Below are 69,507 nucleotides of genomic sequence, written 5' to 3' on the forward strand. Positions count from 1 at the left end.
CGTTCTTACTTCTTTACGGACGTGAACTGGAATTGCCGATCGAACTGGAGTATTTTTAAAGAACACAAAGACGTCGCCTTCAGTGAATCAGCATGGACAATCGTAACCAACATCGACCTCGGTCCAGTCGGAGCTGCAATATCGTACTTGCAACAAAGAATACTCCAGCAGCAGGCAGTAGCAGACAAATTGAAACAGAAAATCTCTCGACCCCTCAAATTAGCGTCACATGAATTAGCAGCAAGCTACATGGATTCTCGAAGGAGCCTGGAACACCAACCCTAGAAATTGACGTAGCATTATTGACGATGGTGGGTCAGCTCTCAAATGGCTTTTCGGTGTGTCAACACAGTAAGACCTAAAAGAACTAAACAATCAACAAACAAAAGTCCAACAGATTAAACTAAATCAAAAAGAAATTATCCGAATTATGGACAAACAAGCAACTGTCCTAAACAAATCACTGTGGGAATCAAGAGCCAATACCCAGTTAATTAGAGAGCTCTGATGCCAGTTCGCATCCCTACAAAGTGCAACAACAAGATTATTAGAATGGAATGCGGAGCTAGAAGAACATGACTTTGACTACTTCGAGTACTTCTGTTAGTTGGACTACACATTCGAGGCGATGAACCAAATCTTATTATGATTACATTAGCTGGCCGACAGCCTTGACATATGATTCAGCCTGTTGGCAAACAGACATTTTGCTCCAAAAATCGTATCCCCAGCGCGATTCAATGCAGTTTTCGAGAAAATTAATCAACAAATTACCCAGAGAATGGTCAATTTCGAGTGATGAGCTCTGGGTGGCTTATCGTGAATCCACAGTCACAGTGGCGGCGTTGGAACATCAATTCAGGATCTTCATCCAAATTCCTATCTTCGACCACGCTCAACAGTATACACTCTTTCAGATTGCCAACCTGCCGGGAGCTGTGGATAATGGAACACATAGTATCAGCTTTAGCAATTTACCAAAATTTCTTGCAGTAGACGCCGATCTCGAAACCTTCCTGGAATTGTCCAAGGACGTCCGGGAGTGCAGTAAACTAGGCCGCCCGTTATGTAAAATTCACACCAGGGTCAGCAAACGAAACGCTTGGAAATCCTGTGCCATAGCAGTGTTTATAAATGACCCACCCAGAATCAAGACGCAGTGTAGGGAGAAATTTACTGTTTGGCGAGGTCCAGCAGTCGTGCACATTGCAGCAAACCAATGGGCATTTTCGGCAACAAAACCGCACTCACGACAACGTACTCTTTTGCCCGCCTAATAGTGGACAACCACCACTAAAAACAAAAACACGTCAGCATGTCAGGAGTTGGAATATTTGAAATACCTTTAGGGTGTACGATCAGAACGGATTGGTTTTTCCGACTAGCATGGAAGGACATATAGAAGCCCCGAATATGCCACCGGCGGTGCTGCCATCTGTTAACATCTTCGCTCAAGATACGAATGGCAGCAGTAGCAGGAGACAGGTCGTCATCGAAATACCGCGAGAAAATACGACGTCAATCGACAGATCAGTGAGCTGCTTCAGAGAAACGATAATGCCAGGTTGATGAGATGACCGCAAAACAAATCCACAACCTCGTGACGAAAGCCGATATATTCCTATGAGTTGCTATAATGAGTCCTATAATCTCTATTTTATTATTAGGCATAGCAACAATATTTTTAGGTCACAAATCTTACTTGCCTTGCCGGAGACTAGCCGCTCACGAACAGCACGATGTGGCCAGGCTTCCACTCGGAGACCGCGGGAGGGATGAATTGGAGCTACAAACTCTATCAGCAAAAATGCATTCGATTTTTTTTTCTTCCGTGCACCATTATGTTTGTGTTATTTGTCGTTATACTACATTTTTAGTCTATAGTGCTCTCTAGTGTAGGAACAACGAAAAGGGTTGCGTTTAAAAATGTATTAAAAATTTTAAAAAATGATCCAAAAACATAAGGCTGGTAATTAAAGGCCTTCCTCTTCGTCCCACCAGGATCCGTAGTCTGCTAGGATTCCTTGTAGATGCTCCCCAAAACTCTGAAATGTAAGAACTGAGGAGGTAGAATACTCACAATCTTGCTTATGTTTTGCACTTTCGTGACGTCTGATATAATATTGGCCAGCATGTCTTGGGCTTGATTAAGTTTATGTTCTCATACTTGAGACCATTGCTGACCTTTGTTTGCAACAGTTCTGAGCATAAGTTTTGTGGATAATCTCCTCACATGGCTGCTGATGTTTCGCAGTTGATAAGGCATTCCCACATTTTTTTCTGTTGCTGTAAGATGCTGCTAGATGCAAGGTGCAAGATTGTCACGGTCAAGATGGAGTTGAACTCCAAGATCGAGCACCTGCGAACGGAGGTGGGTATTAGTAAGATTCAATATCGAGTGATGGAGGATCAGAGGAAGTGGCTGAAAAGGAGAAACGATATCCTGGTCAACCCTAGGCGCTACCAACTCGTCGCGACGTGTCCACCCTATTCCCTTTCAAGATGTTCGAGGCAAACGTACAACTTTGTAGAAGATGAATTACCATCGATGTATCTCAACGTGATCAACGGCAAGGGACATCGGTCTTCATGTTGCGACCCTACGGACGATGAAGAAACGTGATCGGAACGTCCACATGTCAATGGTAACGCCAATCATTCTCATGGTGGTTTTTGCAGCCGTCTACGACCATAGAACTTCGAGATCCAGCCTTTCGACGGTAACCGAAAGAGATATGCTCGATGCAAGGTTAAATTTCGGGCCTTGTATGAAAGTGAGTGTGAGGACTCTACGGTACTGTTTCATGCTGATGGAGCTGCTATCCGAACGTGGTGTGGGATCGTTTCGACGCAGTCTACTGCCGTGCAGAGATTATGGATCAAACATACGACGACCTTCTCCAGATACCACCACTGAAGAGCTTAGAAGCTGTCAGCTCCAAAACTTTTGCAAATCTCCATGGTTCAGTAGCGACTCGCTCCGAGTCGAAGTATGCTCATGAACTGAACAGCCTTACCACCCTAATTAAAACTGAAGCACAGTTAACGCCGTACCTAAAGAACAAGTAGAACGAGAAAAGGAAAGCAAGGGTAGAACTGAATATTCTTGACTTAGACGACTGGGTATTCTTGAAACACATGAGTAAACAAAGGGGAAAATGCATTCGAGTTTGACCAAACTCGACGTCTAAAGGTCTAAAATTCTATGAAGGAAGCCCGTCAAACGACTCACTGCACACCCTACATCGATCACAAATATTGACAATGGAAGATTCGAAATTGTCGGCATCATCATCTCCAGCAACAACGCTTCCAAGGAATCGACCAAAATTGGAGAAGATACCAGCCGAGAAGACAGGACGTTGGAGAGGCTTTGCATGCGACGGCAAGGCCCATAATCTTCCAAGTTGCACCGTTTTCACTCCTCTCAAGCCTCCGAAAAGTGCAGATTAAGTCTTCCAGTTCGGGATATGTTTTCTGCGTCTCTCCGGCAAATACGAACGCAAGATGTATCACAGAGACATCAGGTTGAAAGAAGTTGTGACCCATTGGACCATCAAATTGCAACAACGCTGTCTCGTACGATGGAGACACGTCAAACATTATGTCTTCAGTAGTAAATTTTGTCCTTTTGTCGCATGACGGAACAACAGGTTTGAAATCAAGCAACCCCACGACCTCGAAAATTGGAAGGTGACCGACCGGATTTGCCGAGCGACCCTGAAAAGTCTGAGTCCTGGACACACCTACGTGGTATTGATGTCATGACCGTTCAGTAATAGGTTGTAACCGTGCAAATAGGCCCGTCGATTTAGTGTGTTTGAGTAGTCAATCGCTCATTTGGCAATCGAGGAACTACACGAAGACCTAAACGAGTTAGCCAAGAATTTATGGCAACTCGAGGCCAAAGAAGTAGATGTAGAGCAGCTCCTTCCATTCGAAGATGATCTACGCGGGAAACGTATTCCCGAAACTTCAAGTGTTTGTCGGTATCAAGTCGGCTCAATGTGGAAAACTGACGAAGTAAACCTTCCGAACAACCGGTCGTCTGCCTTGTAGAGGTTCTACGCTCTCGAAAGACGTTTTCATTGGGACGCTGATTTCACTCGAAAATACGATGCAATGGTAAAGAAGCAAATCGCATGAAAAATGCCATACTTTTCACGGCTGAAGAGGTGGGAAGGAGACGAATAGACGGAGTATTTACGTTTCACGGGGTTGTGAGCCCGTCTAGTTCATTGTCCAAAGCTCGATTTCTATTCGATGGAGCTGCCCAAGTTCCGAGGCACGTCAAAATTTACTCGGGACCTAACTTATTCGTTAGCTTGTTCGGTGGGATCATCCGTTTTCGCCGTAACCCTTTACCAGTCGGGACGGGCATCGAGAAAAGGTTTCACCAGGTGAAAGTTCCCGAAGAAGACCAGGCAGCCTTCCGGTTTGTTTACTGGAAGCTTGGCAGTATTTCAGCCCCGTTCACGCACAAGATGGCCGCTCACCTATATGGAGCGATATCCTCGCCGACGACCTGTATGTTAGCCCTCAACCGAACGGCTGATGAGCATCGCGACCTGTATCCACAGGCAGCCGACAGTGTTGGGCGGAGTTTTTACGTTGACTCGTTATCATTCCTGTAGACGTATTTCTCTCTGTATTCATCATAAAATTATTAGTAAATCGAAGTCCATTACAAAAGATGAAGACTGGTTTGAAAATGATTCTGTGCGTCCCATCACCTCTACAGCAGCTGAAGATGAGTGACCTTCAAATTATTCCAAATTCTACTCGCAAAAAAGTAAGCTGGGTTGTAGTGAAAAGAATTTTTTTTTTTAAGAAAAATTCTTTCTAACATTATTTTGATCTCCAAGGAACCTTATGGCTGGTGAAGATTCTCACACCACCGATCTCAAATTCCCAGAGCAAATGTTTCAATAGACTGGTCTAGGAAGAAAAAGTGCAGCACTGATGTTGGAGTAGAAGTGCCTAGATAAGTGTGATGGAAAGGCAATTCCAACTATAATAAGTGCGGGTCCTCGCTCCGAATACAACATTCGTCGCTACGTTAAGGTGAGAAACAGATATTTGAATCTATTAAGATGTTTCGGTTCCGTAATCTTTTTTTTTTGGGGGGGGGGGTTGATGTAAAGAGGAAACATCCTCGGCGATGAGCAGAGTTTGATCAGGACGTTTTCTTGCTTAATGACAGCTTAACTTCAGTCAGAGCAACGGAGTCAAAACCTTCAGAGAACCGTCTGAAGCAAACCAAAGTGGCTACTGGCGAAGCAGGGCGTAAAGTGATTACTCTACAATCCACGGATGAAGCTATTGATTGATAAGATATTGGAGTGCCATGTGACGAAAAAACTTTTTATAACTCTAACTTATACGGCACCGCTTTAGTAATAGTTGGCTGTAGATGTACTTCCATTATACACGGTTGAGAAAAATGATTTTTGGAATTTACTGCAATTTTTCTCGCCAAAAAAATTAAATCAGTACGATGAAATTCTTCGGTAAAAAATTGCAGTTATGGTTCAAGGAACGCAAATTTAAAATGAAGAAAAGTTATATGACGGCTCATTTGTTAGTACGGCAGCCGACTGCTGGAGCAGCAGAGGAAGTCGTTTTTAGCAGTAACAGCCCATAGCCTTACAGCTGATTTAGAGCGACAGAATTTGTGCATGGTAATTCGTCGTATCAAAGGCGAACAGTAATACGATGTATTAGACAAGTTGCTAGAGGGCATCAACAACGAAGAATTGGAATTACGAAGTAACTAGCTGCGACTGTAACGGGCAGCGGAACAACTTCGTGAAAGATTTCCGGTTGTTAGGAAACACCTTATGTGCTTCCGATTCAATACCATCTGCTTTCCAAGGCAGTAATTCAACAACAAAGGATAATGTAACTCCGTTAGAAAAATTTGGAAGAAAAGAATTAAGACTGTGAGGACGAAGCAGTTTCCACGGAGGACAGTGATCCAGAGAACGAGCAGTTCCAAAGCGAACTTTCCAAGAAATTAAATAACGACGAGAGCCAAAAAATGAAGAAAGGATTTTCTCAAATCCCTGCGGCCCAAAGAACCACGAAACGACGAAGAGATCGAGGAATTTTTAGCGGATCTATCTTCATCCTTTGATAGCCTCTCTAAATATTCTATCTTTGAAAAATATTTTTAAGATGCAAACTGCTCTTCCGCCATCCGCAGCAGTGGAACGTCTCGTTAGTGCAGGGGGATCAATATTTAGACCAACCAGGAGCCGCCTAAGCGATAAAAATTTTGAAATGATTTTGTTCCTTAAAATGAACAGGTGGAATTAAAAGGACATGAATTTTCTAAGAATGTGGTGTCTTTAACAATTCTTGGAGGTTGAAGAAGCGCCAGCGCGTGCGCTCTTTTCAACAAATCCCAAACACGAGTGCGCTCAGTAATGGGCTGAAGAGCGCGGAGTTCATTTTTTTATGGTGAGAAACACATGTTAACGTTCAAGATCAGAAAGTCTTGTGGCAATGACGTGCTCACCAAGAGGTCCGTCTTGCGCATCATCTCTATTGTCTACGATCTGTGGGATTCTTCAGTCCTGTTATCATCCTAGTATAGTCTTTACTGTGACACTGGTCCAAATAACTTGGACAATTTGAGTTCTTGTCAGTGCCGAAATGTTTTTGATTCCAACCTAGACATTGGACAAAGCAGCATCTTCACGTGTTTACGAATGCAAGTTTCATAGGCTTCCGAGCTGTAGCCCACTTCCATACCGTCTTAGAATACCAGTCGAAAAATGTCATTTATCATGAAAAAAAACACACGTTAGCCCAGAAAAAGGCCTGATGATTCCCAGGCTAGAGCTACAGGCTGTGGTAGAGGATCTAAATGTACCCCTGATAAATTTTCGAGAGCTAGAAAGCGATTTACGGCAAGTAACCTCTACACGGGCTCACAAACTCTGCGTCCGTATTCAATAGTATTGGAAAAATGCTCCGAAACACAGGCCGGCGCCAATAGCGCCATGTTTCTGTAGTTGCCAATCCGCAGATCTCTGCAGTTGTGGTATCGGGACAAAGGGCGTCGACGATTTGGTCCAATTCCACGAAGGGCCCCACTTCCTGAGTCCTGATCATCGGAATGGTCCACTTGTGAAGAGATAAAAAAAAGGAGAAAAACGGAACGTGAATGTGATTCGTGTTTTGGCTGTCAAAACCGAAGATGAAAATCACGTAATAGATCGATGTGTAACCCATTTTTCTGTCGGTTGAAGCTCCAACGAATTTTAGCCTAGAGTTGAAGATCCGCCTACATACGCACTAGAATTCGTGGTGACAAGCTAACTGTCGGAGAGCTGACGGCTGATGAAATGTTAACGTTGCTAGTGCTGTGCATCAAACGTGTACAAGTATTTGCCTTCGCTGAAGAAACTTACGCCATACAGTAAGAATTTGGGCTTGCTGCGATTGCGATACTGCTCCCACCCGACCAGCTCATAACATAACGAATAGTCTGGGATCATCACACGATATATCTTCACGTAAGGCTGAGAGATTGCTGACCGGTCTCTGTTCACTTTATTGGATACTCGCGGGACGTTAAGTGGAAAAATCCGCCATTAACATGTCAATAACTTTTGTGTTGAATCTCCAGCAATGGCCTTTCCATAAATTCTACCATGTTCCCCATTTACTGCAGCAGAAAAGCAGAAGCTAGCAGAAAAAAAAGATATTATAATTATGTGCACGCGGTTACTGTTCATACAATTCAAATTCTTGTTCGTTTCAAATCAACGGCTGTTTTTAGCCCTTTCTTGCTTGGCTTTGGCAAGAGTTTTGCGTGCACCAACCATCATGTACATGCGCAAATTCATGATTCCTATCTGCCGTACAAATATAGAAATGAAAATAGCCGAACTGTAAAATAGTAAAATATAGAGTTAGCTAAAGCTGCATTTGTTTTGAAATGAGAACAGTTAGTTAATATGTATCAAAGCGTACTTTTTTGTTATATTTTCACTCAAGTTTTAACTAAAGCAGAAAGGGAAAAGAACTTGTTCGTTACATACACAGTCTACTTCGACATGAAAATTCAATAGTATCATGTAGAAAATGCTAAAAACACTGCCCTAATAGAACTCTGTCGTCACAGGAACATCGTTAAGATTTCCTTCGCATCCGAGCTGGATATCATTTCGATGTACGACAGATATCACAGGGAGTTGCTAGTGTAAGGACTCCCGATAAACTTTAAAGTTAAATAAGTTAGTTAGAATATTCCATGTATTATTCATGTTGTTTCCCCCCTCCGCCTCCCCACTGACCCTCTTTTCTCTTGTTTCGTTTTTTATTACCTTCTTCCGGACAACAGGGTGTCAACGACAGCACATTTATCAGTTGACCTCGCTTCTCGTGTGACACTTCTGTTTCTTTTTTAGGACCCCACGCCAAACTTTAGCGTCCCCACGCTAACTTTAGCGTCCTCAAGCTAAAAGCGCGGTATAAAACCCACATCCGAGCTGTGCTTTTTTTTAGTCCTCACTTAGTTTTTCCCTCGTATAGTCGTGCGGTAGTGTCTTAGTGTATTAGTTTTTACCTTGTGCCAAGTGTTTGTGTAACTCCGAACTGTTGAGACGAAATACACTGTGCCCAAACGCCCGCAGCTGCCGTATTTCTTGATTCACCCCTACAAGCGACTAGCCGAGACGACGACGCGTACCGACGTCGCCCTCGTTCTTCCGACATCGCGCCGCAGTACCTTTGACCCTGTCCAGAGCCATGGCTCCCACGTAAGTACCCTCGAACCCTAATTCTTCCTATCTTTCCTAAACTGTCACGTTGGCTGCCGGATCCTAACCCCAAAAAACTGTGCACCACCCACTAGAACCAGAATAATAGCTTTAAGAAATTAACCTGACTGTCGTCAGTATTGTGTGTGCGCGAATCCCCCAGTCCGTCAAACGTAACCGGGTCCCGATTATTGCACTAGTGTCCCCTCTTAGGGTCATCAAGGACGTCCAATGGATATCATTTCCTGGACGTCCCTTGTTGGTCCATATATGTATGTCCTCGAAATGTCCATGTACGGATATCCCTGTACCGTCCAGATCAAGTAATATAAGGATATCGCGCATATTTTTACAGACATTAATCGGACATAGAACGGACCTTCCGTTCTTTTTAATGAAATGAATAATTAATAAACGTAACGAAACACTTGTTTATTGTGCAATTTCTTTTGCAGTATTGAAAAAAGACAATGAATGTTATTCCAGTAACACGTTTAATGGTAACTGAAAACAAAGGTCTGCGTTCAAAAATTCCAGCAGCATGACTGGATATACTCGATAGGGCTACCTGCTAGCACTAAGTCACGGTGTCATCAGTCTTTTTAGTATCATGATTTCACAGGAACATCACGACTGGCGTCAAGTCTTCTTTGTTATGTCCAATTTAGTGGATGTGAACCAAAATCAATTCTTTTTCGTTTCACATCCTCTCAAATATAGGAGATATTAGTTAGGGCTTATAAAAAACTGTTTAAGATTCTTATCAACGTCTTAATCGAGAGGTTGATCAATCTGGAATGCTTCCCCTTCGTCTGGTGGTTCGCCGTTCGGATTGGCAGCTTCAACTGCCTCTTCTGACCTCTCTTGCTCTGGAGCTTTATTCGTGAAATTCTTGGTTTCCCATTCCAGCTTAATATGTTTGGCATTCCGAAATTGTAGAACCACTTTTACACCCTCTACAAAAAACTGATGCTTACAACCATTAAAATAATCTTAATTACGTGAATCCACCGAAGATTGCACTAGTAATCAGCGATTTTTCGAGTCCGTGTTTGCGAGTTCTATTGCGCAATTTTTCCTCCCAATTAGATCCAGCTCTGACTTGAGAGAAAAAACTTTACTCCAAGCGGATTTCATGGCGTCTGATAAAGACAACCCCCCTCCCCCAAGGCCACGGATTAATGCGACCTGACGTGAATAATAAATTACATGACATAACTAATAGTGCAATTTTTAAAATTAAATGATTTGCCACATACCTTTTTATAATATTGTTCTTTATCTGCCAAGCTTTCCTCGAACGGTTGAATCGGTCCAATAGCCAATAAAGGAATTAGTTAGTGCTCGGATTTGGTAGTTGCAAGCACCTTGCAATTGTTCCATATTATCTAACTGATTTCGATTGCAGTTAGTTTGGACATTAAAGCATTTTGCGTTTCTTGATTATTCGCTTACTCGCGCACTATCTTCGCTAGTGTGTCCGTAACCTTCACGTTTTCGTCCTAATTTGCCGCTTGCTCTATGTATGATGAAATCGTTGGACTAAAGCGTGTAACACAACGCTGAACTTGCATCACCATAGCAGCAGGCCTGCTGCTAAACGATTCGACCTTCCGCTTTTGTATAAAATGTTCTCTAAAAAACCTGTAGAATCAGTTGTTTTCCCTAGTCGACGTGAGCAAGTATTCTGTACTAAGTGTGTGTGTCCTTCAATAAAACTTTATTACCCTGACACCTGTGTTATCACTATTCCGCCACCCGTCGCCGCTTCCTACCATGAGCCCACTGTAAGTAAACCAATACTCCTATCTATCTTTATTTTGTATTGCTTACTCTCCACAAATCGTGGCCAAGCTTTACAGTATCAAGAAATTTCGTCGGGATGTTTGCGATTACCTCTGGCTTTTCCGATTCAATCGAATTCATGGACATACCTCCGTTACTGTCCTGGTATCGGTTATTGCATCCTTCGCAATACTACAAATAGTTAATATTTCATACATAAAAACATGTTGTTTATCCATTTCTCTATCGTTTGCAAAAAAATTATTTTAGGACCATTATTTTGTGGCGAAATTGTATTTTTACCAAAAGACTTTTTTGGGGGCTGGTTGGGACAGCAGATGTGCCTGAAATGGGACAGTAGTGGGTGGGGTTAAGGGCGGAGCTACAAAAATAGTACTCTACTAATTAGTAAAAAAATTACCTATTATTAAATTTATTGTTTTAAATAAAATTTCCAAAATGTTTTTAACGTTACCCACGTCACCTAAGAGGTTTTTTCACAGAATATTAGCAACCAAATATCGATTTTAGTAATCGATTTCCTAAGCCCGGTCCCTTCATTTTTTCCCTATCATTTTATAAGGAATTTCTTATGCTATAAGGAAAATTATTCATTTACATCTTATTGACAAATAAAAGTTTTCTAAAATAAAGAGTTCATTTAGTAGTATCCTGCTGATTTATTACAATTTTTTTAATGTATTTTATAAGTATAAACTGAGGCTGTCCCACATTACCCACCCTGGTGTCCCATTTCACCCAACACCACAGGCTTCTCCCTCAAATTTTTCAGAACTTTAAAATTCTGTAGACGGTACATAATTTCTTGTAAAATTCTGAAAAAATTCATGGAGGTAAAGGAAGAGGGGGGCAATATATTAAGCCAATCGAAAAGAAAATTGAGTAATTTGTGTCGAAGATATGAACGAAAAACAAAACATGTCCCAACACACCACAGTCTCCCCCACCACCAGGTCCACCCGCAAAGAACTGATGGTTTGCAGCTAACGCAAGTTACTTTCGACTGACATCATGATTCGGTCGAAGATCACTTGCTATTCCATGTTCAGCTGGGCAAATATTAGTTCTCGTCTTCTCTTCTTCTGAGTACGCTCTTCATCCGAGCCTTATCCTCTTTATCTCAATCAGCCGTTTACTCATTTGAAAATCAGTGGCTGCCAATTGGAATTCTTCGATTGTGACCATTCTCAACGCATTTTGAATGCATTTTATTGCAAAATTTTCGTAATTTCATCTTCATGACCACGTCTAATAAAATTTTTCACGAGACGGTGCAGGTTGTTTTCGAACAGTATTACTCGAACGCTGGTTGGAGAGCAACGAACGCGAAAATTTACAAACAAATGCCTTAATTCAATGGGCATTTCAAATTCGACTGCTTTGCCATTACCGTTCCCAGACACTACCATCAACCAGCAATTTTTTGCTATAAAGGCTTCTCTGAGTGCCGGATTCTGGATACCGATGACCATCCTCAAGTATGCAACCCTGGCTGCATCATGGACGTTGGTAAATGGTAAATAAAGACAGCGCTTTTCAACCTTTTTGACTTGAATAACGGCGGCTGAATGATAACAAGGTGGATACTTTAAATGCTCCCAAAGGCTTCAGGTGCACTTACATGTCTCATGACCAAGGACGTTGTTATTTCATCCTATTCAATACGTTCGCGACCTTCTTGATTTTCTCTTATCTATATTTGCACAACCATGTTCTTAGTGCATGAACCTGAAAATATACTGTACGGTGGTAATGTGCGCGCAAAGCTCCAGATCAATGCGTGAATTGAATTTCAGTTACACCTAAGTGTTGCAAGAGACGACCAGGCTTTATCCACACAGTGACTGCTGTTGCTGTTGTTGAGCGAGTAGCTGCGACCGGTTATTCAACTTCGATAAGTGAGATATCCATTTCCGTTTAAGACCGGTACTTCCGTAAATGGTTTTGGGAAAGATTTTGTGCACATGTCACCATCCGTTCAAGGAAATTGCGATTAATGTCTTTTCCGCATGGATCCTGAATTAGGTTACTCATAACAATCTTGTTAAGTTTTGGTTCGCATCTAGATCAGAAATTTAGGCCCAAATCGTCTTGTTTGTATCATCTTTGGTTGTTGAAACCTCACTGACATCTACCCACATCAGCAGATGGGCATAGGGAAGACCCCGCTTTTGTAATTCGATGACACTAACTCTCGGAACAACAATCTCCAAAATCTGACGTTCTTAAATGTCCTTTATTAGTTCGTTCAGTTTAAGCTGATAAACCCTTTAAACAATATCTGGCCTATTCGGCGGCATTTGATAAACTGTTCTCGATATGCGTTATGCGATAGATAACACATTTATGTTATCTACAACTGAATAATGTTGTTTCTTATAACGCTAAATTGTATTTATAATTGTTTATTCTAAAATGGTAAAGGTTATTTTATATGAAGACGGTAGATCTGTAGTGGTAGATATAACAGATAATGCTTTTTACTTTTAAGAGGCACTGTCAGGCTCTTCATTGCAAACCGGCCCCCAATACAGCAACCTGCCAGTAGCGAAGATGTTACCTCCCAAAGTGCTATTTCTACTACAGAATTCCAAAATGTCTTACTGCTCCTTGTCAATCCCACGTTGGGAAACCAAAGCTCTCCAGTATTGGGTAATAAACAAAACTAGGTTAAAACTTTACTTTTCCAAGTGTTCATATTTTTTTACTTAAAGCCTATAGATAATGTGTTCACGGTACATGCAGAACGAGCATATACTTCATCATGGCTATCGTGGCTATCATTAATCAGTTTGGGTGGGTACGAAACATAGCATAAGATTATTGGATCGTATTATTATGAAAACAAATAACTGTAGGTAAGGCAGGTTGTATTGTGGTTTACAGGTAATAGGCAAGTTTTACACAAATTACAATAGCATTTATAACAAAAAAAAATCCTCTATTAGTATTGTGTATGGCCTCCTTTTGCATCGATCACGGCCTGGCATCGCCTACACATACTGCAAACGGATTTGCACAGTGTCTCACTTGCAATAGAATGTCACGCATTGCGTAACACATTGAACAAATTAGCCGCTGATGTTCTGGGAATTTTTGAAGTCATGGAATCAGCAGTTCCCAGTCATTAAGCAGTTCCTAGACCTGCTCGATTGGATTAAGATCTGAGCTTTGCTATAGCCAGACCATATGTTGCCTGATACCTTATGGTAAAAGTTTAAGCCAAAATGAATAATTACTTATACTATCCCAACATGGCTTAAGTATAAATTGTGTAGTTATAAAACGGAGAACTCACATAACAACACCCGTGCAGTTTCATAATACCTTTCGCTTTTTTCTCTGCAAATATCCCCTGCACAGTTTTGTAGCGTGTTTCGGGTCGTTGTCTTCCTGGAAGACGAAACCTAGCCCCATTAAGGAAAGCCCTGCTGGAATAGCCTGATGGATAAGGATATTATGCTGTAATGTCCTGTGTTCTAATACCACGGTAACTAGTCGGATGCCGATGATAGAATGTAGATTAGGCAGATTGGTTGTGCCCATGCTCCTCGGCTGGCTGTGACGCACTATATTTCTTCTCCAGTCCCCCACATAGCAACAGCGCTATCTGGTGGCTGTATCAATCATTACATATGGTAGACTTTTTGTCAATGACTATATTAGTGACTATTTGATGACTATTTGTGTCAAGGACTATATTAGCCTTGCGAAGCAAGACATTTAACATCCAACCCTTCCGTTTTACATACCAAACTTCTGTATCACTTTTCGGATGCTTGTTTTCGATACTAGATGTTTCCTCCCTGAATTGAGTTCTTGCGTGATTTCGGTGGCAGTCTTCCTTCGGTTTCTTCCTAAAAGAGACACGATATATCTTTTGTTACGCTCTCTTAATACACTGTATCTTCAACGCCCGGTCTATTCAAAGTTCGATTGGTTTCGGACAAGCGGCAGATTTTGTCATGTGCTGTACTGACACTACAACCAATAACTCGCAATGGCTCTAAACGAAGAGCCATTACCACGCATAGCAAAAAAAAATTTCCTTTCACTAATGGACAATTCGTTCCTGCTCGTTGCCATTTTTGCGCCTTTCATTAGCGATAATAAACATCTACAACTAAATATTATTTACATGAAGACACCAAAATCAAAACTAACCAAAAAAAAAAACAAAAACCTGGTGAATTCAGCGTCTCAAGTGGGAGTAAGATTAACTTGTTTTGACGGGGAAAAACTAGTATCGTCTTCACTTTAAAAAATTCCCTTTCCTAATATAGTTAATATTAAGTTATAGCACTAAAAAGCGATATAGTTTAATGAATATCCTATCAGTTAGTGTAATTATGGGGTCTAGAAAACACCTCCTTCTATAACAAAAAAAGTTTTCAAAAAATGACGTAGTGCCATTAGGAATCCCATTAGCTAAACGCGGTGTTCGGGTATTTGATGATTAGCATGTTAGTCAAAAAGTCTTATAGATAGAAAATGTTTTAAAAAATATGCTGGATGGCGCACTACTTAATTAATATCAGGACAAAACTATATTTTTTTGTCGTCATTTTTACTGGTCCTTTTTTACGTTTGCGTAAGCACTCCTATCGCCATAAGACACCGGGTAGAAAAGCCCCAAAAACTCTTGGTGTTCGGGTTATAGTCCGCTTTTGGCTAAATAATACACACACAACTTTTCAACGAAGCCTCCGGAATCGGTTCTTCATTTCCTGCTGGTAACCATCTGTTTAAGCTTGTCTCTTATATAACTTGCTTGTTCTCTAGCTGCCCGTCGCTTTCGGCCGTCATTATCTACCCGGCTGGAACCCAGTCCTGTTGAACAGTTGCGCCTGTCTGCCGGAGGCCTGTCAGTGTGTGCCCGTCGCTTTTGCTGCCATTCTACTCCAGGACCACCTTCGCATTTTGCAAGTAATTCTTGTCATTATTCATTTCCGTTTTCTTGCCCGCATTGGACGTATGTGACCGCGTCAATAACCGTTACACTCCACCGATATATCGTTGAAACTCGGTATTGGTTCTAGCGAGACTACACATCGAAGTGACCAGCCTTGCACGGATCACCCCCGCCCGTCGCCATACGCTGGGCTCGTCTAGACTCCAGGCCACTATTTTACACTGAGTCGGTAGTCTCCGACAATTGAATTTTGCACCCAAGGAAAACTTCAGATACGCTGGGATCATCGATTTTAGACTCATTACTTGACATTTCATCGGTGGCAATTGACGGTTGGATCTACGGCCAAACGCGATACAGATACGCTGGGAACTACTCTCCCAAGCCCACTACGTTACACTAAGTCGGCAGTCTCCGACATTGGGACTGATATGCGATTACTATCATGTGACCAAGACGCATATTCCAAATGGTGGTCTTTCGAACAAAATATAGTAAAAATCCGTGCATTTTTTAGTGTCGGGCCGCATATTAAATCAACACCAGCAGGCGGTCTTCGCTCGATTCCAGCACCTGATAACACCGAAGCCAGGGCCTACTAGCGCTGGAAGGAGTCGGAGAAGACGAAAACCAACGGCGTATTCCGAAAGCTACGCATCCCCGAGCCCTTTCCAGAACAACGCCCGAGCCGGTTGGTGTGGAAAAAGAATAGGCTTAGCCCCTATATCAGGCCGATGCCTCAGGCCCTTGACTCGCCAGCTCAGTTCTTAAGCGAACAAGGGAGAGCTCATCTGGCGGCTCTAACCAAAGTCAGGGAGTCGCATTCATCAGTCATAACAGCGACCCAGAAGGCAGCCGAGGAGGCCGAAGCGCACGCCCGGTTCCTATTGGAGACAAGCAAGTTGAGGCGAGACAAAGAAGAACTTCACGAAGGGAGCAAGCATTGGAGAGGTCGAGAGGCATAACAGAAAAATATACACTCCCAGTGCCCGTTCCATCACCGATCACAACGGCGCTAGCCCAGGATATAAAAGACTTCACAGTCCCGCAACCAGCGTCTTCAAAGGAACCGAAAATGGTGCCGGCCAAAACGGCGAAATCGACGGGGGCAGAGACGCCCAAAAAGTAGAAGAATGTTAACCCGGAAGATAGGGTGAGTAAGCAGTTGGCAAAGCGTCTGGCTTAGACAGGATTTGTATCATCGGCCGACGAGGACGTGATATTAAAGTCACTTTACTCGGCTTAAAATTTGTTTTCTATTTATGTTGTTGTTGTATAATCCCCTTGTTGGAAAAAAAGTGAAAACAGACAAAAACCCCTTTTCAGTGAGAAAATGTCAGTTCCGGCAAGAAATACGAGGCAAGCGGCCGCCTGTATAGAAGTACCGCGCGACTTTAATATGGAAGACCGGATAGCGGTGATAGTCGAGAAGTTTGAGAAAGTACGACAAGCGTTTCGGACGAACGAAGCTGCCCTGAGTGACATAAACAAATGCATTGGCACGTTGGAAAAAAAATCGACGAGAAAATAGCGAGCATGGCGGGAAGAATCAAGGAGCTAGAAGGCAAGTTTGCGGGCCAGGAAGATATTGAAGAAAACTGGCCGCAATAACGGAGATGGTGAAACAGATAGATGAGAGGAGCATTGGGGCGTTGAATTCAGACCTGGAGACCTACATAAAAGGTTTATCGGACCTAACGGAGATAAAACAGAAGGCACCGAAGTTGCATCTATTCTGTGACGCAAGTGATGATGCGTACAGCGTAGCAGCATACGTTGAGAACGGAGAGGAGACGAGATTGCTGTGCAGTCAAAAACAAGAATGGCATCGGGAAAGAAGAAAAAGCACAGGACGTGACGCAGTGAAGCACGTCGATGCAGAGAGAGTGGTATGAGAATCACAGTGCGCTACGCACAATAATAAGGATATGAGCGACAATCAGAAGGGCAACGGGCAGATTTAAAGGCCATGCGAGCCCCGACCCACCAGAACCAGAGGTGTCAAATGGAATGAACAAAAAGAGGTACAGCATACTGTCAGTAGGCGAGAGAGGGGAAGCTGAACTAGACATATGGCGAAGGATGCAGCAAGAGGCGTTCCCTGATGCCATATCGGTCGTAAGAGAAAACATGCCTTGGAGAAATGAAAAACTCAGGAAATCTGGGATGAGAGGAACGGGCTGATCAATTGCAAGGGATGGCAAGAAAATTGGCTGAGGCTTAATGGCAAGGAGGCAGTGATATTGCTGCCAGACAGCCACAGTTTAACGCCCTCTTTACGTGTAGGTAACGAGAGCAGTGCATTTGGAAGTGACCACGGACATGGAGACGGCATCCTGCATTTCATCCTTAATGGATGAAATCATTCGAATTTGTGGTTTTCATTAGGTTTTGGTTTAAAACCTTAAAGACCGTCAACTATATTAGCATATTCCTTCTTAAAAGTAGCATTAATTTGGATTTTGAATAGCGGTTGACTAATTGCTAAGAACATTTGAAGCGCATTCGCTCATCAGGCGGAAACATTTTTATGAAGTCAAATGTATTGCACAAAACCTCTCATGGATCGTCGCAATTTCTTTTTGGTGATTTGTTGAAACGACAAAACATGCGATCTAGTCTGGTTTAACCCAGTTAATTAAAATTAAGAAGACTTGTTTGAGGAAATTTGCCATTTTTCAACCATCCGAAAGATTGGCGGTGAAATAGGACTGAAAATATCCAGTCTTATTTCTATAGGAGAAATAGGACTGACTTTTAAAATATTTTAGGACAGTCCTATTTCTCTATGGCATCAGTCCTACTTGTCCACGACATTGGTCCTATTTCTCCTTCGATATAGACCTATTTCTTTTACTTTGTTCCAATAGGAACGATAAGCCTCCAATCCGGTTTGCCAAGTATTGCATAAGAGCGTCGGCTTAAATCCATTTTCCTTTATAAAAACCGATGGTGTCAACTCATTAGTTAAATGGTTCACAAAACTTTTTTTCTTCTAATTCTATTTTAATTAAAATTGCAGAATATGAACTATATTGTATTTAATAGAGTTCATTTAACAAAATACTTTTACACATACTACAGAAATATTTATTACTTTTTACTAATTTTTGTGGTCATAACCAATTTTTCTAATTGCATTAATGTTTTACTATTTCATACTATCATTACATAATATATAGCTCTTAAATATTCTGATTTTGATCTAATAGTATTTTATTAAATGAACTCTATTAGATACAGCATAATTCATGTTCCCCAGCAATTTAAATTAAAATAGGATAAAAAATAAATGTTTTGTGAACCATTTAACTAATGAGGTAACGCCATTGGTCTTTCGAAAGGAAGAAGGACGAGGAAAAATCCGACGCTCTTACGCAATACATTGCCTACCGGATTGGAGGCGCATCGTTCCTATTGGAACAAAGTAAAAGGAATAGGACTATCTCGAAGGAGACTTAGGACTAATGCCGTGTACAAATAGGACTGTCCAAAAATATTTTAAAAGTCAGTCCTATTTCTCCTGGAAATTTTCAGTCCTATTTCGTTTCAGTCCTATTTCACCGGCTACCATCCGAAAGACACTTCTAACGGTGTGAGACTTTTAGATCTTCTAAATAGTATTAATTTCGAAGACCCTCAGTCATTTTTTCCCCAAGTCTGATATTTTGCTTCAGCTTTTTTTTACTTTACTATTCTCTGTTGCGGAAAGGGAGAGATCTTTATGAGATCTTCCATGGGCCCATACCGTCTGTTCCTTGATGATTCTATCGATCGACTACAAGTTTTCGAAGAAAGTTTCCTACGAGGAAGTGATCTGCAATTCGCAGAAAGAAAGGCAGTTTGCTCGTGAGCGTTTATACTTGCCTTTGAATCTATTCTATGTTCTGTTTTTAAGGTACATTCATGAGTCTAATTGTGCAACGCTTTTAATTGTGTTTTATTATGCCTACGATTAGAAAAGTTGCATTGATTCGGATGAAATACTTTTTGAACACAGCCTAACTAAGAAACGAAACTCAAGGATGTATAAATTTTATTATGATGCTATTTTCCCATTTCTTTTAAACCATAATCTCATTTGGACTTGTTAGAAAATGGGGTATCTGTGTATAATCTCTACAGGGCATCAAAAATGTTCTATGTGCGCCTGTTTAGTAGTCCAACTAATAAAGTAATAAAGAAAAAGAGCCAGAGCCCAATCAAAGCCTATTATCTCTGCCAATCCAACTCTTAAAGTGGCAAGAAAAGTGTTTAAAAATCGCTGACATGAAAATTCACTTTTCGCTAGCTCGAGAGTCCTATTGGAACTGGCATGGGATTCTTTCGCTGCATGCTATGGAACTCGTAGGGTTAAGCAATACACCGTTGTGGCGGTCAAACATCAAGAATCAATAGTCGAAATGTCGGCAGGCAAATGTCCTATCGCCGCGAACCACTTGTCCAAGTGTCGAGGATCAACAGTCATAGAGCTGAAACCCTGGAGTCCTTGTCAACTAGCCCTAAAGACTCCCATTCTAGTACCATACGTGAATTGCTTAAACCTTTGACTCCAAAAATTAGAATTAATCAGTTTATGAAAAGAAAAACTTAAGTTTTTGCGTGACTATTTTTAGCTTGTTTTAAAAAATTTAAAGTTATAAGTGTCAACTAGATTTAAACGACGATTACATTTCTCCATAGAAGCCAAGGCAGAAGTCCAGATAAACGGGGTAAAAAGCGGGATAACCGGCTTCTGGAACCGGGTATTGGAGCTTGTTTTTAGAACCGGGTCGTAGAACCGGGTCTGGGATCTGGGTGAAGACCTGATTTAGCGAAAGCATCATCTTGGAAGGCTGACACCATGTTGGACTATTTTTGGCCTTGACCCGGTTTTGATCTGATTACCCTTAGGTTGAAAAACGAAAGACCTGCGATCTGGAAGAACCGCACTGAAAATCAAAATGAACCGTCAGATTGCAGTAAATGCTACCCGATAGACGCCCGACTCTGTCTGGTGTCTCCTCTTGTATGTATGGGTAGGTGAAAGGAAACGATTGCGTTCACCACCGCATGAGGGATACGTTCTGATCCGGGGAAATAAACAGATGTGTTTCTGTGCACAGATTAATAAAACTTCGTTGGCAACAGTCGAAGTTTGTGTTGTACTAGCAGACAGTAAATGTTTAGCATATTTTTTTTTTAATAGTGGAAACGCTAGTCCATGCAGTTAAAGTTATCACAATACCTTACACTATTACCATTTACGTTTGGCATCCGGATCAGCTATGGCCCTCCTACGTACATATCTGTTAACAAATCGTATTTCAGTATGAAATTTTCCGTAAAAATTCAATAAGTCATTTGACACTTCATCTTACTACATTAGGCCCAACTAGTTGTACGGACACAACATCGGGGAAAGCGTGATAACGTTCCTGAAGGAAATGCTGTATCGCAGTTTCATGCTTCAACTAATCAGCCAGAAAAAGGCAAAATATATGATAAAAAACCATTCAAGTTTATGTGTGAAAAGGGTAAAACTTACATGTGGTGTTCTTGTGGTCATAGCAAAACACAGGTAACAATAATTTATACATCCTAGCATTCAATACGACTCAATAACTTTTATGTCACAGCCCTTTTGTGATGGAACACACAAGAGCCCATTCCTTAACATCAAACTAAGACCAGTTAGGTTTGTCCCTGAAGAAACCAAAGAGTATTGGTTCTGCAATTGCAAGCAAACAAATAGTCGCCCATTTTGTGATGGAACTCACAGAAATGAAGTATGATTGATGAACGTGGCAGGTATGAGGTAAACTGCTCTGCTGCCACATAACTAACAGCCTATATGTGTAATACAAAAGTAAATAGTGAAATAAAATGGCCCTGAACATGTCACTATAAAGTCCCATTTGCTCTTTCCAGGTTGATGACCATCATTGTCATATTTAACGTGCTGAATGAATTTTTTTCTTATAGCCTTAATATTATTCATGAAAAACGCTGTAAAAAAAAACCCACGTATAGTCGTAATATAGTTAAAATCTTCGATTGTTCAACAAGAAGATCTTGGCCTAAGTAACAGACGCAATTTACGAAACCCGGTAATGGAACGTTGCCCTCTGAAAACCCGGATAGGTAATTGGCCAAAAAAAAACAATAAACAAAATCCGGTAAAATATAAATAAATTAAATAATAAGATTTATCCCAACTCTCAAGTGTCTGCCCATTTGAAACGGGACCGAACCTTATGAGAGTGTTCATTCTTTTTCCACCAACGAAAATTGCCATTTACCGTCTAAAAATCTGTTTTGTCGTGAATGGGACTATGACGAAATTGAAAACAAGGAGGGTTTTAAGCTCAGAAGTCTTCGTAAATCTAGTGGTTGGCATCCTAGCGTTGCTTTAGAACAAGGTAGTTGTCTCGCCCAGTGCGAATGACTGTACTACTATAGAAAAGAAAAATGTTTTGCCTAATTGTTCGATCTATTGTCTTCCTGGTAAATGGCCAATCGTCGTATGGTAAATGGTTTTCTTGATAATTATGCGTTTTGTTTTATGTCCGTAACGGCCCGGTGGAAGTAAGAGCGCCATCAGTAGCACTTCACAAATGTTTTGCTATCGGTAACTTCATTCTCTCTTTTTACGACCACGTCAAAACCCTTGCTCTGTTCCATGCGTTGCTATGGCAACGCAAAACCATACAAACGAAACCTGGCAGAGCCAAATGTTTTTGGCTGCCTCATCTAACGCACTAACTTTGTAACGATGACCATCCGGCTTTTTGGATTCGACGTTGGTTTGGGTGTTTTTTTTATCCTCGTCCTGTGGTTCATCGCTTTAACTCTGATAGTAATCTTTTGTCGAATCCGTACTGTCTTGTCGCTCATTTTTACCTGCGTAGCAGCCGTCCTAACTGCTATATTCTTGGCTCTCCCGCGGGCGGACCAGCAAAATGACGGTGGCTATCCCCTCAACAAAATAAGTTCGTCCAAATCTGAAATCGTGAGTAAGATAAGTTCGGAAGAGTTGTGTAAAAGACACTTCCCCAAATAATATATTTTAATTTATATTCAGCTCATCGACTCATTCTTCCTAGGAAGAATGATTATATTGGTTACCTTAACTGTGAGCACCCTATTGGGGGCAATCCTCCTGTTTTGTTTGGAAGTGGTCCAACCTAATCGTAAACCAGTTGCGGGATGCTTGATCTATCAACAAACCTCCAGCCAACACAAACTGATTGAAAATATCCATTAGGCGATATTAATGGCCTGCAAACATTTTTCATTCCTTGTCTTCCAAAATGAATTGAAATGTCAAGTATGCATATTTCGATTGCCCTTGTACGCATTCTTAATTTTTCCTGGTAAATAAAGGGCGCCTTACATCCTTGATTTTTAGCATCTCGGTATTGGTTGTTGCTTTTCGTTTTGTTTTGTTATTTTATATTTTTACCGACGTGTAGGGGAATTTACAGCGACTTGGACTACTACTGGGTTATTTTGCCAATTCAACTAGGCCTATAATGATATTAATTTCTTCCTTTTTTCACTTACCCGTGGTGTATAAGTAGATCGCATCACTATATTCTTTATTTACTTTGTTTAACCTCATTTTCCTTTGTTGTCTTCATGCAAAAAAATGCTTTGTTATCCCGCATTTGAGACTTCCACATTGTTGGAGCGAGAGAGATAAGTCATTCGTTAAGTTATTTCGTCAAGTAACGCACAAAGTCTTGTAGTGATGATCCAGAAACAAGTAGCATAAATGCATACGTTTCTGGAAATGTGATGAAAATACTATTTCTTACTATCTGAAATGCCCGAACGCTCTTCAAACGCCATGCCAATTGGGTTGCGCTTGAGTTCATTTGCCTGTTTAGTGAGACGCAACGGTGAAGACAATTCCCGATTTTAGGTAGTAACCGGCATTTGCCAAATCATTTGAATTTGTGGTTATGGCAAAATTCATTCGTTGTTCTCTTATCATTAGTAGTCTAGGAAAGGTATGCACATTTTTTACTTCAGAAAAAAAAGGAGTCCGTTGCATAGCTGCATCTAAATGACCAAATTACAAACAATTAAAAAGGAGAATTTGGGTGTTAGCCTGTGGCCATTTCTATAACATTGGAATGCAAAAACTCCATTGGATGATAACAAGTACAAGGCGGAAAATTCAAGCAAGGAAAGACGCGTTTGTCGCGAATCTGGTTCACCTTTAACCATTTAGTCTGATGAAAAGCATAAATTACAACCCCAATATACGTATATATATGTAAGAACACAACAGGTTTGAGAACTGCTGGTTTTTAGCAATGGAATTTAGAGATCTTGACCCATAAAATGGCAAAAAAAAATAAAGCATGCATAAATTATACTGATGAATCCTCGTTTGTTCGTCCTTACCTTGACTACAGGCGGAAACCAGACACCTGTTACGCAAGCCGAACAACTTACATGGCAATTGCTCTTTTTTTTATTTATTTGAATCTTGATTTTTTAAAATCAAGGCGTAACCTTCTAAGCAACGTCAATGTAGATACCTAGACTCATTTCATCAAAGTTTCTTTTCAATGCGATATTGAGGATTCTTCTAAAAATGTAGTACCTCGAAAGCTTTGTTCGTCTATAAAGAAACAAGAACCCTAACGAAAAGTAAACAGGCGAACAGACAAACAGGAGCTATTGTTTCCGCTCCGTATTTAAATGCGAAAAAATCTAGTGGTAGATAGGGGGTTACATGCCCAGTCACGCATTACATGATGAAGTAACGACTAAGAGATTGCCGCTAGTACAGGGAATCGACCACCCCCCCATCTTTGCGCCCCACCGTAATCTTTCACGTCTCGTGGACAATTGGTTGAACGTCAACTATCGCACAACAGGTTTTATTAAAAAATTAAAACGTAAATACTGAACTTTTGAGTCTGTAGATGATGTTTAAGAATCTTTCTCCTTTTTGAAGCGTAGGGATCCTAGGTATTTCTGAGGATAATTGTGCGAAAGAACATGGACTCGGCATACACCACTCAAATCATATTTTTCATTTGATCAACTTTAGTAACACTAACGGTGAAAAAACACCACACTTCTGTCACGTAGTACAATTTAATTACTTCTTACTTTTTTTTTCTCCAAATATTGGTAAATATTTTGGGAAAACTTGTCTAGTAGGAGCTGGTAGGATGTTCATACAGTCCAAGTGCACTTCGTTTTTTGCTCCCCCCTAATTCGTAGGGTAGTTCAAAAAGATCCGTTAGATGGCTGTGGCGTCGATGGCAGGTGACAGGAAAAAAGGAACAAAAGGCAGAAGCCCGAGGGGAAAATGAAGTAGAAGTGTATTGCCGCTGGCAATGTACGAAGAGTAGGAAAGAAAAGGGGACTGTAAGAGCGTCCCCTAGTTTCAAGTTGATTCTTCCGACGTGCCAGTGGTTTAGCCAGTAGTAGTCGAAAGGACTTGGCCGTCGACAGTGAACAAAGCGAGCTGGTCTCCATTAGCAGTCTTACACAAAGCAAAGAAGATCCTAACGCTAGTGAACAAATCCATCGCAACCCTATCAAGTGCGCCTGCGTCTCTATCCGAGTGGAACTCTCGTCGTCTTCGGCCAGCATGTGTCGTGAAGGAGAAATGACGGACACAATGTGCAAAGTGAGCGAGAATCGTGCCTCGGCATAAGGAAACCTCAGATTAGATTTCACGTAGTGGTCTGCTGCTTTTGAATTGCACATCAGCCTTTGAGGGTAAGTCGCAGCGTGTGATGGCAAGCGGACAGCAACAATATCGAAAGCATTCAGAATACTCAATGCCTGCTGCCACCCCAATGGATCAACTTATGCAGGGACCTCTGGTGGCTTGGGTATGTTTTCCACTGTAGCCCTCATCAATCGCTATTTACAACCTTGGTTTTATTGTCATTCTATTATCGCGGCGGACAGGTGCGAACCTTCAAAGATGACGACGAAAACCGCACAGAACTGGATTACTCTCAGCTGATCGATGGAGCCTTTCTTGACAACGTCTTTTCCAGACTGTGAGTCCAGTTTACTTCGTACACCTTTTTTTTTTCTTTCAAAAAACAAAAAACAAACAAAAGAAAAACATGTGGGTATTGTTTTGCGTGTTAATATTTAACGAGCACATCTGTGACGAATAACTTAACGAATCTCCCCCTCTAACACCACGCCGGATGTTCACACAAGCAACGAAGCAGGTTGACCGGAAGAGAAAAAAAACAAAATACGAGAGAATGGGGGAAGGGTGGAATTTAAAAGCAATTACAATGATTTTTTTTTTGTGCTCCTATTTTAGACCCGTCACTTGACAAAAGGAAAAGGAGAGTTTTTTTTTATTGTTTGGTCATCAACGGGTCGACAGAAACAAGCGAGGGGAGGGGGGAGAAGATTTATTTTTTACGGGTGACCGAAACAAGTTTCAGACGATCAGGTGTTTCTGTTTGATTATCATGATGGTGTTCGCCACTGAACACGGGTTCAATGAAGGTTTACTGCCAAAGAAATCCATCTCCAGTATAATTTCGTACTAAAGTTCAATCAACGGAAGCTCATTGTTCGCAAATGAAGACCTTAGTTTTGAAAGCTTGTTTATGAACGAGACGAATAATGGAAACCTATTGATTAAAGACGCCTCAGTACGGATCAGGCACCGTTTTCATTTAGGGGGAAACAAAAAAGTAGCGAAACGGAAGTATGAATCGATTTTACCGTTGACAAGTAAAGGTTTAAAAAAAATACTAAACTGGCGTCTTCTTTGTTCTCATCCATCCCTTTGAGCTTTGCATAGCTTTTCGGTAGGCCGAAGATGGGGGATCATTCGAATTCCCATGTTCTTTGAATGGACTTGTCAAAGTTAAAGACATTGGTCGTTGAGCCTCTCATATGGAACATGCAGAACGACAGCAGACATGCAAGGCCAACTACCTTCGCTTCATATTGCTTTACGAGTAGGGGGTGGGCGAGAGGGTCCGAGTGGTTGAAATGGCGTCATCTTCCGCCGATGGACTGGTCGGTTCCATCTGTCTTTGGCGCAAAACAAAAATACAAAAAAAAAAAAAGTGAATGGAAACCATCTAGTTTGTCGGTGGGCTGACGTCACTTCCTCTTGTGTTGCACCCGGACGAGGAAATGAGTCGAGAAAGGGGAAACTTGATGGTGTGGCAATAGGAACCCACTAGTTCTTTCGCCGGTGGGCGACCAACGGCTGGAACCGTTCCGTTTCGGATGCCTTCGCAAGTTCGCTTTTTTTTTCATTGTTTGTTTTTGTTTTGTTTCTTTCTTTCGGTCGGAAATTTCGGAAGTTTCCAACAGGTCTGATGGTTCCTTTGTTTCTTATCGCTTTGATAGCTGCTGACTTGGTGAATCTTATCGGACGGAGTCTTTTTTTTTGCTTTTTTTCGGCCACTAATTTTGGAAGTGAAGCTATTCGACTAAATAAAACTTTTTCCTTCGTTTATCTGTAGCCGAACAAATAAGTCGTATTTACAATAGGTCGTTTGCCGTTGGGTATCCTCTTTCCCTTCTCCTCTGTATAGTACCCAATCCACCATAACTCGTATTCAATTTCCTAGAAATCCGACGTAGGATTGCCTAGGTCGGACGTTAAGGTTTCGACCGTCGTCGTCTTCGTCGGTATTTGTTTATATCACATCCGCCTTTATTTTTATTATTCTTTCTAAATTTTACAATAGCTTTTGCACGAAACCGCAATAAAAGTCGATGTCTCGTGTCGTGTCAGTAGGCGTACCACCCTCACCTTGCCCGATACCCCCTGTTCTTGGAATATTTAGTTAAACTTTCTACAACGGCGCCTGCCGAACCGCTCGGCTATCTGATAACGTCGAGATTCCCCCTGTACAAATAGTCGGCCGTCTATTCGGGCACTGAGAAAAAAAACTGCGCTATACAAGGGGCCCGAACAAAGAATGCCTCGACCTGTTTTTCAACGCAGAAGACAAATATGGTCATCTCACAACGATCCGTTTCAATCAGTAACTGCCTTCACTAAGTGTTGCACGTCATTTTTGCTTGCCGTTAAGTGAGGGCAATCCTGCGGACGCGACTACATAGCCATTTGGCAATATTGGCCGTTACATCAGCTTAATGTTTGGTCATTATTCTTTTTTTTTTTAATTTTCTTTTGATTTATTATTATTTATCAAATGTGGAAAGAAGATCTGTCTGTCAATATTATCGTTCTCACCGGAATATAAAAGCGTGTCGAAGAAGCTCGCTTTCCTTTTCGTTCGTTTCTCTTCTGAACGCGTCCCGTTCAATTCGTGACGTATTCATTTTTTTATTTCATTTTATTTGTTTATTTTCTTTTTTCTTTTTTTTTTTGTTCTCTGTGATTTCTCTATCGAAGAATAGAGACCATTGATATTGGCAGCGTAGAATAACGTCATCGTGGATTACTAAGATGGAGGCACGAAATCAGATTGTTGTTATCGTCTTTTGTACATCTCTTTAAAAACCGTTTCAGTGAAAGACCTCACTCATCGTGTGATTAACATTAAACCTGTAGTTTACCTGTAGAGAAGAAAAAGGAAGTGAAGATAAAACCGGCTTTCTCGTTCAATCTTCTCCTCTTTTTTTGGCCGAGTTCATCAACCGGTCGTAGACTATTCAACTAGAGATGTTCATTCGATTGTTCACGAGGACAACGCAACGCCTTACCATTGTTCATGTTTCGATTCGTTTCCTTCTAACGGCTCGTATTTCTTCGTGAAAGAAGCTGCTTCAATTTAGAAACGAGCATGACAAAGACTTAACGTTGCCTCTGACACTCGCCCTTTACGTCGACATTCGTTCTCACTTTCTCTCTCCGCTTGTCGGTATAAAGCAGCCGACGGTACTCTTTTAAATGCCGTTCTCAACACTTTTTCTTTTAGAGCCTCATGATGCCCATTATTCCGGATCGATCCGGTCTGCAATGGAAGTCGTTTGATCGACGAAAAAGACGCATGTCTGTAAAACAAAACAAAACGAAGATAAAATAAAAAAAAAAAGGTGATGAAAACATCTAGAGATTTCGGTTGAGTGGGTTGACCGTGAAACCTATCGGGTCATGATTCGATGTCATAACGGTACAAGCGGCTTCTGAAACAAGTCCTACGACTCACGTTCATCTCCTTATGGAGGGGGCGAAACCGTTTTCGTAGAAATGCCATTCCTAATCAATAGCTCAATGAATCGAAGGCGTTATTAAATGCGTGCTATTCAACAGCAAGGGAGAAAGACAAAATGGAAGGAAGAAGAGGGGGGGGGGGGAGCGCAACGAACTCGGTACCTTGGTGAATACATAGCTGGGAAAAAGGTTCCGGCTAAGTCCGACTTCACCGTTGCAGCGAAGGAAAACAATAATTCCAATTGTTCTTTCCCTCTTGAAGCTCTTTTCGACATACACATACACACACACAAAAAAAAAAGGGGGGGTAAAAGAAAAAAGAAAGTTTGGAAGAAAAAAAGAAGTGCGTTAAAAACGAGAAAACGGATGAAAAGCAAAAACAAAAATGTGAACCCACAAAAGATGAATAAAAGCAAAACAGCAACGACCGCAATGTGCAAGAGAGGTCCGAATTGTAAGAAATTAACGAACACGAAGTTATGCTAGTTCCTTATCTAAGAAAAGAAAAAGAAATAGACTAAAACGCCTTTTTTTTCAGGTGACGTATGGACTGCTGTAGGCAAAACTGCAAGAATTGAAGGCTAAACGCAACTCAACTTTCTCTCCTTATACAGGCAGCAATTTTTCCATTCGCTTTCGTTGCACAAGGTCTTGACCGACAAAATTTCAATGATGAAAGTCGTGTTCCCATTCCCATGTTTTAAATATGAGCAGAAGGAAACAAAGGAAGAAGAAAACAAAAAAATTAATGTATTTCAAACGTAATCCGCCAACCGATCAACCTCCATTGCTTGGAATTCGTCGTCGAGAATGTGCAAACGCAGAACATTTTAATAGCAGATTCGTGTCCCGATAATAGCCGTTTTTTTTTTATTCCGTTCGAGAAACTGGTTAATGGTGAGCATGCAACTACGATAAGCGCGTACTGGTTATGACTCGTTGGTGATTTTTTAAGATCTCAAGTCATAAGGTATGAACCCTGTCGCGCAGAGCTAATATGCAAAAGGATTTTTTCAGAGTGCGCTGGACTAATCAGCGGAAACCACCTAAGGAACAAAGTCGATTAATGGAGCGTGGGGTCCATATGACAAAAATGAGAACATGGCAGAGCGTAATAATTGACTTTGCATTCTTCAATCGGCACGAAGGGTAGCGAAACCTTGATCGCAGTTCATTGAATTTCGCAGAATGGCGCCAATAATCCGATAAAAAGAAAACCAAAGGCGACCGGACGTCAGTAGTGAACTTGGATTGAATGGGTAGCCGCAGAAATGGCCGTCTCTGTGCCAATAGAGGAAGCCAGCATTTATTTATTTTTATTTATTTTTCGTGAAACATACAAGCAGAGGCCACTACTTCAGCCAAGCAAAATGGCGACGCCGCAAGAGGCATCAACGATGCAGTGCGCAAGCACCACAGGGTTAGCACCGTTAGCCGTAAAATAACCCGAGGCCATAAAATTAAAGGGGGGGGACCGGAAGGTGCAAGAAAAAAAAGTCCTTTCCATAATATGACGAAACACATTTGTGCCATCCTTTTTTTTAAGTTTTTTTTTTTTTTGGGGGGGGGGGGGTATCTTTAGTTCCCCTTTTAAAGGTTGGAGACCGTGTATGGATTTATTATCGGCAGCACCAAAGTGTGTGTTTTCTACATTTAATCTTACATGTGTCGACCTTCGTTTTTTATTTTAGCGACCCAAGAACGAATGGAAGAGCCCATATCCAGCCGGCAGAAGATGTCTACACTCGAATCCGAAACTTCGATTCCCTGGTACGAGCCGTTAAAGGATTCTACGAGGTAAGGCATACAACACCAACAACAATAAAATAGATAAATGAACAAACCGGATAGATAAGTTAAATTCGAAAAGTTATAATTGTCGTGTTCTTGTGACATTTTTGCAGGACGTGTTGGGTCAATTCGTGTTAGTCCGCTTACCTGATCCAGTGACACTTGGTCGTGACCCGGACAGTGAGACCGGTTTAGCTGGAATGCAGACGCTCTTATTGTTGGTTCTTGGCTGCGCCGTTCAGGGTCCCAGCAAGGAGAGCGTCATTGAAGACATAAAAAGACTTCCTCTGGCAACTCAACACGACATAGTTAATTGTATACAGCAGGTAAAGAGAACCGGGACTTCGCCAACTATTTCTAAGGCAATTTGTCTTTGGTTATCAATCCCAAAAAATACAGAAAATGATAAAGGAAAAACGGTAATAGTAATTGCTATAAAAGAAATTTTACGTTTGTTTGCGAAAGAGTTGGAATCCATATAGTGTCTCGTGCGCCATAAGCTTAAGATCGATTAGCCGGCCATACTATTAGCGATTTCGTCCTTTTATTCATATAGATAGTGCCTCGTCCAATTGTACGTTGGTCAACTAACAATATCCGTGATGTTGTCAAAATCCATATTCCGCAATTGATTGATATCTGTGTGTTGAAAGCGGCCATAGGCCAATGGCCATCAGGCTGCACGTAATGGATGACTTATTTACTCTGGCATTTTTCATCATTTGCCCATTAGGTGGCTGACAACCCAGCATGCGTGTGGAACAAAGACTGGACAGAATGGGAATCCATCGAATCATGCCATGGAACATGGGAGGATAAAGAAGAGCAGCAACAGCACCGCGATGAACTGTTTCGAATTTTAGTTCAACATTTACGTCGGCTCGTCCAAGAACGAGATGATTACGCTCATGTAAGATTAATCTTGTTCCAAATTTTTATTACATCGGGAGCTGTTTTTTTATATTATCTCTTTGGTTTAACAGCAATTTACGAACGTCGTGCTGAGAGAGTTGTCGAACAGTAACAATGCCAATACCATGTCCTCCATGCAGCGCCACAGCAACGCTTCGCCGCAGAGCGGCGTCGTCGTCGAGCTGGCCGAAGCCAAAGCCAAGATCCGTCGCTGGCGCCAAGAACTGGAGGAGAAATGCGAGCAAGTGGCGGAATTGCGCGACGAGCTCGACGCTCTGAAAACTCAATCGTCGAAAATCAAACAAGAGAATATTGACCTGGTGCAGGAGGCGAGATTGTCGAAAGCCTTGCGCGACGAATTGGACATAGTCCGTGAGAGGGCATCGAAAGTGGATCGATTGGAAGCCGAATTGAACCGCTATAAAGACAAACTCAACGACATCGACTACTACAAGGCTCGCCTGGACGAGCTCCGTGAAGACAATCGGCTGCTAGAAGAGACCAAAGTCATCTTAGAGGGGCAGCTGGAAAGCGCCCGGCAGAGGGCAGAGCTCGTTCTCGACTTGGAGGGCGAACTCCTCAAATGCAAGAGCCAATTGACGAATCTGCTGGTGGAGAAAGAGGCCGATAAGGAGCGGCTGAAGAAACTGGCCGAGGAGAACGCCCACTGGCAACTCTGCACCAAAAACTGTTTGAGCGAATCGGCCAGCTTGACGGCCGAGCTCGAATCGTTGAGAGCTCATCAGGCTTTGTCCGACGCCGCGTCCAAGGACCAGTTTGCCAATCTCGGCGAGCAGATGAGCTCCGTGGACCTGCTGGGCAAAGCCAGACGTCTGGAGCTGGAGAACCAGCGGCTGACGAATTTGCTGTCGTCGACCAACGCCAAAGAGTCGGGCGTCCGCGGCGACAACGGCGAAAAGATATTGCAACTCGAAGGAGAATGCACCCGGCTCAAATTACGTCTCGTAGACCTAGAAGAAGAACGGCGAGCTAAAGAGAGCCATGTGGCCGAGATGATGGCAGCCGTCACCCTGCGCGCTGCCGAAGTCGAAAAGCAACACCAGGATCTCCATCGCAACCACCAGGAACAGCAAAATCTCATCGAAAATCTCAAGGTTCGCCCGACGTCATTTTTTGTTTCTAAAACTCCAATTGTGGACAAATGATTCCGCAAGAAGAATCGCCTTCGATTAATATGGAACACATTCGCATGGTGCTGCCATCTTTCCGTCGGACACCTTCTTGGAATGTTATGCAATTGATCAAGACATAAAAATTTTCAAGAAATCGAATTTTGTGTTAAAACTTGGTTTTCCCTATTTTTTTTTCTCGTTTAGATGGAACGATGCAAGATAGAAGAACTCGAATTACAAGTCTCCTCGCTTGGTGCTGAAAATCAGAAACTGCAGCGCTCCGCCGATCTCTTCCAGGTAAAAAGAAAACGCCATGTTCATATTCTGTGCACATATCATTACATGCGATAAACTATTTCGTGTTTTTCCCCCTCTGCCAGAGACGAGTGGATTCAGTTCAGAACGAATCACGCGACCTGGAATCGGAGAATGCAAAGCTACACAAAACGGTGGAAAGTCTTCGGCATTCGCTGCGGCGACTAAACGACTTGGAGAAGGAGAACACGGACCTTGAGAGCGAGAACCACCGCCTCGATCGCGAAAGCAAAGGACTTCACAAGGAGATTGTTCGACTCAAACAATCCATTGAGGTCTGTTAATCCCTCCCCCCCCGTCCGCCCGAAAAAAAAAAGAAGAAGAAAAAATATGAAAAATAAATGGATAATAGCGATAGAACACGAGTTCTTTGATCGCGTGGTTGCGTCCTGCCTTTTTTTTTTTCTTTCATTCTTCTTTGTTTTCCTCCTTCCATACTTTGTGTGCGCCCGCAGGCAATGCTGGTATATTCTTGCAGACCACGAAATTACCTTCCCCCGTGTCGTTGCCGTGTCCTATGACAGAATTGAGAACTTTGTCTGAACCCCACCGACAAGCTGTCGGCTGCGTTCCGTTGACCATTGTGTGCGCGGGCGATAGTTACTATTATCTGACTTCCCCAAGCGGAACCAGCAGCCTTGGAATCAAGAGTTTTGCTGTCGTGACTTTACTGCTTTCCTAAAGATTAAAGACGCCATAATCCTTACGTTTCCTCCCTTACCCGTATGAAATACTTCAAAAAAAAAAGGGGACCAAAAATGAAAAAAAAAAAGTTTAATTCTTCCGTTTTCAAAAGATAGCTAACTGCCTTAATTTAACGTAAATGCATTGAATTTTCCGTTTAGATAAAAGACGCCTCGTTGGACGAATTCAGTTCTAAACTTTCGACGGCTGAACGCGAGTGGAAACGCTTGGCTAAGGAAGTGAGTGCGTTGCAGGCGCAAGGATGTAAGCTGCGCGAGCTGGAACGCGACAACAAAGAGCTCCAACAGTCGTCCATCGTCGAGCACAAAACTCTGGCGGCCATCAGGTATTAAAAATACACATTTTTCCTATCTTGTTCCAGTTTCATCACGACCAGTCTCTTTTTGCAGAGAGGAACTGGTTCAAGAGAAGATTCGCTGCCAGCAGTTGCAATGCCAACTGGACACCAATTGTCGAACGCTGGAGATCAGCCGAATCGAGCGCGAAACGCTCAAGAGTGCCAACGAAGAATTGACGCAGCGCTGTGTTGCGGCGGCCAGTCTCGAACTGGCCGCTAACAAGCCAGAAGCTGCTGGATATGCGCAGCAACAGGAATCGCTGCCTCCGACTTTAGAGCTGGGTCGAGAAGTGCTAGCCGTTAAAGATCGATTGGTTGAGCTCGAGCGTCAGAATGCCGTGCTGTTAGCCGAGAAAGACAACCTGACGGCTCAGATTTGCTCGCAAAAGGAGCGAGTCAATGAGACGGGGGCGCAATTGGCCGCTTTGTCGCAACAGTTGGCCACGCTCCAGGTCGAGAACTCAACCCTGGCCTCCCAACTGGATTCGACGACGACGCAGAACTCCGGCATCCAGACGGCGCTGGCTGCTGTTGAATCCGAGCGAGAGAAACTGGCTGCCCAACTGCAGTCGTCCGATAGCAGGTTGGAACGCGTCGCTCGAGATCAGCAAGAGCTGCAGACGCTGCACGAACAGCTTCAGAGCGAATACGACGCTCTGCTGGCCGAACGCGAACAACTGAAGATCTGTCAACGCGAAAGCAAAACGGAATTGAGGTCCTTGCACGACCAGTTGGCCACGAGCGTCGTGGCCGAGCAGGAATGGCAACGCTCGCGGACGGAGCTGCAAGAAGAGCTGGATAAGTCGAGGGCCGAAACGCGGTCGTTGACTAATCTCAGAGCTGAGCACTCGCGTCTCAAAGATGATTTCCGCTCACTCTTCGTGGCCAATGAGAAGCTCAAAAGCGAGTACAAGTGTTTGCAGAACGACTACAAGAGCCTACGCGGTGAGCATAACACGTTGAAACTTAAGCACACCCAGTTGCAAGGAGAAGCTGCCGAATCTCGCCACCAGGTAATCACAAATTTAATATGCAGATCGTGGCCCGTTTGTACCATCTCTTTGTTTTGCTCTTGGGTCTCGATTACAGGTGACCAACCTGGATGTAGAATTAAGCAAGTTGAACAACAAGTGCGATGTTCTGCAACAATGGAACACGACTCTGGAAGAAGATAAGCGCAATCTGGTCAATCAAGTGTCGGTTTTGCTGGCCCAGTACCACGAACTCTTCAGCCAGACGCTCGAGGAAAAAGACCACTTCCACGAGGAAACCAAGAACTTTAGCGATAAGTTCAACCATCTCAAACGACAGAAGGAAATTCTCGAGGACAAAATAATGGAGCAGTATCGCCGGATGGAAAACTGTCCAAGCGGAGGAAGCGGATCGCCCTTCAAGAAGAACGCGAAGGCCAGCATTGGCGCTCTCTTTGTACGTAAAATGCGGAGGGCCTCGTCAGAATTAATCAGTCGCGTTCCGCGTTCACGATCCCGCAATCGGGTTGGCGACGGACTCGTATCTGGCGACCGGGAAAGCCCGGACCAACAAGACGGACAAATGGATACGTTCAGCTTGGAATCCGGATCGCATTCCGGCTCCAATTCCGGATGCGGTTCCATCGACGGCGGCAGCGGAGGCGAAGGCGACGCGACGCCCACCAGTCTAACGGGCAGTGTCGGCGGTACCTCTACAGATCTTCATCCGGGAAGCGGGAGGAGTTGGAATGAGCGGGATCGCAATCGACAATCCATGCCCATCATTCACTACCAACATACAGATCCTGGAAATTGTGCTCCAACCACCACTGGTTCTGCGCATCATCCAGTTTCTCCTGATGGCGTGTGCAACGGTTCCCCAACAACAAATAGCAACAGTCAAATCAACGGCAACCCACTTCTGTCTAACTTATCGGCAATCAACGGAAACTCGGACGACGTGGAATCCGAGTGTAACGCGCACAATTCCGCCGCGACCAACACACCACATCCCAAAGGTTCACTGAGCGGCAATCTGATATCGGCTGCACCGTTGATGATGATGGCTCCCTGCTCTCCGCATGTTCAGCAGACTTCGGCTAGAGTCGACGGCCTTGTCACCGGATTCCACGCCAGTTCCACACCCAATTCGGGTAAGAACGCCGTTCCAGTAGGCGCGTTACCGAGGTTCGGCCAACCGTCGCGCAGCCTAGCGCTGCTGGAGCGCGCCGGATCGAGGCAGCCTCTTTGCCTTTCCGAAGTCGATCCGTCTCTAGTCTTGTGCGATTCCGCCAGCCCTCTGGCTTTGCCGTTGGCGTCTCGTTCGTCACCGTCGATGACGCCCCGCAACGTGAGTCCATCCGGTAGCGACTCGATGCCGATGGTTAGCAATAACACCAGCAGCGCGAGCAACAACAAGAACCACAATAATAATAATCAGATTAACAGCAGCAGCTCAAGCCGAAGTGGGACGCCTGCTACTCTAGTCCAAACATCAATGACGGGAATCAGTCCGACGCCTCTTGACACAAGCACTCCCAATCCCAAGTTGTTTCCGCACCTCACCTGCACCACCCGCATCAATGTTAATATAAGCACAGCAGCCATTACTCCTCTGACATCATCCCCATCGCCTTCGTCTCCCTTGTTTCCTGGCCCTTTAGAAAGAAGAGGCTCTCTGCGACTTCCACCTAGACCTTCGCCTAGGATATCCTCCGCCGAGGGTCCTCCTCTGCCAGCTAGAGTGACCAATCTGGATAAGCCTGCATTACCACCACGGCTATATACCAGTAGCACAGCAGCACCAGCGGTGGAAGAGAAGCCTGTCGAGGACACGACCGTTAATGGCAGCACTACTGGCGCAGGCAGTGCCAGCTCTATATGGTACGAATACGGATGCGTCTGAGCCTCTAACTCATTGTGCACTAGCCCTGCTATGGCAACGGCCTATTGAGGAATGAAAGACTTCTTGTTCTATAATAGTCAAGTGACGTGTATCTTTCCCATTTCTTCGCACGTGCGATGTCTTTGTGGAGTGTCGTTTACTCGGTAGGCTTCCTCAGTCGTTTTCAAAGTATATAAACATTAAATGAATGAATGTTATTTTAAACGTCATTAGCGTTAGCGCGTAATCGTTTGATCCGCCTTATTGTGCAGCTTCTGACTTCTCAACCCCGCATAGTGTCATGCTCTTTAATCTGGGTTTATCTAACGCTCCAAAGCGCGAACGAGTTACGGTGGTGCAATGCAAATGAGGAGCACCGTTGCCTATTTTGCTGGCTATGCCTCGTGAAGGATTCGTACGGCACCCTTTGTAACACCAAGATACCCTAACAAATGCTTTCTGATTTTCAGTTGCTTGATGCGAATAACAATGTTTGGTGGTATTAAATGATTAACCTACACATAACATTCGAATTTCTTACTTTTACATTCATTCCATATGTTTTCTATTAGCGTTATGTTATTTCCGTATGAATTTGAAGAAGACGCCCTAAAATTTAATAAAAGTCAATGTCCCTCCTGTAAATCGTCAAAACATTGGTTGCTCAATTCTTTCGAAATCATAAAATTTGGTACTACAAAACGCCATTCACAGAGAAGGGAAGTTTTTAACATTAATATTCAATATTTATATATGCAATGCAGCGCTGCAAAAGTTATTTTAAATGTTGTCTGGTTAAAAATCATGAAGTTAATAGTTTGAATTGTTAATTACTAGAGGGATCGTGTAACGATCCCGAAAGTTAATTCTAATTGTGCTAGAGATAAATGACGTGGTCTTTGTCTATGATTTTAGATTGCTGAAGCTGGGGCTCGGCCCCGCGACGATCAGGCACGATTTTGGCCGAACCGCGCGTTTTTTTTTAAAGGACAAACCGGTGCGGTTCGGTTTGCCCTTTGTTTTCTGACAGTTGGAACCGCGGTTTGATGGTTTGTTCCCGTAGTTTTACATGGCTTGCACCGCGGATATACGGTTTGCACAGGGCAATAAATCGGAAACAGTCTTGTCGCTAGATGGCGGAAAATTCGACCAACTTTCAATCGCGATCACGGTAAGTCTGATCGGAAATTTGATTTATAACAAGTTGTAGACCGCATTATGCTCACAACAGTTAGTGATGATTGGTTGATTTGAAATTTTCCGTGAAATTTCAAAAGAGATTTTAAATGGCGGTTCAAACCGGTTATGCCCAATTGCAAACCGAAAACCAAACCGCAGTCGAAAATGGCTAAACCGAACCGACCGTTTGACCATAGATAAAGACGACTGGTTCGTGGTGTACTATGCTTTTAGCCCTATCCCTACTGACGCAGAAAAAGCCAAATGCTTACTCTAGTTACAGTGCCTCTCGCGGACAAAGGAAAGAACTACATGCATGAACGCCAATAGAAATAGGGTTGAGGGACTTTTGGCGGATGTTGAAAACTAGTATATGTTTACATGTAGGCTAGTTCATTATTATTAACATTTGATAAATAATGTTTATAGGAATAATATTAAAATCTTATGTCTTGATGCTAACAAAGTTACTAATAATGAAAAATCAATTTTAATTATTTTCCACCATGAAAGACCTTTTTTTTTTGAGTCTGTGATTAATGTTAAGTTAATTAATGTGATGTGTCTGTGGTTAATGTTTATGATTAAGCCATTAAACCTTTTTAAATGAATCAAAGATTTGTTACTTAAAATTTTCCACGAACATGGAAAGCATGCCAGTGTATTTTAATACAAAACTATAACACGTTTTGGACATAATAGAACACGAGTTAACTCATCCAAGAGTCAGTATCGCTCATTAATACGATAAATTGGCCTTATTTCATTAGTTTGGGTTCTTTCTTTTCATGTTTCTTAATGTTAGCTTTTCTTCTTTTCTGTTCTTCAATGCATTGGTCCACTTATTTTTACTTTGTGATTTGGTTTTATCGCGTTTTTAAATTTATTTAGCAAGCAATTCACATCGTCATTTACCTATTGTAACACAGAAAGGTTAACATTTTCGAAGATCTTAAATTTTTTTTTGTCAAATTGAAAGTTTACCCTAACACCTTCAGCTCTTTGCAGAGAACCTTCCCATGCCTGTTTCCCTTCAATGCTTCTTGCCTTCTCAACTTCACCTTTGCCTTCCAAGATTTTCACTTTTTCTTTGACGTTTGTTTTATTTTAATCATTGCTGCTTTTGGATCGAAAGAGGTCTTTTTCAGAATGGGTAAAGGAGTAATTAGTTCTCCAAAACCAAATTTGCTGCAAACCAGGCAGCCTTCACTGTTAAAAATTGGCTTTGGCAGTGTACTTGTTATTCTTGGCTTAGAAATTTCTGTTTTGAGAAACTCTGTATGATCAGAGGTTGCTGACACAGATGCTGCCTTGGTGGTTTTTGAAAGTTTCACAATTTTGGAAGTCATTTTTCTTATTTTTCCCTTTTGATTTTTTCTTCTTCAATTTATTTAACTTCTGTTCTAGTTAGGGTTTCATTTTCTTCCTGAAAATAGATGATATAAGTTGGCTGGCTGGTCTTCCTTAAATTATAAAGATTAACACATACCTGTGAATTATGACAGCTTAGCTGCTAGACGATCTTGCAGTTCTTTCAGGATTGGAAGCATGGTTCCTGGTGTAAATTTTTTGGGTAGGACTATTGTGGTCCAAACCAACTTCTTCAATTTATTTAACTTCTGTTCTACTATCAGATCTTGAACTATAGAAACATCCCAATATAAAGTTGGAATATTGGTTAACAAGCTAGAAATGAAAAGACCTTCAGAAGAGTTACTTTTTAAGAGAAACGATGTCAATTGGTCCTCGCTTTTCTTCAGGCTCTTGATTTTTTTACTCAATTTTCTTCAAATTATGGTTACACGGCACTTTCAAGTTCTTGTTTTCCGTTTTTCCATTTACTAAAGCTGCCCATCATATCGTAACCTTTAAATTCAATTATTATTTACTTTGGTCTCTCAACATTATAACGATCACTCCATAGATCAAACTGTACAAACCTATCCTATTCTTATTTTCTTTAGGGAACGCCATTTTCAAGCCAAATCTAGCTTCAGGACGCCACAAACTGCCACGAACAATGGCGGTTGGTGGAAAGCTATTTACACCATCAGTAGTGATAAAAACCTCCACTTGATGGCACTGCAAGCAGAGTAAGGATCCAAAAAATCGTAGGAAGGGTACCCAAAATTTTTGCGTCAGCAGCCCATGTTATTTCTCTTATGGACATAACGAACCAGTAGTCTTTATCTATGGTTTGACGATTTTTTTCCCGATTAACCGCGTTTTGCCCCGATAAAAAACGATCGGAGCCCAGCCCTAGCTGAAGCCTGCCATACTTCGTCTGCTAGACATTACTTCTAAGCTCGTTTGGCAATCTCGCAGGATTTTCCGAAAAAAATGGAGTAACGACGCTGTCATGATTTTAGTAGACGTGAATAATTTTCTTGTGGAATATGTTTCTTACTCTTGTATGCTAGGATTGTTATTTGTAAATTTTGTGGGTATAATTCTAACAGTAAATTGAGCGCTTTCTCCGCCATGAAGTCAGTAACATCCGTTTCTTGTTGAAGACTAGTCATAATTAGCCTCTGTCAAAGATATTTATTATATATCAACTATACAAGTCATGCATATTCATGGGAAAATAGGGTGCTTTAGTTTTGTGGTTGCTTTCCTTCTTAATCTCATCATCACTGTTTTCGTCGCGCTTCATTTGCATTCACCGGAAATTGCTCATGAAGAAAAACCTACTATTGGACTTCATTATGCCATACTCATTTCATGTGTCCTGTTAATAATCAGTTGTCTGTCATCACGAATTTGTTGTCAAGGACAAATTTTTGAAGTATTTGAATTTAAAACTCGAAATGTTCAGGTAAACATCTTAATGAATTTAATTCTTTTATTGCAGATTGTTTGGAGATCCATACTACTTGGGATAGGCCAAGCATTGGGAATTACAGTTACATCTTGTTGTAGTACAAACTATCATTCATTAGGATGGTAAGTTCTGATAAGATTTTCTCTGCTTTTTATTTTTTTTCGTAATGTAACGTTTTGCACCATTGGTTGGCATTTAAAATGTAAATACCTACTTTTTTACAGGTACATTTCAATTATGTCTTTTTTCCACTTTTCTGAATTTGTTGTGACATCAGTAATAAGGCCCCAAAACCTAACACCTGAAAGTTTTTGCTTAACCACAGTAAAGCATATGGTATAGCAGCCTTAGTTTCTTGGGTTGAATATTGGACTGAATTGTGGCTTTTCCCAGGTGAGAATAGATCTTTGTTGCCATGATTTTTTATGTTACCATTAATTTTTAAAAAATTCTAAGGTTTAAAGAAGAATTATTGGATAAGCGGAATTGGTCTGTTTCTTTGTATTGGAGGAGAAATTGTAAGGAAGACTGCCATGCTGACCGCCTTCCATAATTTTGATCATCTTATCAGGACCCAGCGTGAAGAACATCACCAACTTGTCACTGGAGGCATCTACAGCCTGTGCCGTCATCCGAGTTATGTAGGATGGTTTTATTGGTCCATCGGTACACAAATTATTTTATGTAATCCATTGTGCTCTGTTGCATACTTGATCGCATCTTGGAAGTTTTTTTATGAACGCGTGTTTGAAGAAGAAATGACTCTTTTGCATTTCTTTGGTCATGAGTATGTTGTTTACCAATCCAAAGTGCCTACTGGTTTGCCATTTATTCACGGGTATAATATAAATTAATCCGTCCCTTATTCGAAATTCGATTTCTTCTTTCAGTATTAGCTATATTACGAATGCACACAAGACGTACTGTACGTTTGGAATTATCCGTGGCCGTGTCATTTAGTACAGTATATTCTAAATACTTGACCCAAGTTATAAAAAAATAATAAAATCCTCGATAAAATAAAACTGTGAAACCAACTGAATGGCCGGTACTTTACAAGTGTATTGTGTTTAGCATTGTAGTTGAAGTTCCTGCACAGTGTCTAATTGTTAGGTAAGCCGTGATAATAGAGCGCATCACATACACCTGAAAAATGAAAACTAAATTTGGACAAAAAAAAAGGAAAACGAGAACTTCATCCCCTATCGAATAACGATGATACATCCCATATCGCTTGCGGTTGCACTATGGTTAATACATTTCAAGGTTTTCTATGTGAAAATACGAAGACCTTCTCCTGCTAAGAGACCTGAGCTAGCGGGCATAATAATAAAATTAAATAATCAGGCTTATGCAAATAAAATTTTTCCCGCTAAGTATGAATGTTCTCGTTAAGTATGAATGATAGAACATTATAAACAAATTCAGTCCAAAACGAAATTAGTACTTATAAGTGAGCAAATTCAAAACGCAAAATTTACTCTTACTGCACCTTTTCTTTTTGCTGACGTGTTGCATTCACAACAAAGTTCTTTTTGTGTTTAATATTTTCCTCTTTTGTCTTCCAGAATGTATGGTATTAAAGTGGTAACATTAAAATGTCGATTTTCAATTATCTGTAGAAATTCATGACGGGAGGTAAAAGAAGTATATTTCATTGCAACATGAACATAAAGCACTCAGCACTTTCACCTTATCGGCGCGAACTACTTTTAGATTCTTTTTCATTGAAGTGTCGATTGCTCCTGTTTCGATCACCTTGATGGCGATCGGATGGCTGATCTCTAGTCCGGATCTCTTCGGGGCTTAGTTTTCGGACTGATCGACTTTCCGATTTCGACTTATTATTTGAAGAACGCAGTTTCTTCCGCGAACCTTTGTTTCTGCCTTTTCCATCACTCGAGGAGGACGATGAAGTTGATGATGATGATGACGACGATGATGACGAGGAGGAAGAAGATGAACTTGAATCGGAATCGGATGACTCCAACAATAACTGTGCGGCCGCAGCTGACAGTGTAGATACCGGCGCAGGAACTGTGACCGGTGGCGGTTTAGGGTGCGTTCGAAGATGTTCACGAAGCTCGTCTCTGCATGATACGCAAACCTTTATTTTTGGTCTCAACTTTTTAAAATATGTAAGCTAAACTTACGTCAAGCCTCCCAATCCAATTGAAGTGAAGTAATTTATGGCGAATCGAGTGTTCCGGGGATCATCACGGGGGAAAATGCCTTCAAAATGTGTTTGCAAAGTTCTAAAAAGACGAATTTTGATTTAGGAACTGAGTTTCTTAATGTAAAATAAAAATAATAATAAAAATGGAAGAAATAATGCACTTACTGATCTTTAAGTCGAAGATTCAGCTTGCTCAAACCCATGTACTCTGCCAGTTCTTGAAACAAAATCTTAAGAAATATTCTCGAAGAACTAGTCGTATCTTCTTCCGTCAGTCGAATATTAGCCATAACTTGCCAGCTGACTGCATCCGTGAAAAGTAAGTGAGCAAACATTTTAGCCACGTTTCGCAATTTGTTGGTATCCAATCGATGAATCGTATCGTATGTATCATGAAAAATTTGCTCAAATGGTGGAATGTATGCCTTATTAATCTGACAAAACCTCTTAAGAAACGAGAAAAACATTACATGCCAAAACCTTTTCTAACAAATTTATGATGTAATACTTGCGCTAGAAGTCCAAAGAATTTCTCGTACGTCCTCTGTTGCGTGCAGCAATCCAAAATCATGTGGCATAACTCAATTTCCTGTCCTGGCTTCATTTGCATTTTCATCATTTTATGAGCACATTCGTTGTGGTCTAAACTACTCTGGATAGTCAGATAAATCGTTCGACGAAGAGCTATCAGATTGGTCTCCGTTTCGTCAACTATGTCACCCTCTGAAAACAAGACAGAAACAGAACGGAAAACACCAAGTCAACATGACACAAATATTTGTTTCTTTACCTTTGGCTTCTTCCTCAGACGCACTTTCTTCACTCGATTCTTCGTTATCTTCATCAGAACCATCGATCTCGCCAGAATCGTCGCCTATGATTTCTATTTTAACAGCTTGATACTTTTCTTCATTGGCTTCATACTCTGGATCATGCTTGAAAACATCTAAAATAGAAATTAAACATAGTGTGAAAACAAAACAGTAAAGGACTATTTAAAACTATGCTACAACAGTAGATGTTACATCGAGGTTACTAAACTACTGTAACATGATGTGAATGGATGGATAGCACAATTTGCAGAATAACAGTGAAGTACAGCAATTAATTAACAATAGATTATTATACTATTTGAATTAGTCATGAAATTGATCATATTACTTAACATCTCCTGAGGGTCAAGCTTTTCTTCTTCAATTGACATCAGATGAGTGAACTGATCTTCTTCTTCCACTTGGTCCAATTCCGCCACAATCGCGGGATTGTCTTTGAAACCACCTTTATGTACTTGAAACATTACTTCAATCATGAACTTGGCACGCTTGTCTAAATCAGCTTCATGTAAAACATGACGAAGACGATCAAAGACGGCAGTTAGTCCTCGTGGAGACACTTCACTCAATTTCTGTCCGCATTCTTTCAAGAAACCAACAGCTACTTCTACTGAATCGCCTGTCGCATTTTCCAGTAAAAGAGTTAAAATCTCTAGAGCCAAAAGTTCATGGGCCTAGAAAAATAAACAAAATAAATAGATAGGATAAAAGAAAGGGGAAAAAAAACAAATAAAATATTTTTAAAAAATCTTGCAAAAAGGTATTACCACTTGTTGGTTCACAAGATGTGCTATGAATCTTGTCGAACTCATACAGATCTGCTTGTCATTACGACGAAATCCACGACGGAACTGAAGAATGAGGCGAGTCAATAGCAGTTCACCAATATTGGGAAACTACAAAATTGAATACTTAGCATTTAGTTAGCTCTGATATGGACTCTATAAAACTGTACCTTAGTGTTGATTACTGCAGCTAGTGCAGCATAAACATGTGTAAAAGTTGGTGATGCTGCTTGGGCTTGAATAATAGACCTGGTTAGGAGGCCACGTCCCCGTATTATGTTTTCCTTGAACAATGATGTAACAATCAAACAGATATTTGACACATTAACTTTGTTAATCAATCCATGAATGGATTTTTTTAGAGCTTCCCAAGATAAACGCTGGAAAGCTAAGCTGGATTTGTCTGTTATTTGTGCTTGCATCATTCTCAATCTGGCCGGAGGAATGTAGGCTCCCCCAGTTCGTGTCATAATCGGATCCACCTCTTTCTCTTTCTTCTGCTCTTTCACACCTTCTTCATTCATGGGATTTGGATTACAATTTTTTTGGTGATCTTTCTTTTTCCTTGAATGATGATCTTGTTCTCTCAAAATATTGGTGCGGTGAGATCTGGTCCCTTCATCTGCCCAATAACGGATCCAATCTCATAATGATCTTTCCTAAAATAATTTTATAAAATAAGTTTATTAACTGATTACTGGAAAGAAATTTTCTACATTTACCTTTCTCGGCTTCTATATTCTTCGTCTGAGCTGTACCGTCGTTTCCGACTGTTTTCGAACTTGGTGGAAGAACTTTTTTCTTCTATTTTTTTGTCTGTGTCATCCTCAACTTCTTCCGAGAAATTTACAGGTAGGCCGACAGCTTTCACAACGCTCTCCATTTAAACAAAAGTCGCGCCAAAATGTGTTGAAAAAAGTGGAAACTACACTGAAACACAATTAGAAGCTACTATTACAGCTGAAGCAGGGAACGTCGTAACATGCTTCAGGTTGAAATCCAAGAAAATATTAACGCTTGCCAGATTAGCCTCTTGAAAAGAATCGTTATTAAATGTCGCCTTTCTAATGCTTGTTTGCTCAGTTGCCAAATGTCATTTAGCGGTCGGCCCCGCATAAATCGGGAAGATTTTTGGCGATTTGTCGGGTCATTTTAGATTTCGGTGCGGTTCTTCCAGATCGCAAACCGTCGATTTTTCCCGCATGGGGTAAACACTATCCCACCAACCCAACATGGTCTCAGTACATATGTACTAAGTAGTACATAGTTGCAGATGCACTTTTTCTTATGGGCTAAACGCGCAAGGCGTTATTCAATTGTTTTTTGGTATGCTGTCTGCTTGTAATTTTTCCGCGCGGAGGGCGCGATAAAACGTAGTTTTCCACGCGGAAGGCTCGATAAAACGTAATTTTCCACGCGGAATGTGGAAAAAGATCCTTAAAATTGTAAATTAAATGAGAACCGTCGAAATAAATTTGTTTAACTTATCTTAGTTAATTTCTGCGATTTTCTATCTAAGACGAATATTAAAATTCCCTAGCTGCAAACAAAATTTAAATACTTACTTATAATTACAATTTTTTACACCTACTTACAATTTGAACTTGGCGCGGTAAGAAAATGGCCGCCATACTGATTTGTCAAAAAGCACTTTTTCAAGCGTAATTTTTGGGGTTAAATGTAGCATCTTAAAATCAATCGTTTATAACAACTTGTTCCTGGAATCACCAGCAACAAAAATATTATAATGATTTCATATTTTGACGAAGATTACGCATCAAACGACCAATGCAAAGTTTCGTCTTTTTCACACACCCCCTCCCCTTTCTAAAATCATAAAAGCCTTGAATAATTATTTACGAGGAAAATAAACAGTCAAAATTGACAAATTTTGCATCAATCGATAGTTCTTTTCAACAGCTATCTACTTCTATGAAATTTATGTTAAATTTTCAGAAAAGGAAAAAGTTTAAGCGTAATATCTTTTTTTTGTTTTTATCAGTTGTGTCCATTACAACCTTAGATGGAAAAACAACAAAAACACATTTTGCCTTTAAGATTTTTCTATTTGAAAATGTTGATTATAATTACCTAAAAATGGATAGCCCTTACCAAGGGCTATCGATTTATATTATGTTTATATTATTTATATATTAAATCAGCGAATATCGTAATTAATTTTGCTGACAAATAATTAAAAATTTGTATCTCTTATATTCGTTTATTTCAATTACTATAACTATTGTACATATATATAATAGTAATATATATATTACATTATATATATTACTATATATATATGTCTTTCATCCACGCAGGCCTTTTTGTCCGTCTCCCAGCTCTAGTAGATGTTGTTGGCCTGTCTTCTTGTGGCAGCTCTTTCGACTCGGACGGAGATGCGTCGCTCGAAGAAGACGAAGATGAAGACTCGTCGACTGCCACATTTTCCGAAGCGTCCCACTCCACATCCGACCGACCATGGAAGCGACGAATCTGGCAGACGTGGACGTTAAAACGCCTATACGATGATTTCTTCCATTGCGCGGGCAGATCTTCGGCTAGGTAGGTTGTTTGTGATAGCTTCCGCACTACCTGGAATGGCCCCATAAATTTAGGAAGAAATTTTTTGGTGGAATTCTTCTTTCTAGGCTTCCGTCGAACTAGAACAAGGTCACCTTGGAGAAGCTCGGGTTCTTTCCTTGCTTTTCCGCTGTTTTTCCACAATGCGCAAACGAGCTGACGACCTCAATTCCGAAACGCGATCTGTTCTTTCCTTGCTTTTCCGCTGTTTTTCCACAATGCGCAAACGAGCTGACGACCTCAATTCCGAAACGCATGACAAATAAGTGGCATGTGGTTCTTGTTCGTTCTTTGGCCAAGGAAAGAGATTCTCTATGGCCAGGACTGATGGACGACCATTCACTAATTCAAACGGCGTTATCTCGGTTGTGGCTTGGCGGGCAGTATTAATAGCGTACGTTGCGGCTGCTAAATGTAAGTCCCAGTCCGTATGTTCGGCGTTGACGAAGGCGCATAATGCAAGGGTTAATGTACGATTAACTCGTCCCACTAATCCATTGGTCTCCGGATGCTCTGCAATGGCCAAAATGTGTTTAATATGACAGCGCGTTACCCATTCGGCAAACATCTGAGACGTAAAGGCTGATCCCTGGTCGCTAATAATACGTTGTGGTGTACCGTGGCGAAAGGTAATGTTCGTCTCGAGGAACGACGTAACAAATTTCGTCGACGTGTCAGGAACAGCAGCAACCTCGACCCACTTCGACAAATAGTCTATGGAGACAATTATATGACGATGGCCAGAAGCAGTAACCTTAAACGGGCCTAGATGATCAATTCCGATAAGCTGGAACGGAGAAGATGGTGGTTCGATTGGCTGAAGCCGGCCAACCACCTGACCAATTGCATGTTTGTGTGTTTGGCAGAAAGAACAAGATTGTACAAAAATTTTTACGCTCCTACCCAGCCGTAATCCCGTGGCCACCAAAATCGACTTTTAATTTTAAAAAGAGTTGTCTCCACACCCTGATGTCCAGATGGAGGAGAATCGTGACACGCTTCTAAGATTTTTCTACGAAGGATAGAGGGAATAACGAGTAGCAACTTCCTACCAGAGTGTTTTTTTTTTTATACAGAATTTTACTACGGATGACAAAAACTTGGGAAATTTTACAGGGCGTAAGGGTGTCTAATGCTACAAATATTTTCCGTAGCTGGCCGTCTTGTTGTTGCAAGAGGGCGAGCTCTTTTGAGGCATAACCCACTTCGGGTTCCTTTACAGTGACTGCTAGACAATCTTCTGACCGGGAAACAATGCCGTCGGCAGGGTTCCTGGACAGTGTGTCCGCAACAATATTATCAGTACCTTTCACATGCTCTATCTTGAAGGTAAACTCTTGTAAATCAAGGTAGCCGGAGATATAGGACCTGGAGAAATAGGACCCGGAGATTTAGGACCTACAAATAGGACCTGGAGAAATAGGACCTGGAGAAATAGGACCCAATCTTCAAACATTTTTTGAAGGGTCCTATTTCTCCAGCCTTGAGGTCCTGTTTCTCCATCTTAAAAAAATTAAATGTGGAATGGGCTTAATATTCCGATATGTTGAAAAAAAAAACCGAACGGGTTATATTGGTTTCTGCACTTCAAACACCGTTATCAATATGACGCCTTTTCACTGCATTATAACTTTTTTTAAAAAATTTACATTCATAATATTTTTGCAGGATTATATGCTTTTTCTATTGCTTTTTAGAGCTCATTCAATAGAAAAGTAATTTTGTTTATACAGTATTTGGATTTTCGCATTTCACATTTTCTTACTGGTGTTTTCAGGCCTACCATCACCCGCCCTTTACTAGTGTCGCTATTCACTTTTTTTTTCTTCGTACCTCAATGAGGATTCTTGGGAGGGCACATAAGTACCTCTTAATACACAGATAACTAAGAAAATTATTATGTAAAAATAATTTAAGAAACGTTAATTTCATAATAAAACACTGTTTGCCCTTGCGCAAAATATTGTTTTTTACGATATATATGGCAACGGTTACTACAAGCAGACGACTGTTTCAAGCTCGAAGTGTCAACATCCTACAATTCTATGAATCGTTGAAGTTGCTTATTGTAAGCGGTGTTTGTTTGACAGGTAAGTGGCTAGTTTCAGTAAAATTAAAAATTTTCTATTACCTAGGTTTGGCAGTTTTGGTACATTTCAAATTCATGTTGGCATTAGCACCACAGAAGAAAAAATTTACTTGGAAGGAAAGGTATTTAAAGTGTAGACATAATTTTATTAGTTGCAGTTGGAAATTTGACACACATTACTAATCCGAAATGTTTCTTAGGTGGTTACTTTCAAGGAGAATCATGAAACTAGAGCATGATTTACCATGAACCATTTGGGAACCAACTTGTTAGCTGCCTTATAGCTATCATCCTTCTGGTAATCTAGATTTTCACAGATTTTTTGTTCGTGAAATTTATGTAATCATTTTTCTTATCGTTCAGATGAAATAACAGCATTACAGCTGTTAGTTACGTCAAAACATTAATCTCAAGATGCAAGTACTGAGCTTTAACGGATTTCAATTTACAGAAGCAAGACATCCAATTCTGTTGTTGAGGAGAAAACCAACTACACACCCAGCTATGAATGGACACATATGTGTAATTGAATCTAAATTAATTTTATTTTTATGGTTTAAAGGCTTTTCGTTCTAATCTTCCTGCTAGATAGTATCTGAGAGCCATTCTTTAATTATCATTTCACTTAGATGCATTTTCAACTAGTAACTACATTAATTTATTATCGTCTTAGGTAGCAAACCGAAATCGGTACCATCGCTGAGCAGTGCCCAAGAAAATGTCCAGGAGCACGTAACACTATTCCTTATTATTGATTTCCATGATATCAATATTGGATATGGATCACGGGATCTCATGTTGAAGGCGAGGGGGAGGAGAACACCCAATCCGTTAGAAAGCTGAAAAAAGAAATGACCGTCGAAGAAAGGCACTTAATCCGTGCCCAAAAGTATAGGATACATAAACATTTTTACGTTTTGCGTTTAATTATTTAGAGTTACTTGTGTGTGAAAAGGCTACAACTCATCGAATCGGACTTTTATAAGCATGCCAGCATTAATGAAACGGCGCGACGCTAGATCTTGATCTCGATGTCGTTGTCGTTGATCAAATTTTCAACTTTTGGGTTCTTAAACGAAAGGTGTGTGCTCCCAAATTCATGTGTCTCTACTACAAGCAATCAATTTTCTTTTCTAAAATTTCCAGTCCAACCGAGACAGACCATTGCTACCGCCCAAAACCACTGAAACGGAAAGATTAAGTCAGCAACAACAGCAAGATATGGAACGTATGAAATTGTTTGTACAGCTACGACAAGACCTAGAGAGGGTATGAACATACTTCTCATTAACTTTATTATTTTATCTCGTTAAATGCAGAGTTGTCAGTAAAAACTGTTCTTCGCTGTAGGTTCGAAATGTGTGTTACATGGTCAGCCGAAGAGAGAAATTATCACGATCGTATTTTCGATTGCGAGAACAAACCTTCCACAAGCAACAGCGATTTTGTCTCTGTCTGATCTACAAAAAACTATCACCCCAGCAGAACTGACGCCAATCATGGCTCCAATGTCTATGACCTTGTATATTTACGTGGGGAAACGATCCAAAAAGAAGGCTTTGAACAAGTCATTCAACTCATAGCAGGCGTACAGTCGAACATCCCCGCAATGAAAAAGGTTTGGCTTTTCCGTAATTATCGATGACAAGGAAACAGTTCTCAATCTGTGTGCGTTGAATTTATTTGGTTGCAGGATAAAAATGGAATCGTTGGTCGTCCCAATCATTTAAAGGAAGACAACCCATACAAACGCACGTACATGAATGGGGGCGAAAGTCGTTGATTCCGCTCGCTATCTTCCATCAGTGCCGAATCGGCTGCCTCTGATACTGAAACAAACAGTAGATGGAAGAGACCGGTATTTCAAATCATCTTCCTGTTCGAGTTTCTACGCCGATCACAATTTCCCATTTTTTATTCTTTCCGTCCAGGTGAGAACACCTTCGCAAACATCAATTACCTCGGTCGACAGCGATTTCGATGTAGCCATTACACAGCTTGGTTCCAAAAAAGCCAGTTCGAAAACTAGTGATAGAGCTGGCAAGTTCATTTACACCGACAGTGAAGAAGAAGCGGGACCTTTTAGGCTTTTGATGTTACCTGCTAAATTTTTGTTTAATTGTTTGTATTTTGTAAAAATAAATGTAAATCAATTACCAAAAATTTATGGTTTTATTTTAATTTAAACAAATTTTCTTGCGTCCTTTGGCTGCCGCGATCCGAACATTCCGCGGATGTTCCAATACGTACGTTCACTGAACGTACGGATTTGCCATCCTGCAGACGTCCAACTAAGGACGTCCGTAGTACTCCCAAATAAGGACGTTACCAGGACTTCCAATTAATTACGTTCGTAGGACGTCCTCCAGTGGACGTCCCTAAAACCGGACATTAGGACATCCTGGTGACGTACATCTGCCGTCAGAATAGGATCGGCGATCCAGGACGTAGATGGGATCTCCCTGGGACGGACAAAGGCTAGTAAGGTATGTATGTGCTATAATCTTTTTGTTTAAGGAAGGCAAGCCAGCATATGCCATCCAATTTCAAGGGAAAAGCAGGACTCTGATAAAATGAAAACTCAACTTGAGTTGAGTTGAATTAAAATCCCCGTCTGTCAAAGTAGACAACACGGCGTCGTCGTTCACTTCAACAGCACAAAAGAAATGCCGTCGCCTCAGTTTCAACTCCACAGGGGAATAATTCACAAGGGGTATCTCCGTCCTCTATTTACCGTCACGACACTGGCTGGTATCACGCACTCCTTCCCCGGCTTCGAACAATAATTAAACTTGACGAAAGCCGTACCAGAGACATCTGACGACAATCTTCCCTTCACAAAGACTAGCGAGTTGGGCGGAACTACCTGGTGTCCATCTGCCTTAACTGGCATCCATCCACGTCGTTTTGAAGGCGATTCCTCCGCGAAAGACTCTATCAGACCGTCGCTTACGTCAAAATCTTCTTCATTACTCCCCTCTTCCTCCAAAAATGTTTCCTCCCTGCTGCTTTCCTCGTTAATTATGTGCACCTCTTCCGCCCATCGCCCTCTCTTTTTCTCCTACGTCAAAACTTCCTCTACGCTCTTTCCTTCGCCCTCGTCGATTTCCCTGTACCCTTTATTTAAATTTCTCTCAATTAACCCTATTTCCTCCCCCCTTACACCTTTCCCCGTTACGTTAATCTCCCCCCTTACTAGATCTAACTCCCTACTTTCCTGTGCCACTACACCCTTATTTTCCTCCTCAACTAACCCTTCCCTGACTAATTCAATTCTCCCTTCCCTTACTAGAATGCTGGTTTTACTTTCCACTATCCAGTCCACACCCAAGATTAACGCAAATGGAGCGGTCCTTAGTACGGTGACGGACTTGAGTTTGAGAAAGTTGTACTTCCACTTAACGTTCAACGGTAGTGCTCCCTCTAATCGCACTAGCTTGTTGTCGACGCCTCTCAGTTTAGTTTTCGTGGCCTTCCGATGAGGGTCCATAAATTTCCGCACGACGCTTAGCCGTACCGCACTAACGCTAGCCCCCGAGTCGACGAGTGCCGTAACTTCCCCAACGTTTTCTACCCAGACCTTGATAAGAGGCAGGGCTGGACGACTTTCAGACAAAAAAAACCTTTTAAGGGCGTCATTGTCCTCGACGAGGTACCTCGTCGTTTTTTGCCGGACAGTCCCTAGCGATATGGCCGTGTCGATTGCACGAATAGCACAAGCTTTGCGCGGGCCCTCTTGGTGCAAAGCCTCCACCACTCATCCGCGGAGCACTAGGTCCGGGATTAACAGTGAGTCTTGACAGCGACGATGAAATTTGGTTGACCAAGCGGTCTCCCAGACTTTGAAAGAGTGTGGTCAAATCCTGTGTTGCTGGCGCAGCGACAGTTGACTGAGGGGCTGTTAAAACAGAGGGCATTGGTTGTAAAAGCGGCGCATTTGTAGACGCTGGCACGCTGGGCACTGGAGGCGTTAACCCAAGTTGCTCTAAGTCTCTGAGTCGCGTCAAGAAGGCCATAAAGTCTACCGGTAAAGGATAAGTTAAGGCTACGACGTGAATGGGGTTCGCGAGACCTCTCAGCAACATCTTGATGACGTCAGCCTCCGGTAACGGGACGGGACAACGAAGGCACAATCGTCGCTTGTCCAACGCGTATTCAAGGATTCCCCTGGTTTTTGTACCCTAGACTCTACGAGCGAACTCCACTCCAAAAACGAAAGCGCTCGAGCAAAGTTTGTCACTAGTGCGGCTGACCAAATAGCCCAGGTAGCGTGACGGTGTCCCGTTTGCCCGTGTCATTGGGAGGCAGTGCCCTCGAGACGTGTCACAGCAACCAAAACTCGATTCTCCTCTGTCCAACCCTCTAACCCACCAACGCGTTCCACATGATCAATAAACCCTTGCGCATCTTCGCCAACAGCACCCGAGAAGTGTGGTATAGAACTGACAGCAATCGTCGACGGACGGACTGTCTGGGCAGCTGGCAAAGCGGCAGCAAGTGCTTGGATAGCTTCATTGTTCTGTTGTTGTTGCACGTTAATAATTTCGACGAGTTGGGCAACCTGATTTTGCCTCGCCGCACCGTCTGCCGCTGCTACTTCAGCAAACCTATTCAATGCCACGATTAGCTCGTTATTGTCTGCCATGTCTGTTGATGGAGATGCTTCTGCCGCCAGTACAAACTCCAACTTCGGACAGCTCGTTTTCGTCGCAGGTGAACGCGGAACCGAACGAACAATACGTGCTCTTACTGTTGTTTGACGAGCTTTCCCCTCTGATTCCGCAGGTAGTACTGTGGTTCGAAGCCAAAAAAGGGATCTGGGACGTCGGGATTCAAATCCGACATGCAGAACCAACCGTACGAAAATTCGAAAATACCAAAACAAAAAAAGAAAAAAGAAAAGAAAAACAAGCGCGAAAGGCCAAGAAAACAAGAAGGCCCAAAAAAAATGAGAAAAAAACAACAACAAAAGAGCAGAGAAAAAAAAGCAAATAAGTACGGTCTACTAAGACACCTCGACCAAGATGGGCGAGATCGTCGTAGCGAGCTGCAACATCTGTCAGCCAAGTAGAAGCCGCAACCCGTCACAGCCCCTGTATCCAGTGGAATTGCCTGTATACCCGTTTCAGTTCGTGTCAGCTGACATCTTCAAATTCCAGGGCAATTATATTTGATGACGGTAGATGCCTACAGTAAATGGCCGTATGCAGCTCAGGTAAAAGATCAGTCAGCAGCGGCAACCGTTTTGGAGCTTGATAGAATATTTTCCGTTTTTGGATCACCAGATAACGGGACCCGTTTCGCAAACGTTGAAATGTGAGCATTCAGCGCTCGACATAACTGCCGTCTTAAAACATCGAGTCTAGAGTACGCCCGCTCCAATGGTCTGCCGGAACGTCATATCCAAACTGTTAAAAGGACACTTCTTAAGACGCTCCTAGAAGGGAAGACGCTGTCTGAAGCTTTGGCGGCAATTCGCTCAAATCCACTGTCACTCACTACCGTCGCCAGCGGCGCTGTTGCAAAGCCGAAACTTGCACCATGGTTTGCCGTTCATACGGTCCAGCCTTCAGCCGGCAGCAGTCCCAGGAGCCAGAATGGTTCAGCAGCTGCAGAAAAGTCAAAAGGAAACTGACTTCTTCCATAGATATGCCCCAGATATTCGGTGTTCAACGCTGTGTGTGGGTCAGTGGGTGCGGGTACTAGTTACAGGTATCTGGCTCCGAGGCGCGGTAACTTAAGTCTGCGCAGAGCCGGGTTCATACCTGGTCAAAACGAGTGAAGGACGTTCCTTTAGGCGCAACAGGAGCGCAGTCAACATCGACAAGTAACCACCAGTGGTCCGCCGCACAGTCGACAATCCTGGTCAGCAAGTCAGCTCGCCCTGGCGAGATCTGTTGAACGTCCCTAAACGCCGCGTTCTAGCATCACGAGGGTCCAATGCGTGTTAGCCTCTCTCTCTCGCTCTACCGTCCCAGTCACCCGTCTATCTCATTGTTGGCGTTGTCGCGTTCACTGTCAATGAGATGCCTCGTTTGTGTCAGTTCATCTTTCGTCATTATTCTTGTCTGTATTATCGCTTTGTGTGTATGTGAAGGGGAAATGTTGTAGTGTATTCACACACCCGGTAGGGGCCTAAACAGGGAGAGTAGCTAAGAATACAGACAGTTGACCAAGACACTTCAAGGTTATAACAACAGTGTTTGTCATCGCTTGATGTATAATTTTGTCTCAACTAACACAAACAAGTGTGACAGTCTTTTTTAAAATGAACCAAAGTTTGTAGTAGTAGTAATAAATGTAATTTAATTTTCACGTTCGCTTTTATTATTGCACCTGTTCTTCTTTAAATTGCTACGTGTGTTTAGACGTGGTAGAGTATAATGAGAAAAGAACACGGTTACTCGAATGTAACTTATAATTATGGTTCGATGGGTTGGAGTTGCGAAGAATTGAACAGTTTAATTCAGTTTATTAAAGAATTTACAGCTCAAAATTCTGATATCAATTTACACAAATTACGTGTGTTGCAAATTTAAGCTAAAATTTCGATCGTCTTTGTTCCGGCTTGTAAATTGATTCAAAGGAAATTTTCTGGTTAGATATTATACTTGTCTTAATTAAAAGGTGTGCATACTTGGTATTCTTTTAAATGACCGAATAGTGCTATCTTTAATTATATTTGCAAATTATTTGTAGACTATACTGCTACATTTGTTTCGACGTGTTACTATTTAATGAAGATATTGTCACACTGGACTTAACTTTGTAAATTATTTGTATTGAACTCTAAAGGAAAAATACAATACACAACAGAAATAAAGAGTGACTGAGGTTGAGGAGTGACTACGGTTTTTACTTAACTTGAACACAGGAACATGAAGAGAACTAGAAGAGGGCAAAAAAAGTATGGGCTTTTATACCATCATGGTGGAAATACGCTCCATCTCTAGGGTACATAAATTCTAAGACTAACTATCTTTTACTAACTTATCTGCGTGTTACAGCATCTTTTCATGAGAAGCCGTACTTTACGCAATTAAAACGTTGGTTGTCACGTCTTTTCAGAAATGATAACCACGTCAACTATTTTCCCTTCGCGACAGGTCCCCCTTCTTTAAGACAAGCGACCCAACTGTACTAACAATCATTAGAAAGAAATTAAGAGAAGGACATAATATTGGAAAAACCCTTTTTTTAAAAAATCGTTAAAGGATAGTTAACGACGACTAGCAGGCGTGATGAATAAGCATACGATAAAGCAAGGTCGCTTTAGAGAGGTTAATGAGCTTTTATTGGAAAGGAATTTGCTAGAACTATGGAAGGGGTACAAGAGTAAGAAGACGGCTATAATTAACAATTGATAAGATGTTATCAATAAAGACAAACTACAATACTACGACGTATAAGAATTCAACTGTTGCCTTTCATCTTTAGTTTGTTTTTTACCTCCAAACAAAAATGTTCACGTTTCACTCTGTTCTCGAAAATCTTCGCCGGTTTGAATATGCGTTAATGTGTTTTGGAGAAGCCACGTATACTACTGGTAGGAGCCGTTTCAGCCGTTTGACGCAGGCTGATCGTGAGGATTTTCTAGACATTTTGGCGAGAGTGCATACCGCCGACGCACGTTTAAATTTTTCACTCTCCATCAGTGCTCCTTGGATTAACGACTTCTACAACAGGTACGTAATCTTCTTTGATCTTTTTCTGTTGTTTCAATCACACTTATTTTTCTTTCTTCTTTTTAGCACATATCCTGGTTATGCAAGATATCGGGATCATTTTTCGCATTTCCATGCTCGGCTTCTCTGGTGGTTTCAGTCCGATGAGGACATTTAACATCCAACTCCTCGCCGTTCCGATTTCTACAACGAAGTTACTCAAGCCGAGATGGAAGCACGACAAGAAGCTCGGCGCACTTGGCTTGATGTCTTGAATTCGGAAAATGACGAACGTTGACACTGCTAACTTCGGCGATTTTTACCTGCTGCGGGAGCTTTGGCGTCTTTTAGATCTTCTTGGTGATCGTGAAGAGTAGTTAGTACATCTTCTGTTTGACAATAAGCTTTTTCACTTCTTTCACACAGCAGTTGTTTCTTTTATTTTTTATCACTAACAATTTTTCTTTTAGAGATTTTCAGTTTCCATCTCTTCCCTCCCGCGGTCTCCGGGTGGAGAGGTTTCACAATGTTCATGACCGATAAGACGCTTATGCAACATGTAGTATTTAACTACTAAAAAGACTATTCCAAACACTAAAAGGATGTTGGAAGCGGCCAACTCGTAAGGATAATGAGTGAGGTAAGCTTCTTTTTGTTTTTCTTTTTTCATAATTAAATTATGAATTTGCACTCCGGTCACTTCAGCTGATAGGGTTGCTTGTGCGTTGCGGTGAAGCAACTGACTAATGATGTCTACCGATGAAGTATTTCCCCGCGGAAGCTCGACGAAGGTGTGTTTTTTGACACCCGTTGCTTGGACATCTTGTGCAAAGATTTTCACTGAAGGTAGAACAACTGCTTGTAGCTTTGGCGCCATTATGCTACCTTCCATGCTGGCTGGGAACACCCATTCTTCGGTTTGAGCGGTGCATCCCCAAGGTATTTCAAACAATCCAACTGCTGGTAAAGTTGTTGTTCTTAAAGGTGGCTTCTCTCCTCCTGCTGGGCAGGGAAAACACAATCTCGTGTGGCTTTGTTGCTGAGTAGACCCATTGATTGAATCCCATGTAGACTACTTCAGCCCCGCGTCAGTCTGTGAACTACTTTTTGCATTGTGTGTTGATTCGGGTGAATCATTTAAAAAGACAGCTATTGTGCAAGACTTACGGGCTGTTCTCTTGCTGATGCCGGTATGAAATTTACAAAGTGGTCGTCCTATTTTGCTGCAATCCTTTACATCTTCTTTGGATATTTCTAGAAATGTTTCGAGGTCGGCACATACAGCAAGGTAGTCTGGAAGATTTCCGAACAGTACATCATGCGTTCCGTTATCTGTAGCTGCAGGCAGCTTGATAATTTCGAAGAGCTTGTACTGCTGGGCGTGATCAAAAATGGGAACATGCATGAAGAGGCGAAACGAGTTTTCCATGGCCGCCACGGTGACAGTAGATTCTCGGTAGGCGACCCAAAGCTCATCACTGGAAATAGATCATCCTCTTGGTAGTTGCTCGTTTATCATTTTAATAACTTTATTGAATCTTGCTGGAGAGACGATTTGTGGCGCCAAATTTTTTGTTGGCTATCAGACTAAAGCCGGATTGCCGGAGAAATAGGACCTGGAGAAATAGGACCCGGAGATTTAGGACCCCAAAATAGGACCTGGAGAATTAGGACCCGGAGAAATAGGACCCAATTTTCAAACATTTTTTGGGGGGTCCTATTTCTCCATCATAAGGGTCCTATTTCTCCCTGCTCTTGGTCCTATTACTCCTATTTAAATATCTATATGTTCCATGGTGGAAAGGGAGAACCGGACGGATTATGTAGTCTTCCGCACTCTAAACAGCGTTACCAATTGCTCGGGTAATCATTCCATCATAACTTTTTTGTTTGAATTGATATTTGTAATATTTGATTGATTACATGCCTTATCTATTGCTTTATACAGCTCATGTATAAAAGTTATACTTTTTTATACACAGTGTTTGGTTTTTAGCCCTTGACATTTTGTTACTGGCGTTTCCAGTCCTAGTATCGCCCCCCCCCCCCCCCCCCGACTAAAGTCCTTATTCCATGGGCGTTCCCGGGGCGGGGGCGCTTTCGCTTTATTTACTTTTCTATATTAGCAGGCGAATTATTTTTTTTGGGTCTTCAATGGATGACTGTAACTGAAAGGACTTTTCATATTGACTCTGATAGATAAAGGTATGTGAAGGGCCAAAACCTAATTTTAAAAATATTCATGAATAGTGGTTTTCTTTTGCATGAATTAACAAAAATTGTGAGTGTAACTTTTTTGTTAGATTCTAGGGAAGAATGGATGGCTGCTATTGAGCATGTTGCTGAACGGCTTCATACAGACCTGATAGCAATGATGTGGATATGCTCGTCGTTTCCGAAGAAAACGACCTAAAGGGCTCATCATCACTGTTATCCCTATCTAACAAAATGGTTTCTTTGCCAATGGATGCAGGGAATGATGAATTTCAAATGAAATTTCTTGTAACTGGAACGTCTAATCGTCCTCATCATTCAGGGAAAAAGAAAGTGGTACGTAGTCGAAGAGAGAAAAGTATGTGGTTTATTAATAGTGAAGACGGTTTAACCATTTTTAACTATTTTTTATTGCAATGTTGTTCCTTTTTTACCCCAATATTTGTTTGAAACAGAGGTTAGAAAATTTCGAGTTCATCAAAATGTGGGCAAAGTTATGTTTGGAAAGATGATTCTTGGCCGAGAAAAAGGCACTGGCTACTTGTTCGCCATCAAAATCTTTAAAAAGGAAGTCATTATTGGAAAGACGAAGTTGCCCACATTCTTACGGAAAACCGCGTGCCACCACCAAATATCCTTTTTCTTTTATTGTAAAACAGTTTTCATTCAATATATTGCGCCCTTTCTCATTCATATTTTTAAAACTTCCAAACAGGCATTAAAATATTCCTTTCAAACAGCTGAACGGTTGTGTTTCGTAATGGAATATGTTAACGGTGGTGAAATGTTTTTTTTCATCTTTCACGTGAACGAAATTTTGCTGAAGACAAAACGCGGTTTTACGGAGCGGAAATTGTTTCAGCGCTAGGTTATTTACACGATCAAGGCATTAATAGGGACCTTAAGGAAACAACCTGATAGATAAATTGTTTTGTTTCTTGGAGTTTCACGTACGAAACGATTTTTTGTTACCAGCTGGAAAATTTGTTACTCGCAAAGATGGACACATAAAGATTGCTGACTTTGGACTTTGTAAAGAGGATACCACGTACGGAAGGACTGCCAAAACATTTGCTGAACCCCCGAGTACCTTGCCCCTGAAAGAGCTTAGAAGACGACGACTACGGGAGTGCAGTACGTTGGTGAGGCTTGGGTGTTGTCATTTATGAGCTCATTTGCGGTCACTTTCCGTTTTACGATCGGGATCGCGACATTCTCTTTGACCGTATTCTTTTGGAAGAAGTTAGATTCCCTCGAACACTATTGCAGGAAGCGAAAGATCTTCTTGGTGGGCTTTTAGCTAAGGATCCACATAAGAGATTAGGAGGCGGCCCGGAAGATTATCAAGAAATCATTCTACATCCATTTTTCCTACCGATTTCTTGTACAGATCTAGTTCAAGGGAAGGTACGTAGGCGTGCAGGTTGTATTTGAATGTTTTGATTTTACCCTGTCTCCTACACGCAGATTCCACCACCGTTCAAGCCGCAAGTGGTAAGTGAAAGACACCCGATAATTTTATATTTATGCTTATGCTCAATGAGAGAAATAAACTATTTGTAAAATTGATAAAACTCTTACGAATGTTTGCGTAATCCATTTTTAATTACTTAATACTTAAATTGAAAATTTTAGGGAACTAATTCCTAAGTGTGAAATGCATGCTAAGGAATTTAAAATGCGATAAAGAAATAAATGGTATTTGAATCAAAATTGAATTATAGTAGTTTTTTTCTTTTGTCCTTGCTTCAGACGATAGTTTGTGTAAGATTGTAATGTTATTCCTATATACATAATTCATCAAATGTTAGTAATACTGAACTAGACTTCATGATAACAAATCTCGTTCCTAGCACCCACCAAAAACCCCACGGAACTCATTCAATTTTCGTGCTTACCATGTAGGCCTAGTTCTTTCCTTTGTCCACAAAAGGCAAAAACAATATTTTGCGCAAGGGCAAACAGTGTTTCATTATTAAATAAACGTTTGTTAAATTATTTTTATATAATAATTTTCTTATTTGTCTGTGTATTAAAAGGTACTTATACGCCCTCCCAAGAATCCTCATTGAGGCACGAAGAAAAAAGGAAAAAAAAGTGAATAAGGACATTAGTAAAGGGAGGGTGATGGTAGGCCTGAAAACACCAGTAAGAAAATGTCAAATGCAAAAATCCAAATACTGTGTGAACAAAATTACTTTTCTATTAAATGAGCTCTAAAAAGCAACAGATAAAGCATATAATCATGCAAAAACATTACGAATACTAATTCAAAAACAAAAGTTCTGATGGAGTGAAAACACGTCATATTGATAACGGTGTTTGAAGTGCAGAAACCAATATAACCCGTTCGGTTTTCTTCTTAAATATCGGACAAATAATGCTCGTTCGATTTGTGGTCTTTTTAAGATGGAGAAATAGGACAAATACCAAGGAGATATAGGACCATTATGATGGAGAAATAGGATCCTTCAAAAAATGTTTGAAGATTGGGTCCTATTTCTCCGGGTCCTATTTCTCCAGGTCCTATTTCTCCGGCTACCCTAAAGCCGACGTCGAGACTAGCGGCCAGTTGTCGTAGCCACAGCAAGATCGGATTCATCGCTTCAAACGTTTCCTCCAGTTGGATATAATACTCGAAGTGATTTAGTTCTAGTACTTCTCTGTTCACCATCCTCTCCATGAGGTTTGTTGTAACATTGTTTAGTGTGGAATACTGGCCTCGCAGCTCTTTCATGAGTTTTGCGTTTGTTCTGGACTCCCAAAGTGATTTATTTACTATTGTTGCTTGCTTATCGATGATGTGGATTACTTCTCTTTGGTTTTGAGAAACAAGTTGTATCTGACTGTTTAATTCTTCTAAATCTTTTTTTTTTTAATACTACAAACAGCCATTTCAGGATTGATCCTCCATCGCCAACGAGACTTCGACGACTTCTTTGGTTAGTATTCAAGGCTTTTTTATGTTTGTCAATCGGTCTGCTACATTCTCCATTCCTTTTAGAATTGTTTGCGTTCTGCTAGCAATTCTTCTGCCCGCTATTCGTTATTGTGATCGTGAGCCCTCATTCTTCCATTTTTCTGCCACTTTTTGTTGCTCGCATATCTTCTGTTTTAAGTATGCTGTTGCTGTATCGGCTAATCCCAAGTCGAGATCTGTTACAATGGTTCACGATGATTCACTGAATGCAACATCAGTTTGTTTGAATATGGCATTTTCCCTTAGGATTAACGAATTGCTTGATAGTGGTCCCAGCAGAAAAATGAGAAACGGCACCAGTAAAGTTAGATACCAGGCTGGAGGTCTTCCGCTACGGATGGGTCTTCTGGTTGAAGTTGGCATGATTAATTCCGGAGTGGGCGTGACCACATCGTTTTCTTCTATGTCTGGTGACGCACTGCTTTGTTCAATTGGTGTTTCTTCTGGATCAGCCTGAGGTTGTGGATCACTTGAAGCAGGTATATCTTGTACTTCTTTTTCTTGATGATTTTCACCTTCTTTCTCTGAAGCTTCTTTGGTGATGCCAGGACCCGACACAGCTTCGTGGAATGATTTCATCCGCACTACGTGAACGATATCTGTTTTCCCTCGGCCAGTTGCCGATATCACTTCATAGTTCACTGGTGTGGTTTGTCTCAACACTTTGAATGGTCCTAGCCAACGAGGAAGAAGTTTTTCTGATTTTCCCATTTTGCACACAGGCTTGTAGACCAACACCAAATCTCCTTCTCTGAATGACAATTCGCTATGGCGTGCATCGTAGGTTTCTTTTTGTTTTTGTTGTATTCGCTCTATTCTAATTCTCATTTTTTCTCTAGCTGCTGGTAAGTCAGCTATTAGACGTTCTGCATATCCCACTGCTGCTTCTTCTTCTTCCAGCAAAGGGTTTGGAACTGCTTCCAAATCCAAATCGATGGGAAGTCTGGGCTCACGTCCTTAGAGGAGAAAGATTGGTGAGTATCCTGTAGATTCTTGTCTGTCTGTGTTGTATGCGAAGCAAACATACTGCAAGGTTTCGTCCCAATCTCGTTGATCGTTGCTGACGTACATTGACAGCATTATAGCCAACGTATGGTTTATCCTCTCCACTGCTCCATTTGCTTCGGGGTGATAACTGGAAGTCGTCTTGTGGTTGTTAAGTAGTCTCTTGACGACAGCTTGAGTTAGATCGGCAATGAAACACTTTCCTCGCTCCGTTATAATTTGCTCTGGAGCCCCATGGCGCAGGAAAATTTGATGAACGAAGAATTTTTCAACGTCTTCTGCCTCTCCAGTGGGCATGACTTTTAACTCAACCCATTTGGTTAAGTAACCAACTGCCACTATAATCATTCTGTTTACTTTTGTGGAGAGTGGAAATGGCCCTAGAAGGTCCATTCCTAATCTTTGAAATGGTCTTTCCAATTTAAAGAACTTGCAGAAGCCCTGGAGGATCTGGGACTCCTTTTCTGCCTTGACAATGTGCGCAGCTCTACACATGGCGAACTACGTCTAGTGTCATCTTCGGACAGTAGAAACGATCACAAATTTTATTTAGTGTAGGGGAGACTGGGGTGATTTGGGACACCTTTTGTTTTTGTTCCATAACTCCTTCACAAATTGCTTGATTTTATTTTTGACTGGATTTATATTTTTGTTGTACCTTTCTTTACCTCCGTGTTTTTTTCCCGATTTTTATAATAAATAATTTACGTTTTACAGATTTTTAAAGTTTGGAAAAATTTGAGGGAGGAGCCTATGGTGTTGGGTGAATTGGGACACCAGGGTGGGTGATGTGGGACACCCTAAGTTTATACTCATAAAATACATTTAAAAAATTGTAATAAATCAGTAGGATACTACTAGATATACTCTTTTTTTTAAAAAAGTAAGTTAGTTAGAAATGTAACTTTTTTACTAATTAATGCAACGCTGTTTTTGTAGCTCCGCCTTTAACTCCACCCACTACTGTTCAATTTCAGGCACATTTGCTGTCCCAACTAGCCCCAAAAAAGTCTTTTGGTAAAAATACAATTTCCCCTCAAAATAATGGTCCTAAAATTAAATTTTTTTTTGCAAACGATAGAGAAATGAATAGACTACCTGTTTGTATGTATAAAATATTAACTACTTGTAGTATTGTGAAGAAAAACACTAAATGGCGGCGAAAAATTTAAGGAAAAAAATACCGTTTTTTAAATTTTCTACATAACTTTCGTATTTTTTCACATATTCGTTTAAAACTTTTACCCTAAATAGGAAACACAAATACTAATAACATATATTTTTTTTGAAATTTTAAATCAATTACTTCTATTTTTCCTCTAGCTGTCCCACTTCACCCACTGTCCCGGCTCACCCCAGTCTCCCCTACGGCTGATGCCGTGATGGCCGGAGACAACGTCGTCATGGTATGCGTATAGGATTCTCTCACGGTAGTCAACAGGTACGCATAATCTTCTGTAACTTTTTCCATCCTTTATGGTTTCTTTGTAGAGTTTTCCATTGTTCATGACGATATTTTTAAATCTCCGTTCTCCACTTTGGAGTTTCTGGACGAGCCGATTCCAATTAGTGCAGGTTTTTTGTTTGTCTGCTAGGGCATCACTTTCTTCTTCGGAGAGTATTGGGTCCTCAGTTAGCGCCCCGACCACGAAACAGTGGTCATGTTCTAACTCTTCTGTTTTTGGTAATTGGTGTCTTGAAAGACAATCTGCATTGTCGTGCGTTTTCCCACTACGATATACAATCGTCATATCGTATTCTTGTAGCGGCAGGCTTCAACGTGCTAAACGGCCTGCGAGGTCTAAATTTTGCTCATCAGCCAACACAGAGCTTGGTGATCTGTGACGACTTTCATTGTGCAGCCCCACACAAAACATCTGAACTTTGAGAGACACCACACTAGTGCGAGACATTCTTTTTCAGTTATCGAATAGTTCACTGCTGAGTTGGTCAGTATTCGGCTGGCGTATGCTATGGGACGTTCTGCTTCTTCTATGCGCTGGGCTAGTACACCTCCTATCCCGTGTCCGCAGGCATCAGAAAAAATTTCCATTTGGCAAGTCGTAGTTGGGATGGGCCAAAACTGGAGCTGAGGTGAGCGCTTTTTTCAGGGCATTGAAACTGTTAGCCTGATCTTATCCCCATACGAACGGAATTTCTTTCTTCGTGAGTGACGTGAGTGGGCGTGCAATTGAAGCGAAACCTTGGATATAACGTCTGCAGTACGAACATAGGCCCAAAAACTTTGCACTCGCTTAACTTTGTTTGCTGTTGAATCGCCTTTACTAGGTGATGGGAAATTTGAGACTGCGTCGAGCTTTTCAGGATCTGGTGCTACACCGTCTTTCGAAATCAGATGTCCTGAACAGAGTGCTCTAGGAATGAGCAATTTACCACTTTAGTTTCAAACCAGCTTAAACAAGGCAACCGAGCACTAAGCGAAGTCCTTCCAAGTGTTGTTGGAAGGTTGCTGAGTAAATTATGACGTCATCCAGGTATATAAGACATGTCGTCCAGCGAAGTCCAGCCAAAATAATATCCATGGCTATCTGAAAGATGCCAGGGGAAATAGTTAGACCAAAAAGGAGAGTGCGGAACTGGTACAATCCATCTTCAGTGATTCCGCATCCTTCCACATGATTTTGAATCACAGCTCTTTCCTTCCAGGCACTTTTGTGGGATAGAGACAGTGGTAACCCCCGTCATAAGTACCTAGAGGTTTCGACAGACGTACCCAGACAGACATACCTTTACAGAAAATGGAAAAACATCTCCCGTCAAAGCTACCCCGACATATGTACCCAATAAAAAATTTAAAAACGCTCCTGTCACAGCTACCCCTTTAAAAATTTATTTAAAAAAAAGTCGTCTTATATACCCATTTGTTTAACTGAGACAGACAAACCTACCCCTTCGCTGAACACTGATCGACATAACTACCCTTTCGATTAATACAGTGCGACAAACCTATCCCTTAGATTGAAATGGCAAAGAAACACCTTACTGACCCTGCAGATTAAACACAATAAACGAACGTGAACATGTCGTTCTTCTTTCTAAATCCTAGTTTTGATTTTATCTAACGTATTACGCGATTTTCTATAATTTGATATTTAATACGCATGTAGTCCCCTTTGCTAATGTTGTCGTGTTTTAGCTCTTTTTTCTAAGCTCGTCGTGTATTGATTTTATAGCGCTTTTTATATATTTTCTTTTTTGTTTTCAGGCATGGACACATAGCGTTCTATCGGAAGGGAAAAAGTAGGTATCAGAACACTGATGCCGAGGACGATGTGAAAGATCAAACGATAATCATTGGCGTTCAAGGTGTTATCGCTTTCGGCCGTTCGACAAAGGATTTTAAGTTACATTTCGTACGTAGTTAGCAAAACAAAGAGAAGATGGCGTAAGCTAGGCTCTATATCAATCCTTTGCACCACAGGATTCAAGAAACAAACAGCAGATGGCGCGTCATACAAGATTCAACGAGTGAAAATCTTATGTTTCGTGGGCGAGAAGAGCATGTTTAAGTGTCAAAATTTTAGAAACCAAAGACTCTACGAGAGCACAACAATTAAAATAGTTTGTAGGGAAGAAGCGTCCTTTTTTCCCGTTTCTTTTTTTGAAAAGGGCACTGAAATAATAGCGTTGCTTTTTTAGCACTGTAACCCAATTTCTCCCCGTCGGGGAATTGAACCCCCGGTCTCCCGCGTGACAGGTGGGGATACTGACCACTATACTGCCGAGGACGTGACTTGTAGTCACGAATCCCTATAAGAGTCTCTAAGCAGCTTAAACCTAGATTTGTTTACATTAGACCTCGATAATATATTTACATTTTATCCGACATAATCGGGGTTATTTTATCAAGAATTCCTATTTTATCCTGTTTTATCCATTTCTGGATTTTTTCATCTCCATTTATATTTATTTTGGGGTATTGTTATTAGTATTTTCAGTTTTTTGTTTATTCAGTATTTTCATTTTTATTAGTAGTTGTTATTGGTATTTTTCTTAGTAGTATTGGGTTTTTCTGGATTTTAAAGTATCTCGTTTATGTAACTGGTCACTGGGGTAGTAATCAATGGCAGAGGATGGAGCATCTAGTAGTAGAAATGCTACTACAGTAAGACTCCATGGAAGCAAAATAAAAATTCCTGTTCCTCTGCCAAACATTTTACGATGTGGGGAGCCTACATGCCGAGGTGAGAGGGGAAACGGGCCCTGGTCAGGGGAACGTAGGAAACAATTGACGGAGAAACACATCAAAGAAGGCCATTCCAGAAGATCCTATAAGGAAAAATAAGAAAAATGACTTCCAAAATTGTGAAACTTTCAAAAACCACCAAGGCAGCACCTGTGTCAGCAACCTCTGATCATACAGAGTTTCTCAAAACAGAAATTTCTAAGCCAAGAATAACAAGTACACTGCCAAAGCCAATTTTTAACAGTGAAGGCTGCCTGGTTTGCAGCAAATTTGGTTTTGGAGAACTAATTACTCCTTTACCCATTCTGAAAAAGACTCTTTCGATCCAAAAGCAGCAATGATTAAAATAAAACAAACGTCAAAGAAAAAGTGAAAATCTTGGAAGGCAAAGGTGAAGTTGAGAAGGCAAGAAGCATTGAAGGGAAACAGGCATGGGAAGGTTCTCTGCAAAGAGCTGAAGGTGTTAGGGTAAACTTTCAATTTGACAAAAAAAAATTTAAGATCTTCGAAAATGTTAACCTTTCTGTGTTACAATAGGTAAATGACGATGTGAATTGCTTGCTAAATAAATTTAAAAACGCGATAAAACCAAATCACAAAGTAAAAATAAGTGGACCAATGCATTGAAGAACAGAAAAGGAGAAAAGCTAACATTAAGAAACATGAAAAGAAAGAACCCAAACTAATGAAATAAGGCCAATTTATCGTATTAATGAGCGATACTGACTCTTGGATGAGTTAACTCGTGTTCTATTATGTCCAAAACGTGTTATAGTTTTGTATTAAAATACACTGGCATGCTTTCCATGTTCGTGGAAAATTTTAAGTAACAAATCTTTGATTCATTTAAAAAGGTTTAATGGCTTAATCATAAACATTAACCACAGACACATCACATTAATCAACTTAACATTAATCACAGACTCAAAAAAAAAAGGTCTTTCATGGTGGAAAATAATTAAAATTGATTTTTCATTATTAGTAACTTTGTTAGCATCAAGACATAAGATTTTAATATTATTCCTATAAACATTATTTATCAAATGTTAATAATAATGAACTAGCCTACATGTAAACATATAATAGTTTTCAACATCCGCCAAAAGTCCCTCAACCCTATTTCTATTGGCGTTCATGCATGTAGTTCTTTCCTTTGTCCGCGAGAGGCACTGTAACTAGAGTAAGCATTTGGCTTTTTCTGCGTCAGTAGGGATAGGGCTAAAAGCATAGTACACCACGAACCAGTCGTCTTTATCTATGCTTCACCTGTAGTTTTAGTTGAGAAAAAAAGTGGAGAAGTCAGGTTTTGCGTCGATTATCGAAAATTAAATAGTATTACAAAGAAAGATTCGTTATCTATGCCAAGGATAGATGAAACATTGGATAAATTGTATGGGAAGAAATTTTTCACTACTCTCGATTTAGCTGCTGGATATTGGCAAATTCGGGTAGAAGAGCCAGCTATAGAAAAAACAGCATTTGTTGTAGAAAATAATCTTTACGAATTTAAGCGTATGGCATTTGGCTTGTGCAATGCACCTGCCACATTTCAAAGACTAATGAATTATGTACTGAAAGACGTTTTGGGAAGTAAGGCATTAGTTTATTTGGATGATCTTTTCTGATAATTTCGAAGACCATTTGAGGGATATTCGTGAAGTTTTTCAACTGTTACAGGATGCAAATTTAAAATTAAAACTTAAAAAATGCCAGTTTATTAAACGATCGGTAAATTATTTAGGCCATGTTATTTCGACTGAAGGAATTAAGCCAGATCCAGGGAAAATCGATAAAACAGTGAATTATAAAAAAACCTTCTTCTGTAGACGAAGCGAGATCATTTTTGGGATTAGCCGGATATTATAGGAGATTTATTCAAAATATTGGATCAATTGCTAAACCATTGACCAGATTAACTCATAAAAATCTTAGCAGAAAACCTTTTGTTTGGGGTACTGAGGAGCAAGCTGCCTTTGAAAAATTGCGAACTTCTCTAGTTACGCCCCCAGTATTAGTTTACCCCAATTTCAATGAAAAATTTTTACTTTTCACGGACGCATGTGATTATGGAATAGGAGTGGTACTTTCGCAGATACAAAATGGCCACGAACATCCGATAGCCTATTCTAGTAGACAATTAACGAAAGCTGAGATGAAATATGCCACTACAGAAAAAGAAGCTTTAGCAGAGATTGATGCGATTAAACATTTTATACATTATCTTTTGGATTAGCCATTTGAAATTATTAGTGATCATCGTCCATTACAGTGGCTTAAGGATCAAAAAGATAATAATGGGAGATT

General features: G+C 41.2%; 5 protein-coding genes, 2 long non-coding RNA genes and 1 pseudogene across 8 annotated transcripts; 5 read left to right on the forward strand and 3 right to left on the reverse strand.

Annotated features, from left to right (window-relative positions):
- The first annotated feature begins 20,635 nt into the window (after nucleotides 1–20,635).
- Nucleotides 20,636–21,372, forward strand: LOC130698740 (CDGSH iron-sulfur domain-containing protein 3, mitochondrial-like). The gene is made up of 3 exons (XM_057521429.2): nucleotides 20,636–20,798; nucleotides 20,858–21,049; nucleotides 21,108–21,372. The coding sequence occupies exons 1-3, from the start codon at nucleotides 20,757–20,759 to the stop codon at nucleotides 21,261–21,263; spliced, it is 390 nt and encodes a 129-aa protein (XP_057377412.1). The 5' UTR covers nucleotides 20,636–20,756; the 3' UTR covers nucleotides 21,264–21,372.
- A 3,425-nt stretch (nucleotides 21,373–24,797) lies between these two features.
- On the forward strand, nucleotides 24,798–37,312 carry LOC130698738 (girdin-like). The gene is made up of 11 exons (XM_057521427.2): nucleotides 24,798–25,334; nucleotides 25,414–25,508; nucleotides 30,310–30,415; nucleotides 30,523–30,735; nucleotides 31,143–31,319; nucleotides 31,393–32,436; nucleotides 32,659–32,751; nucleotides 32,835–33,044; nucleotides 33,615–33,799; nucleotides 33,864–34,824; nucleotides 34,901–37,312. Exons 1-11 carry the CDS (start codon nucleotides 25,236–25,238, stop codon nucleotides 36,686–36,688), a joined length of 4,971 nt encoding a protein of 1,656 aa, XP_057377410.1. The 5' UTR covers nucleotides 24,798–25,235; the 3' UTR covers nucleotides 36,689–37,312.
- Nucleotides 37,313–38,481: 1,169 nt separating this feature from the next.
- Nucleotides 38,482–39,448, reverse strand: LOC130698741 (uncharacterized). The gene is made up of 3 exons (XR_009003325.2): nucleotides 39,336–39,448; nucleotides 38,831–39,272; nucleotides 38,482–38,761 (listed from the first exon to the last, which is right to left on the reverse strand). It is a non-coding gene; the product is annotated as an uncharacterized LOC130698741 (long non-coding RNA).
- An 834-nt stretch (nucleotides 39,449–40,282) lies between these two features.
- On the forward strand, nucleotides 40,283–41,542 carry LOC130698739 (protein-S-isoprenylcysteine O-methyltransferase-like). Its single transcript, XM_057521428.2, is given in 5 exon segments — nucleotides 40,283–40,634; nucleotides 40,701–40,792; nucleotides 40,895–40,974; nucleotides 40,977–41,063; nucleotides 41,127–41,542. Coding segments are annotated over 5 exon segments (876 nt in total). The 5' UTR covers nucleotides 40,283–40,415; the 3' UTR covers nucleotides 41,525–41,542.
- A 757-nt stretch (nucleotides 41,543–42,299) lies between these two features.
- Nucleotides 42,300–45,486, reverse strand: LOC130698758 (pre-mRNA-splicing factor CWC22 homolog). The gene is given in 10 exon segments (XM_057521442.2): nucleotides 42,300–42,760; nucleotides 42,824–42,925; nucleotides 43,012–43,292; nucleotides 43,355–43,571; nucleotides 43,573–43,792; nucleotides 44,008–44,353; nucleotides 44,447–44,575; nucleotides 44,635–45,101; nucleotides 45,104–45,123; nucleotides 45,187–45,486. Coding segments are annotated over 10 exon segments (2,340 nt in total). The 5' UTR covers nucleotides 45,348–45,486; the 3' UTR covers nucleotides 42,300–42,363.
- Nucleotides 45,487–47,135: 1,649 nt separating this feature from the next.
- On the reverse strand, nucleotides 47,136–47,612 carry LOC130698711 (uncharacterized). The gene has a single exon (XM_057521396.1). It carries the CDS (start codon nucleotides 47,610–47,612, stop codon nucleotides 47,136–47,138), a length of 477 nt encoding a protein of 158 aa, XP_057377379.1.
- A 1,483-nt stretch (nucleotides 47,613–49,095) lies between these two features.
- LOC130698759 (uncharacterized) lies at nucleotides 49,096–51,296 on the forward strand. 2 transcript variants are annotated; one of them, XR_009421404.1, is made up of 9 exons: nucleotides 49,096–49,255; nucleotides 49,334–49,431; nucleotides 49,497–49,655; nucleotides 49,811–50,022; nucleotides 50,089–50,214; nucleotides 50,280–50,402; nucleotides 50,484–50,751; nucleotides 50,827–50,991; nucleotides 51,065–51,296. It is a non-coding gene; the product is annotated as an uncharacterized LOC130698759 (long non-coding RNA). The 2 variants fall into 2 exon arrangements; XR_009003333.2 differs by having other exon boundaries at nucleotides 49,098–49,255; nucleotides 49,807–50,022.
- Nucleotides 51,297–58,590: 7,294 nt separating this feature from the next.
- Nucleotides 58,591–60,698, forward strand: LOC130698710 (RAC serine/threonine-protein kinase-like; annotated as a pseudogene).
- The last annotated feature ends 8,809 nt before the right edge of the window (nucleotides 60,699–69,507 follow it).

Source organism: Daphnia carinata, chromosome 7, assembly GCF_022539665.2.
Source record: "Daphnia carinata strain CSIRO-1 chromosome 7, CSIRO_AGI_Dcar_HiC_V3, whole genome shotgun sequence".
NCBI lineage: Eukaryota > Metazoa > Arthropoda > Branchiopoda > Diplostraca > Daphniidae > Daphnia > Daphnia carinata.

Bases quoted from the DNA above. Each gene is read 5' to 3' on its own strand.
- LOC130698740 (XM_057521429.2), top strand. From the start codon at position 20,757: ATGGCCCTCCTACGTACATATCTGTTAACAAATCGTATTTCA. The intron at 20,799-20,857 runs GTATGAAATTTT...TTACTACATTAG, and splicing joins TGTTAACAAATCGTATTTCA to GCCCAACTAGTTGTACGGAC. The intron at 21,050-21,107 runs GTAACAATAATT...TTTATGTCACAG, and splicing joins GTGGTCATAGCAAAACACAG to CCCTTTTGTGATGGAACACA.
- LOC130698738 (XM_057521427.2), top strand. From the start codon at position 25,236: ATGGCAAGCGGACAGCAACAATATCGAAAGCATTCAGAATACTCAATG. The intron at 25,509-30,309 runs GTGAGTCCAGTT...TTTTTATTTTAG, and splicing joins GACAACGTCTTTTCCAGACT to CGACCCAAGAACGAATGGAA. The intron at 34,825-34,900 runs GTAATCACAAAT...TCTCGATTACAG, and splicing joins CTGCCGAATCTCGCCACCAG to GTGACCAACCTGGATGTAGA.
- LOC130698711 (XM_057521396.1), bottom strand. From the start codon at position 47,612: ATGTTTGCCGAATGGGTAACGCGCTGTCATATTAAACACATTTTGGCC.